Source organism: Danio rerio, chromosome 22, assembly GCF_049306965.1.
Source record: "Danio rerio strain Tuebingen ecotype United States chromosome 22, GRCz12tu, whole genome shotgun sequence".
In the NCBI taxonomy this organism is placed as follows: domain Eukaryota; kingdom Metazoa; phylum Chordata; class Actinopteri; order Cypriniformes; family Danionidae; genus Danio; species Danio rerio.
Window position 1 is genome coordinate 30,672,932 of NC_133197.1, and position 72,089 is coordinate 30,745,020.

At 37.2% G+C, this 72,089-nt stretch overlaps 2 protein-coding genes across 4 annotated transcripts; one reads left to right on the forward strand and one right to left on the reverse strand.

Moving 5' to 3' along the window:
* Positions 1–1,333: 1,333 nt before the first annotated feature.
* On the forward strand, positions 1,334–46,887 carry tp53bp2b (tumor protein p53 binding protein, 2b). 3 transcript variants are annotated; one of them, XM_005161809.5, is made up of 18 exons: positions 1,334–1,821; positions 15,894–16,041; positions 20,370–20,483; positions 30,390–30,460; positions 31,048–31,149; positions 32,740–32,917; positions 33,298–33,482; positions 33,662–33,826; positions 33,919–34,096; positions 34,203–34,328; positions 34,615–34,694; positions 34,772–35,165; positions 37,270–38,030; positions 41,050–41,187; positions 41,276–41,409; positions 41,490–41,656; positions 45,458–45,657; positions 46,249–46,887. In XM_005161809.5, the coding sequence occupies exons 1-18, from the start codon at positions 1,813–1,815 to the stop codon at positions 46,288–46,290; spliced, it is 3,192 nt and encodes a 1,063-aa protein (XP_005161866.1). In that variant the 5' UTR covers positions 1,334–1,812; the 3' UTR covers positions 46,291–46,887. The 3 variants fall into 3 exon arrangements, with proteins under 3 accessions (XP_005161866.1, XP_009294720.1, NP_001038618.1); XM_009296445.4 differs by having other exon boundaries at positions 33,922–34,096; NM_001045153.1 differs by lacking the exon at positions 1,334–1,821 and having other exon boundaries at positions 46,249–46,294.
* Positions 46,888–52,341: 5,454 nt separating this feature from the next.
* gtpbp2b (GTP binding protein 2b) lies at positions 52,342–69,641 on the reverse strand. Its single transcript, NM_001351674.1, has 12 exons — positions 69,281–69,641; positions 68,122–68,148; positions 65,679–65,863; positions 65,476–65,581; positions 63,558–63,755; positions 63,261–63,435; positions 60,777–60,996; positions 60,152–60,287; positions 60,006–60,064; positions 57,248–57,419; positions 56,997–57,161; positions 52,342–56,174 (listed from the first exon to the last, which is right to left on the reverse strand). Exons 1-12 carry the CDS (start codon positions 69,464–69,466, stop codon positions 55,986–55,988), a joined length of 1,818 nt encoding a protein of 605 aa, NP_001338603.1. The 5' UTR covers positions 69,467–69,641; the 3' UTR covers positions 52,342–55,985.
* Between the last annotated feature and the right edge of the window lie 2,448 nt (positions 69,642–72,089).

The window sequence follows — 72,089 nt, forward strand, 5'->3', positions numbered from 1 at the left end:
ATATCGCAATGTGATCATTCTCAATAGTCACATTGCAGGATATATGCAATGTTGAGTTTGTATTATAATTTATCATTGCGTATGCGTTTTTAATGCATGTAACTGTATGATTTTAAAAAAAGCATTCCAGTATAAGTAATTGTACCATTTGTGACCTTAACTACGAATAGTTTTATATAATTATTTTTAATTTTATCATTCAGTTACTGAATTTGAATACTGTTAGACTTGGGACATGATCAGATACTTTATTTCAATTGTTTATTTTTCTTGATTATATTTATAGATTGTTATGCATGAAAATACTCACAACACATGCAAATACAGAAACACACTGCAAGTAGCACAGACAACGATGAAAATATGTCAGGGACTCCAAAAAGTTGAAAGATTGTTTATTGCAGAATAATCCCAATCTATATAACATTGTAAATTCTTTCTAAATACAGATATTAAGTCAACTGGTGAAAATGTATTTATATTGCAATATACATTGCAAAATAAAAACATATTGCAATGTTAGATTTTTCCAATATCTATAAGGTTCCAGGCATATTCAAAGTCCAGAAACGTAACAAACAAACTCCTCAAAACAGACCATATGGCTTTAGGGGTTCAATCGGAATAATCAAACTATTAGTCTATTTTAGTGTGCACATAAAACAAGAATACTTTATTTAACAATTTCTGCTCGGTGGGACGGTGTCAGTAATGGGAATGCGTTCACGAGGACGTGTCTCTGAGTCTGATGTATTACCTCGGATGCACTTGTCCTTTATTTCATCTGAGGTATACATTAAAACACAGTAACGTTATTCATGAAGATGCACAATATATTAACATTGAGTTTTCACTGTTTTTTTGGAACATTTTTCTGTACTTTAAATGAGTGGCAGTTGCTGTTAATGGAGGATGAGAGAGCTCTCAGATTTCACCAAATATATCTGAATAAGTTTTATAATAGCATGAGTAATTCATAACATGAATGTACTTTTTAAGTATTTTTGATAATAGTGTAGGGCAGGCTATGTACTATGGTGAAACTAAATGAAACACAATAACGTATACTGACAGGCTGCCACTATTAACTTACCTCACGCGTTTTTAGTTCTATATTTATATCAGGTTAGTCAAATTTACAATTCAGAAGAGCCTAAATAATGTTGGCCATATTCAAACGGAGCCGAATGAAATCCGCAAACCGTGTGATGAGGTTAGCTGAACACTGAACGAACGGCTATGTCTCTCCTCAGAGGTAATGGTAATGAAGTGGGCGGGAAGCGCGCGGGTGGTGCGAGGCGGGGTTTGTCTCATGCACGCGCCGGGGAGATTCGGAATCTCGCGCAGCGTCATCTTGGGTTGGGTTGCGTTTGTTGATCCCAGCGAAAAGACTCGCTCGCACGGATATAATGTGGACCTGGAATCAGCTTAGCGGACAGTAGATGATTCGAGGCGTTCGCGAAAGACCGTTATTCTTATTACGCGTTATAGCTAAAACCGGTATCGAGTCGCTTCCTTTACAAATGGTTCGGTGCGATCTGTGGTCTGCGGTTCTCCATGTCTGAGAGATTTGTAGGAGAAACTTTGCTGTATTTAACGAGTTCATCTTGGGTTCGTTCTGCAACAGGTTTCTATTATAAATCAACGCTACAAAGTTGTCAGACAACATCAGAGGAGGCTGTAATCTAAAATAATGATACGTAAAAGAAGAGGATAATACGTGCCCGAGTTACCTGCATAAGAAACAATAGTAAGAAACAGATATTGGGAGACATTATAAGGAATATACAATATCTGGAGGTCCTTTTCAAAATGATGCCGGTAAGTTGAATGCGAATTAAGATATAATACACTAATCCACAGTATATCATCATGTTTGTACATCAATATTGCTTGTTTGCCATCGATAACACATCACATGCATAGGATTAATGTCAATTCTTGTGTTCAGCCGAGTTGTACTGGCTTTACCTGGTGGATTATGGCAGATGAATGTAAGCATTTCTAGGCAATAGTTAAAATGTTTATTTCTGTGAAATAAATAGGAGGCAGGTGTTTCATTACTTGTTTGTATTGTTTAGATGTCCTATCCTTTTTTAAACAAACACAGAATGATCCAGAACATTGCGTATCTTATAATTAATTCCAGTACATGATTCCTCAGAGATCCCTTAACCTGAACACAGGTGTTGAATTAAACATTGATTAGTAGATGTTGGGAAGGGTGAAATGCATGAACGAATCTTTGGCTATTTGATCTAGAATCTTGATGTTCTTTAGATTTAAATAATTTGTCAGAGAATGTACAAATGGAAATACTTATATACCAACAAATTAAGTAACAATATATTAAGGACTGATTGGAAGCAAGGTTTAAGCTAAATTGTCTGTAGTGTATGTGTGTGAATCAGAGTGTATGGGTGTTTCCCAGATTGATAGGTTGCAGCTGGAAAGGCATATGCTACGTAAAAAATATGCTGGATAAGTCGGCGGTTCATTCTGCTGTGGCGAACACAGATTAATAAAGGGACTTTGTCGAAAAGAAAATTAATGAATAAATGGAAGCAGAGTTTTTGTTGAATTAAGATTGTGACACAAGTTGCAACGTTACAACATTTTCATATTAAGGATTCATTTATTGTTAACATATAGGTTAAGAATATATTTTTGATATAAAAATCAAAGATTTTTTAGTCTTTTTTTGCACCTGATATATCTTTTCTGTCACCACTCATACGGGTGAGTCACTAATGATTTGTGTTAGTGAGTCATACATTCATACACCCACCGTCCACAGGAAAAAAAACATATGACCGTGTCACCTCCGTCCACATTGATGACAAGGGCTATTTGTCATTTTGACCGTTCCACTGTAGTTCATCTCTAATAAAGATCCAGTGATGGGTAAAACCCATTTTCAAGAAAGTCCTTAATCTCTGCTGGCTTTGTCACCGGATGTCCGCCTTCAATCTGGATGAACCATCAGCAGTATATATGGATTTATAGCCTTTCTGCATTAATGTATATTATAATCTCTATGTATAAACTTGAATGGGAGTTATTATTTTGCAGATTTTCAAATGCAAATGGCTCATATAAGGCATTTTGCTTTCTCGGAATTGCTTCAGTGGAACTGCATTACTCTGGAAACAAATCATGTTTAATCGTATATTTAGTATACATTTATACTGTAGAATTGTACATGAGTATATTTAGAAACATTTCTCATCATAAGTCATCCATCATTTCAGATTGAGTCATGTTGGTCAGTTTTAGATCCAGTTGATCTTTACTTAAGTAAAGTATCTATTTGAGGTCATACGCAGTGTTTAGGAGAACCACAGTGTGTATGGGCTTGTGCTTAAGCATATTCTTTTAGCAATGTGAATTGTCTGAATGGTGACTGTGTTCTTTGTTCACCTCATAAATCTTCCCATACCTCAGACGCTGATGCTTCATTGTCCCCCCCCCCCCCCTTTTTTTTTTTTTTGGCTGTGAATTACTAGCTCCCTGAAGTCTCAAAGGAAAAACAATTGTGATCTGGAAAAAAAGCAGTTGTATATTCTTCCCCATGTGACATTTTACAGAAGTAACCTGCATTGTCCTCAACTACATTCAGAATATCAAGTCATTGTTTGTAGTTCCTCTAGAGGAAGTTGATTTAGGCTTCATAGCTTCCCTCTGTTGTATGTAGTCCTCGTGTGGTCATGTATTTTGCGTCAATTAGAAAATTCTCTTAGCGTAAGGACACAGAGCAGCTATTTTCAAGACTCTAAATTGATTTGACAGGTGAATAGATGACTTGGGCAGGGAGCACTTGTGGAATAAGATTAGCTTGTAGTAATTTAATTTTGTATCCCACATCAGTTCAAAGGCTGTGCATTAGGAGTTCTAAATATCGCTGATTGTTTTGGGCCCTTTAAGCCACCTGAGGCCACATCGGGAAACAATGACCAGAGTTGCGGTGACCGGTTGCCATAGCAACCGTTGCCAAGATCACATTCCACACAACAACATTGCTGCTAGGCAGAGAGTGTCACTCTCTCTGCGTAGCAGCAATGAATGTGTTTGGAAAACCCGGCTTCCAAGGACCAATCGGTAATCAGGCACATGAAATGCTTTGACCTTAAAAATATTCCTAGCTATAATAAACAGGGTCTGTTCTGCTGAACAGAGGACAGATGAAGCATACTCGCTTGTTTTTTTTTAGACTGGCAGAGTTTAAATTAAGCCATCCAAGACCTTGAGTGACTTGCCTGTATTTTAAAGCTTCAGCATTTTTGGCTACCTTATTCTTGCCAAAGGGTTTTGGAGGGTCAGTTTGTGGCCAGGAGTTATTGTGTATGAACTCAAGACTAATCCTGACTTTAGTCGTGCTTTGTGTCAATCCACTGCAGGGGCCATATGGCTGATTCTGTGCCTGCATTTGCACACACACACACTGCAGGCTACAGCCTGCTGAATCTGCGGGTTCTGTCCTGTGACATTCGGAAGCTTCCTAACGAGAGCCTATATTAATCTCACATTATAGAGTAAACTGAATTTGCAGTGTTGTCTGATCAGAGCATGTATTGACAGATGCTCTTGTAGTGATCAGACTGAATAATTGATGCTCTCGGCATGCACTGGATTACCTCTGTGTTGCTGTACTGGATTTTCTGTTCACTGCTTTACATTCATCCTGTCGACTGTGATTTCTGCACACCTTTGCGCAAGATTCTAATAGTAAAAGCAATGAACATGTACAGTTAATAAAAAACATGCAGTGCTAGCACTGAGTGTACATTGTATATTGTAGAATAGACGATGCCATCGGATGAACAATGCATCTACTGTTTTCAGCATTTGACACAAAATAATTAAGAATGGTGCTGGTTATGGAAATAGGCTGCCAATGTCCTACAGTGTATGAGGTTTTGAGGCTTGGAAAGTTTTAAGGTAATTTAAGGTTAGCCTAATGCATACAGGCGTTAACCCTAAATCTCATCACGTCAAAGCTGTGAACTCAATTATAAATGAGCTGTTGACAATGACGTGGTTATGTCGTCAAACCTTTTGTTTAATGTTTATTCTTTTGGTGCATGAAATTCAGAGTTGCCCAAGGCTTGACTTTCAATAGCAAGATGATGTCATTGTTTTCCCATGTCCACTCAAAATGGCCCACTGAACTGGCCTACATACTAGGTGAAAATGTATAGGGAGCGTATATAAAGCACAGCGTAAATAAAATCAGGTCAGTATTATATATATTAGTATCAGGTCAGAAATTATGTCATCACATTAACTCAAGATAAGAAACTCAAGGAAAAAAGCCGGCTAAGAAGACCACAATGGGTGGTTGCTAGTATTTGAAGTAGCTTAAACCAACAACCAGTGTTTATCAGATCAAGCTGTTTGACTGGCTAGACCAACACTTACCAGCATAAAATTCCACCAGAAGTATTTTTTTTTGTCTATACAATAAAAGTCAAAGGGGTCCAAAGTTTTGATGGTTAGTGAATGGCCAAAAACCCATTTTTAGTCAAATTAATCTTACTGAAATGAACCTCTATGGAAAGTCTCCAGGACGATTAAGTATAAGTAAATATTATCAAGTCAATATTCAGCGAGAGTCAGCTGATGGTAAACGCCTGAATGTTTGACTATTCAAATCCATCACATCACCTGTGGTTACCTGTGGCAACATAAATTGTCCTGTTACATAATTGTGCTATATTGTTTTAATCCTAAAGAACTGCTCCATGTCAATTTAAAGTTTCTCAGAAATATTACTCTGGGGGATGAAGTGTGGGATCACCCAAGCGGGCTGACCTCTGGCTCAAGGGCTTTTCTGTAACCGCCGAGACCTTTCCAGGATTTACTGAAAGCAATCACTGATTCAAAAGCACTTTTCATCATGCGGTCAGTCTGTAGGACATGTGTTCTGCTTTAAATTGTTGCAAAAAGACCCCCCAAAAAGCACTGAAAACTCTCTAGACAATTGTTATAATAGACATGTTTAATTGACTTAAATAATAGTTTAGCAAGATTTTAACATTTTTGAAAGTAACTACATCACCGTAGGAAAACATTTACTTTGTCATATGCGTTCAATAAAGAATTAGGCTGAAATTAACATCTCCGACAAGGAAAATAATATGTAATAGGTCTGCGGTTTGCTCCATCCATAATTCAATCTGGATGCTTTAAGAGCTCATTTTATAAACCATAACCTAGAGACAAACGATTTTGACATATGCAATTTACTACATGAGGACATTAGAGGAGGATATACATTAAAGGGAGACTAATGAAATTTCACTCCCAGCAAGGGTCGTTCATCTAATAAAGGCTTTCATTGGTGGGCCCAAGGGATCCTGACTCAGTGGTCTAAGAGAAAAATAATCATAGGGCTGCGGCCTGCACTCTCTAAAATAAAGCATGCAAGAGGAAGTTTTTGAGCCAATATTTTTCTTAGTTTACAAGGCTGTTTCAGCCATAAAAGAGATACTTTTGCTTGTTTGTTTACATGACAACAGTGTGTTTGTATGAAATTGAAATCTGAAAATGGGTTTTAAAATAGACCCAGCTGGCACATGATGGAGAATGATGTTGGACCCTTAACGTTGTGACTCATTGCATTTCGTTTGGAAATGAAAATCGGGTTGACGTCAGAACCCAACGTCGGGCTGACTTCAATGTCCAACATCGGACAGCCGTTGCATTTTGGCTACCTTCCAACACAACCTAAAACCAACAAAATATCAACGTCTAATGATGTTTCAGCTTGATGTTATGTGGACATTACTAGTGTTGTCACGATACTGAATTTTGATACCAATCGGCACTGAAATTTTAAAAAATGTTCATTTCCCACTAATGTTTAAGCGCTGTTAAGTGTGTTCTTAAACAGCGCTGATTTGCCAATGTGTTCACATGCTCAACAGATATTTCTGTGATTGGCCGTGAAGGTCATCAGTTCACCATTCTTCACCGCTGTTTACCAAGTGCTAATGCCATGGAGATCAGCTGGGTCAGTTTATAAGCTGACATACAAGCTATCCTCTGACTGATCTTCACGACTTTTAAAACGATTCAGTGTCCCTATGTCTGCAATATAACTGATGACCGCAATAGCCAGTCACATTTAATTCTGTTGATTAGTGAACACAATGGCAAATCATCTGTGTTTAAGATTGTGCTCATCAAATGTAAACATTTTTTAAAATATTTTAGTACCGATTGGTACCAAAATTGGGCGGAGCAGTGTCGCAGTAGGTAGTGCTGTCGCCTCACAGCTAGAAAGTCGCTGGTTCGAACCTCGGCTCAGTTGGCGTTTCTGTGTGGAGTTTGCATGTTCTCCCTGTGTTCGCGTGGGTTTCCTCCGGGTGCTTCAGTTTCCCACACAGTCCACAGACATGCGGTACAGGTGAATTGGGTAGGCTAAATTGTCCATAGTGTATGTGTGGATGTTTCCCAGGGATGGGTTGTGGCTGGAAGGGCATCCGCTGCATAAAAACGTGCTGGATAAGTTGGCGGTTCATTCCGCTGTGGCGACCCCGGATTAATAAAGGGACTAGGCTGTCAAGAAAATGAATGAATGAATGGTACCAAAATTCTGTATCATAACAAAAACTAGATGTTATTAATCTGACTTCTATGAGACGTTGGACTTTGGCTGCCATACCTGACAAATAAGTGTCAGTAATTGACATCAATATGATGTTGGTTTTAGATGTTGGCTTGACGTTTGATTTTATTCATTTTCCAACACGACCTAACATCAACAAAATATCAACCTCATTTCACGTCATTATTGGATGCCCAAATAACATTGTCCTTAGATGCTGGCAGCCTAAATCTAACCTAATACTACCTTCTTATGATATTGTGTGTCTGCTGGGGAAATATTTGAAAATGCTCCCTATCTTTGTCGAATCCGACAAACACCCAAAAACAAGAGTCTGTGAAAATTAGAATGTCATGCATAGTACACGTTTATGGAGGTGTAGATTAAAAACAATTGCAAAAAAAAAAAACAAAAAAAAAAAACACAACAATGGCGGAGTACGCCATTATTTTACATGGTCCTATGTATTCATTATTATGGTTGTGTAAACAACGTGTATAAGTGTATAGATGTATAGAAATAAATGTAAAACTTTTCCAGGGCTCAGGACTGCCCGTTGGCCCTGGACCAGCGTGAGAGACGATTGGGACAGTAGACAGGATTGTTGAAATGAAGTTTAATTTTCCTGCGACTGTGCAACTATTGTCAATTGTGTGCAAATACATTTTTGGAATCGAGAAACCGTTTGTGCTTTTAAGCCTTTAAATGCCTCCTTCTCTGTGATGTCGTAAACATCATATTGCTTTTCGGTTCCTCTTATCTGATTGGATGTTGCGAGCATGCTTTTTTCCCGTAACTTGGTAACAACTAGTACAGCGAAGAGACAGCAACATGGCGGCAACATCGAATTATGAGGATACCCTTTTGGAAGCAGACTTTTTTGTGGGTACAACACGACGAAAAATATGAAGTGAGGTTTTGCACAGTTTGCCTTCGCTTTGGCAAAGCAGCCACCTTTTGTCAAATCATTTAGAACAGCAATAAAATACCTGCACGTTTGCCATACTGCTCTTTTTGTTTTCATAACACTTTAAATTTTAAATAATTTGAAATTTTGTAAAAGAATACATTTATTAACGTTTTTAACATTTTTAAGTATTTAAATTCTAAATTCAAAGATGTTATTTTTGACACGTTATTTAAAATGTGCTATTAACTTTTTTTCTTGTTCTTTTTTTTTGGTGGGGCCAGTGAAATTTTTGCAGGGCCTGACCTAGCCAGTCAAAAAAATCCATGGCGTTGAACCATGTTTTCTGGTTTTGGCTAAATCTTTGTTGTGAAATGTAGCCTTAACTCATATAAACTGATACAAATCAGAGCATTTAGGCTAGCATACAGAATTGGATTTTATTGGTAAGTTGCTCCACAAAACAAACATCATAGCTGACACTTTTTTTTATCCTTAGGTTTGGTAAAAGAAATCACTGTGTGAATGCTAATTGCAAGAGCGAGGCAGTGGCACAGTAGGTAGTGCTGTCACCTCACAGCAAGAAGGTCGCTCGTTCCAACCTCGGCTCAGTTGGCGTTTCTGTGTGGAGTTTGCATGTTCTCCCTACCTTCGCGTGGGTTTCCTCCGGGTGTATGAGTGTGTGTGTGAATGTGTGTGTGGATGTTTCCCAGAGATGGGTTGCGGCTGGAAGAGCATCCGTTGCGTAAAAACTTGCTGGATAAGTTGGTGGTTCATTCCGCTGTTGCGACCCCGGATTAAAAAAGGGACTAAGCCGCCAAGAAATTGAATGAATGAATGCTAATTGCTAAGTGAACCAGCCCTAAATGTATCATTGAATTTTGTGTAACAGACAAATCAAACTACAAGTGTAAACGGACCCTAAGATATTTTTTAAATCGCATCTTATTTGATGACCTTTAACGCCCAATTCACATAGGGTATCAGCGTCAACGCTTCCTATTCACTTTGAATGAGTGTCCTCAATTGTTGCGTGTCTGCATTGTGGATCCGTCTGCGCCACTTCAGTGGCGTTGCTCCCTGCAGAAATTTGGACTTTCTTACCTTTTCAAGCACCGATAGAAGCATCAACCAATCAGATTGCTGTATGCAAATATACCAGCTCAGACAGATTGCTGACTAATTTCATTGGCTGACGCTGCTATGACGATCGAGTCAGCACCAACTTCAGACACACCCTCTCTCAAGCGTTGACAATGAAGCCCTGTGTGAATCAGGCGTTATAGTCAATTGTGGCCATTTTAGCCTCTAATAGGCCTGATTTTTACAAAACCTTCTGAATCACCAGGACTGTTTTAAAAAGACTGCTGGATTACAAGCCTAACCACAGTTATTCCCGACTGAATCTTGTCAAACCTTCATTCATGCATGCATGCAAGCATGACAGTAAGCAAGGATATAAGTGCTTTAGCAGTCATGTGCGTATTCAAAGCCAGATTAGACTTCAATGTGTGTGCGCATTGAAGGGGTGAAAGCCTCTTAAAGCCTTTTCCCACAGCTGTGTTTGAAGGCAGATGAATGTCACGACTCCAATATTGCACAGATCAGGAAAACCGATAGCCGTTTGGACAAATCTAGCTAGATTAAAAACCACAGTGAGTGAGGATATTTAGTAATGACAGTTGTTCGCAGTGATCTGCTGGGAAAAAAACAAAGCACATTTGAACATCATGCTGTAAAAAGTGCATAAATATATTCTAAAGGCAAATCTACTGTATGCTAGCTTGAGATGACTTCTTATAATTGGTGCCAGTTATCAGGAAGTGGCGATTTTGATCTATTTGACTTGTTGGATGAAAACAGTGCTTTATTCTTGCATGTTTTATGCCGTATTACAGTTTTGTGCATATGTCTAATTAGCATTTTTGGATGGAAATACCTATTGTCTGTTTTGTGAAGGAAAGTTGTCTTGTGCATGAGTTTTCACGAAGATGATAATAGTATATAAAGGGATAGTTTACCATTTATCCCCCATCAAGTGGTTTTAAACCTTTATGGTGGAAACAGAAAGTATTTACACCCCCTTAAATGTCTCACTCTTTGTTATATTGAAGCTATTTGCTAAAATCATTTTAAGTTAATTTTTTCCTCATCAATGTACACGCAGCACCTTATATTGGCAGAAAAACACAGAATTGTTGAAACTTTTGCAGATTTATTAAAAAGAAAAACTGAACATGGTCCTATGTATTCAGACCCTTTGCTCAGTATTTAGTAGAAGCACCCATTTGATCTAAAACAGCCATGAGGCTTTTTGGGAAACTTTTTCACACCTAGATTTGGAGATCCTCTGCCATTCATCCTTGTAGATCCTCTCCAGTTCTGTTAGGTTGGATGGTAAACATTGGTGGACAGCCATTTTTAGGTCTTTCCAGAAATGCTCAATTGGGTTTACTCAGTGCTCTGGCTGGGCCATTCACGAACAGTCATGGAGTTGTTGTGAAGCCACTCCTTCGTTATTTTAGCTGTGTGCTTAGGGTCATATTCTTGTTGGAAAGTAAACCTTCGGCCCAGTCTGATGTCTTGAGCACTAGGCATAGGACGATAACCGTATTGACGATAAAGGTATACCGTGGTTTGGAAAAGTCAAGGTTTTAAAACCGTCAAAATTTTCTGCTGTACGTTCCTAAGGTATGAGTACATTTTTTTCCAGCAGAAAAGATCTCCAAATATGCCGTTTTAAAACGCATGTAGACAGCAAAAGTCAATGATTTGTTTACTGTTATAAATATTTTAAATGTTTCCCAAATTAAAATATATTGTGTACAAAGGGGGAAAAGGGTTTTGTTTTTTACCCAGACATTTAAAAATCATATATTTTAAAGCAATAATCTCAATACCATGAAACTGTGATATTTAAATTCAAGGTTATCATACCATCAGAATCTTATACTGGCCTATACCTACTGAGCACTCTGAAGGTTTTCATCCAGGATATCAGTGACTGGAAATGAATGACTACCAGTTTTCAGCATTCTGCCAGATGTGTTTTTGCATTCAACGGAAAAGCAATTTGGAACAATTAAATTTGAAGCTTAACCTTTTTAACTTTGCACATAAAATGCCCTTGACATTTTAATAAACAACCAGAATCCATAAAAATAATCATGTCGGACTGCAGAATGCCGCATTTGAACAATCAGAATTGAGTATAATCAAAATAAATGCATTTCCTGTCCCGGTGTGTAACTCAAGTTAAGGTGGAAGAGCCGCTGAGTTTTGCCTCTACCCATCTGCCATGACAGTACCTCAGCTCTGCTTGCTTGCCAAACACACACACACACACACACACACACACATGCAGTAAAGGAGAAGTGCTGAGTGTTTTTGCACTCTATCAGCGGTGATAATAACTCTGCTGCCGATAGTCTGAAAATAAACACACAAGCACATTTGTCCTTCAAAAATATGCCCATTCTTTACAGGTAAAAATGCTGAGTTTGTGTTTATTTATTAAAATTATTTTTTAACCTAAAAATGAAAGTATACTCTCTTTTTATTCATCCTCTAGGATTGTCACCATACAATTAATTTACCTTACGATACTATAAGTGTCATGATACCAAATATTATTGCGATACTGTAATTCCTAACTCAAATTATTAAGAAAATTGTCAGAAATGCTATATTTTAAATATTATAATACGTCTACTTAAATTCAATTCATAATTACCTTATTATTGAAAAAAAGTACTATTTGCACGTCACTTCAACTAAAATTTATTCATTCCTTTTGTTTATTTTGTAGATAACTGACCAACAAAAAGTGTATTAAAATAAACACAAATTATACCAAACGTTTTTTCAACAATATTTGGCTATATGAGGTGGTCAAATTTCCGTAGCTATTTTGGGTTTTTTCCTTTTTTTTTTCAGCCTTATTAGGTTATAATCCAATTATGAGGATACTAATAATTAAAAATTGTTGTAGCTACTAAATCATATTGACAAAAACGGAAACGAACCAATTCAGATGTGAAACATCAGAAAAAATCAGAAAAGGTGCCACCTTAAAGGGTTCCACAGTCTATTAAAATAAAACAGTCTATGGTTGCACAAATGTGTGAGCATTTTACTGACTTTTCCACATGCAACACTGTCTATTGATAGACCGTTTATGGCGATACTACCATTAACAAACTACAGTATCTCCAACAGTATTTTTCAGCCATAGTATCGCAATACTACTATAGTACCGGTAAAACGTGCAACCTTATCATCCTCCGGTACTTTCATATTTTTATGAGTTTAACTCAAATATTTTTGGATATTATGTTTATCTTACTCAATTGTGCGTATACTATTTATAATTTATTTTTTTATTTATTTTTTTTATCTTGGTGATTATATTAAATAATTTTATGCGGTATTAAAAAATCCACCCAAAAGAGGAGGATGGAATAGCTTATGGCTACCATTTTTAAGATTCTTTAAACTATTTTCCTTTGTGTTCATTTCTTTTTCGTCCGCTTATCTGGGATCAGGTTGCGGGGGGAACAGTCTTTGGAGTGAACTCCTTACTTCCCTCTCCCCAGACACTGCCTCTTGGGGGGATCCCGAGGCGTTCTTAGGCCAGCCGAGAGACATAGTCCCTGCAGCGTGTCCTGGGTCTTCCCCGAGTCCTCCTCCTAGTGGGACATGTCTGAAACACCTCCCTAGGTAGGCATCCAGGAGGCATCCGAAACAGATGCCCAAGCCACCCCAGATGACTTCTCTTGATGTGGAGAAGCACGGCTCTTCTCCGAGCTCCTCTCGTGTAACAGAGCTCTTCATCCTATCCATAAGGCCTGCCACCCTGCGAAGGAAACTCATTTTGGCTGCTTGTATCCAAGTTCTTGTCCTTTCGGTCATGACACAAAGCTCATAGGTGAGAGTAGGAACATGGATTGACCAGTAAATAGAGAGTTTTGCCTTTCACCTCAGCTCCTTCTTCAACACAACAGGCCGATACATCGACCACATTACTGCTGCCGCTGCACGGATCCGCCTGTCAATCTCATGTTCTAACCTTCCCTCATTCTTGAACAAAACCCCAAGATACTTCAACCCCTCCGCCTGGGGGAAGGACTTTCCTCCAACCTGGAGAGGGCAAACCACCTTTTTTCAGTGGAGCACCATGGCCTCGGACTTGGAGTTGCTGATTCTAATCCCAGCTGCGTCACACACTGCAGCAAACCGCCCCAGTGCATGCTGAAGATCCATGTTCGATGAAGCCAACAGAACAACATGGTCTGCGAATAACAGAGATGAGATCCTGTGGTCCCCAAACCGGACCCCCAACAGCCCAAGGCTGCGCTTTTGAAATTTTGTTCATAAAAATTATTGATGACAAAGGGCAGCCCAGCACTGGAAAGAAGTTTCACTTATTGCCGGCAATGCAAACCAAACTCCTACTCTGTTCATACATGGACGAGACAGCCCTTAATAGAGCGCCTCTGACCCCATATTCCTAGAACACACTCCAAAGAAATCCACTAGGAACACGGTGGAATGCCATCTCCAAGTCTACAAAACACATGTGGACTGGTTGGGCATACTCCCACGAACCCTCGAGCACCCTGGTGAGGGTATAGAGCTGGTCCAGTGTACCACGGCCTGGATGAAAACCGCATTGTTCTTCTTGGATCCTAGATTCAACCATCGGCCAGATCCTCCTCTCCAATACCCTGAAATAGACTATCCCAGGGAGGCTGAGTAGTGTGATTTCCCCCTATTTTAATTGTTGTGGTGAACTGTCCCTTTAATGATCAAAATTCATCGCAAACGTGTCATAAGCTATACAGTATTATTTTTTAAATGACGTAGCCCACATTGACAAAAACCTTGTGTTTTTCCACCAAAAGTGCTGATCGCTTCTGAATTACAAATCAATTACTTCTTGCTTTGTGAGTAATTACCATCGGCTTGTGTTTTATTTCTGCATAAGAAGCCTCTCGATGTGACAGCCATCTGTGCCGCTGCAATTAAAGTGCCAAGACAGAAATACAGCCTTTTCTTTTCTGTCAACCATCCATCTTGGCATGTTCTCCCACACACACAGCTGTATTATAAGATTACGTGGGTATCTGGCATGTAAAAGCGTATCTTTAAGTGGTCTGGATGATTAGGAGCATTCATAATGATGCATGATGCTCAAGATCTATTTTTCCTGCTATTCAGTATAGGGTTTTTGAATACAATTTGTCATTTAATTTGTTACGGTGGCTCAGTGGTTAGCACTGTTGCCTAACAGCAAAAAGGTCACTCGTTCAAGTCCCGGCTGGGTCAGTTGGCATTTCTGTGTGGAGTTTGCATATTCTCCCTGTGTTCGTGTGGGTTTCCTCTGGGTGCTTTGGTTTCCCCCACAGTTGAAAGACATGCTCTATAGGTAAATTGAATGAACTAAGTTGGCTGTAACGTATGAGTGTGTGTGAATGTGAGAGTATGGGTGTTTCCCAGTTCTAGGTTGCGGCTAAAAGGGCATCCGCTGCATTAAACATATGCTGGAATAGTTGGCGGTTCATTCTGCTGTGGTGATCCCTGGATAAGGAACTAAGTCGATGGAAAATGAATGAATGATTTGTTGCTTAATATAAGTTTTAGAATAATTTTGCTATTAACTCAATTTCAGTTTAATAAAATATTTTTTTAAGTTCACACACTTCAATTAAAGTTGACACAAAAAGTATTAAACTACTAAAATTAATTGATAATTAATATAATAATTTTAGTAATTCAACAAATATATTTTTAATTTTGTTTATTATTTAAAATTGTAAAAAAAAAATCATCAGTTTATTTTATTTTTATTTTATATTAAACTTAAATTGAATTTAAATTGTTAAATGTATTTCACAGTTTTATATTTAGTAATTTTTTAGTACTTTTAGCACTAACCAGAGTTTAAACAATTAAAAATGTTGCCTAAAATTATTTTAAATTGAGATATTATTATTACTTATCTAGGGCTGCACGATATTGGAAAATGCTGACATTGCGATATTTTGTACTGCTGCGATATATATTACGAAATTAATATATAATTCTAGCAGATGAATCAATAACTATATTTGAAAAGATGTCGTTCATTTAGATAGATTGGGGGTGGTCAAATCTTCTTCTATGCAGTGCGTTTGCATAAATCATAATAGGTTACAAGCATATATACGTAAATAGGACGGAGCAAATATAAGTTAAATAAACAATGCGTTATAGTTTTCTGGAAAGTCTAACAGTATTCAGGTACAGAACTTGAACAATCAACATGTTCTTCTGTAGAGTATCTTCCTGTCTCCTTTGATAACATACCATGTTGTCTCTCTTTTTTCCTTGCCCCAGATGTTCCTAACGGTGTACCTGAGCAACAGTGACAAGCACTTCACAGAGCTACCGATCACACCGGAGACTCTGTGTCGAGATGTGCTGGACATGTGTAAAGAGCCGGGAGAAGTGGACTGCTATCTGGCTGAGATGTGGAGAGGATCTGGTAGGTGCTGCTGACACACAGGCGGAGATGTGTAGATTACTTACAAATTGTAATCAGTTTATTACAAAGTTTGTAGTCCTAATTGTAGTTTTTCAGATTACAGATATTTATAGTGATGTAATCTGACTACATTTGGATTACATTAGATTACTTTTGTGCTGACACCTATTTCATATACAGAGGTGAAAATAGTTGTTTAATACGTCACCATTTTTTCCTGAAAACATACTTATAAAAGTGCTGTTGACTGGAAATTGTCCCTGAATGTTGGTAACAACCAAAAACATCCATATATGCAAGGAAAACAAATGTACTTAGTTAACAAATAAAGTTATGTGTAATAACATGAAATGATGCAGGGAAAAAGTGTTAGAACACATGAAGAAAGGGAGGTGAAGAAAGGCAATTAAGGCCCAGACTGCAGCTGAAATCTCAGTAGTTCTTCTGCGAGCCTCAGCCCTTCCTTATTGTAAATGTATATTAGCTGCTTCAGTTCATCATTTACATTATCAGGATGATGAAGAAGAAACCAGGGTGAACATTTCAGCAATACAATGATCTAAAACACAGCCAAGGAAGCTCTCAAATGCTTTCAGAGAAAGAAAATCAAGGTGTGGAATCCCCTATTCTGAATCCAATAGTAAATACAAAATAAAGATCAGATTTGATAGATACGACCCACTGAACCATAAGGAGTTTTGCTCTCTGTTAAAGAAAAACTCACACCTGAGCAATGCATGTGACATCATTCTCCATATGAGATGCATCTTTAAAGGGTCAGGAAACACCAAAACACATTTTTTGAGCTGTTGACAGTCGTATATGTGTCCCACACTGCTATAAAAACTATTAGGACACATATATTTCACAAAAAAGTGAAAATTTGTTGTTTTTGCGTTATTTCGAGAAAATTCGTACTTCCGGTTTTATACAAATTTTTAAAGCTGTATCACGGCCATGAGATCTTAGCGTGTATTTCAGCATGTAGACTGGACGTCTGTACCTGGGAGTACCGTATTACGTCTCTGAGTGTGCTGCATTAATTCATGAGTAAGATTTTGTTCAAACCATTAAGCGCGCTCTATTGTATATGCAGGCAACTTCATTAATATGCATGATAGCTTCAAAGACTGTTTGTACCTGAAACAGTGTTCAGACGACAGAGAGACAACACGTTGTGTTGCCAAAAGAAGTGGGAAAAGAATAAGAATTGTTTGGGTCGCCAGTGTTGCTTTTATAATTTGCTGCAGTAAAGGTTTTGTTTTCATTTTCCAGCTATGAGAGCACAACTGGACTCATGTGTGGATCAGTGCACGCGACACGTGGCAGAAATACGTTTGTACGGAACATTTGTTTTTTGCATCTGGAAATTGTGAAATCTGGATGCACTGCTCGTCTCCTTTAAAAAAAGACGCAGCTCCAGTATGTTGATTGTCCTGTCTCTACAAATTTAGTAAGTGTGTGCGATCAGTGCCCTTTCTTTGTTCATTCAGATGGCAAAGTTATAGTTCGTATTGTCAGCAGAATTCTTTCAGTGTTTAAAGATGGACCTTAGTCAAAATGATTTCTAAGTTACTTAGTTTACGTTAATATCACTACAATATTATAGGCTGAAAGATCTGCTGTAAATTCTGCTCTCTGAGTGTAAACAAGAACACTGCAAGCAAACTGTTGCCGACCGTCGTGTTTAATTTTCGCCGACAGGATAGCCTACACACACACACGGCTCTCTGACCTACCGAGTGCATCTGAGTTACCAAGAAATGCAGAGGTTTTTTTCTCAAACATTTCACCGTCATTAAACACAGTCACTGCCTTTCTCCCCTGTGTGTGTGTGTGTTTGTTTTTCCTGAAAATCAGCGCGTGCCCAATTGGAAACTCACATTTTTATTCAAATCTTTCCCCTTTTCCCTCCCTCAACACAGCCACCTAAACAGAGCTAGACACACCCACCTTCCTGACTTTTTCCAAACTAGAGGTGTGAAAACACCCTGCTGAAATGGAGGGGTATTATGGCTCTTTAAGCCCTTTTTTTCAGTTTTATTTTGCTGTTTGTATTGTTTGGGTTTTTGCCAAAATCGGGTTTATTTCCATGTCTACAGCTCCTTTAGAAAAATTATTCACAGAAAAAAAACTGGTTCAATACTTATTTCCCCCGCTGTATTAAAGTAAGATAATCTTGTACAATTTTGACAGATAAAATTTTATCACAAACAAGAGGCTCAACAGCTTCTTTATAACCCCTTGACACATTGTGATTTGGACAGTGTGTGATTAGAACGTTCAGTTCATCATGTGATCAGCTGCTAAAATCCAATCTTCTTTCCTGCGATGGCTTGCGCTAGCCAGAGAAAGAGACACGCTAGTCATAAATCACAATTTATTTAGTGTTTTTAAAGCAATAACAATCATTTTAGGTTTCATCATTTTATTTATATTATTTATATTATATCATATATAGTTGAAGTCAGAATCTTTAGCCTCCATTTGAATATATTTTTATCTTTTTTAAATATTTATCAAGTGATGTTTAACAGAGCAAGGAAATTTTCACAGTATGTCTGATAATTTTTTTTTCTTCTGGAGAAAGTCTTATTTGTTTTATTTTGGCTAAAATAAAAGCAGTTTTAATTTTTTTAAACACCATTTAGATTTAAAGTCAAAATTATTAGCCCCTTTTAACCTATTTTTTTTTCCAATAGTCTACCGAACAAACCATCATTATACAATAACTTGGCTAATTACCCTGACCTGCCTAGTTAACCTAATTAACCTAGTTAAACCTTTAAATTCCCATTTAACCTGGACAGAAGTGTCTTAAAAAATATCTAGTAAAATAGTACTATCATCATGACAAAGATAAAGTTAGAAATGAGTTATTAAAACTATTATGTTTAGAAATGTGAAGAAAAATCATCCCTTTGTTAAATATACATATTTATATAGGGTTGAAGTCAGAATTATTAGCCCCCCTGAATAATTAGCCCCCCTATTTATTTTTTCCCCAATTTCTGTTTAACAGAGAGCAGATTTTTTTTAGTACATTTCTAAAAGAATAGTTTTAATAACTGATTTCTAATAACCGATTTATTTTATCTTTGCCGTGATGACAGTATATAATATTTTACTGGATATTTTTCAAGACACTTCTATACAACTTATAGTGACATTTAAAGGCTTAACTAGGTTATTAGGTTAACTAGGCAGGTTAGGGTACTTAGGCAAGTCATTGTATAATAATGGGTTTTTCTGTAGATTATTGAGAAACAGTATAGCTTAAAGAGGCTAACAATTTTGACCTTAAAATGGTGTTTAAAAAATTAGAACTGCTTTTTATTCTAGCCAAAATAAAACAAATAAGACTTTCTCCAGAAAAAAAATATTTTCAGACGTGTGTGTGTGTGTGTGTGTGTGTGTGTGTGTGTGTGTGTGTGTGTGTGTGTGTGTGTGTGTGTGTGTGTGTCTGTGTCTGTGTGTGTGTGTGTGTGTGTATATATATATACACGACTATTCATTTAATAGCGACATCACAAGCTCTGATTTAGTTAACCAATCAGAGAAAAAAGGGGCAGTTTCAGCACTGCCTACATGTGTATAATACATTTTTAAAGTCGTTTATCTGTTTTCCTAACTTAATCCAAAAAACTAAAATCGAGCCAAAAACAAAAAAAAAAACGAAAAATGTCAGTTTTTTTTTAGTTTTCCTTTTTTTGTTTGAAAACTGATATGGAATGGACAGAAGATATCCTAATTGCTGTGCATAAAATAATCAGTTTCTCACACACACCATTCACTCCCTTTATAAGACCTCAGTGTATCAATATTAATTTTGTGTTGCCTGTATGTTTTTTGACTATTAAAGTGACAGTAGACATTGGGGCTGCACAATATATCGTTTCAACATCGATATATACATGTGTTTCAAAGGCATTTCAAACATTCAGGCACAAAAAAAAAAAAAAAAACATTTCCAAACAGAGCTATTTAAGCCATCTGATGTAACTGAATTCATAGAACAAAATATTGCAATGTCAGATTTTTCCAATAGACATGCATGTTATGAACCACCCAAGCTCCCATTTTCAGATAAAAGTCTTCTTGAATTTTCTACCATTACAAATGTCATCCATATCTTAGAGTCATTTGATATTAACCTTTCATTTCTGGCTGAACGATCTCTTTAACAACGTCATTGGAAGAATTCCACTGCTCGTGCTGCACCTGTCTGTGTGACTGTGGTGTAAAGGTGCAATGGTGCATTACTCCAGAATGGCTCTTTGTCACCTCATTTGCATCCTTTGTTTCCTATTGGCTGCTGCTTTTCCCAGAGCGTGTGATTGGTGACAGCGAGCGAATCATTGAAGTGCTGCAGCGCTGGGGTCAGCAGAGGGCAGAGGTGCGATTCTTCCTGCGCCACGACCGAGCACCGGGACACGATACAGGTGAGAGAGACAGACAGAGATAGGAGTCAATGGGACAGAAGAGCTTTCAGGGGCCATCCAAAGATTTCTGATGTATAGGTCACTTTATAAATATGATGGCTTTGGTTCACCATATGAATACAAATTAGGACTTACTATGCTCATATTTATTTTTCCCTTCATCATGATAAATGATGCCTTTTTGACCAAACCTAACATGTATATATTTCCAGCATGACATAGAATATGATTTTGTTTTTATATTTAATTCAAACTTAAGCATAAGCTATAGTTATGGTGGCTTGAGAAAGCCAGCGTACTGTTATAACACATAAACTTATTATTCTTCCGTCTTCTTCTTCTTAGTCTATTTTAATAGCGCATCTCCTCCTAGACTGTTCAGACATAATCAAACGATCCTTGAATATTTACAAAAATAGTAAAAATAGAGCACTTACGGACATATGTTTTAACGTTTAATTCAGCTACAGAATTAAAACTCATGTGTTTTGCTCTTGACTGTACACTGAGAGAAAATGAAAGTAAAACTAATCTGATTGCAGTACTTTAAATGTCGACTCTGTGGCGAGTTAAAACCACAAGTGGCTAGACATGACTACACAACAATAATAATGGTTCAAAAATATATGTTTTGGCGGGCCAAATCTCATTTTCTTTTTGAAGCCAGTTGCGGTCCAGAGGAAGGAGGAGTGCAGACCATATATGGCTGGCAGTTTGAGACTCCTGGTTAAGATGCATGTCAATGATGAGAAGACCGAATGACCGAAATTGCCTATAAACACCCAGCAGGCACAAGATGTCAACATGATGTCAGATCGATGTTGTTCCCCAACAATACCTGCCAACACTCCAGTTTTTCCCAGGACTCTCCCGTATTTCAGACCCACCTCCCGTTTTGTCATTTCCTGTAAAACACCCGGAATGTCAACCGCTTCCCCCGGTCCCCAGGTGTTTGGTGTTATACTGTAACACCTCCGGATTACCCCCCTCCCCCCAAACTTTTAGTTTTTCCCAGCCTCTGTGAAGTACTGGACACAGCTGGGGGACATTGCATTTTGTTTGGAAATAAAAATCGGGTTGACATCAGAAGTCAACGTCAGGCCAACATCAATGTCCAACCTTAAATCAACCAAATATCAATGTCTAATGATGTTACAGCTTGACGTTGTGTGGATGTTACCACTATGACGTGGTACGTGCTGTGACGTTACCACTGTGAATTTTGTTTGCCATACCTGTAGAATAAATGTCAGTATTTGACGTCAGTATGACGTTGGTTTAAGATGTTGGCTCGTTGTTCGATTTTGGTCACTTTTGAACACAACCTAAAATCAACCAAATATCTACATCATTTGACGTCATTATTGGACATGAAAATAATGTTGTACTTAGCAGTGGTGTAGGACTTCCTCAGTGTGATTTCCATCCAATCAAATCACACATAGAAAGTAAATCGCTTAATGCTGAACAACAACAACAACACATCGGCGCCTTATAAATGCAGCAAACCTTTTGGAAGCATTAAACATGTCCAAGATGTTGTCCAAAATCTTTACACACATTGTCGCACAAATTTTAATAGACTGGATGTCACTGATGAGAAAATAGATGTCGTCTGTATGATGACTAAAATCACCAAACAGCCTTAAACAACCACTAAATGAAATGAATAAAAAAATGGAAGGAAGAGAGGATCTAAGGAAGAACCAAATGAATGAAGGAACGAACAGATGAAGGAAGGGCAGAACAAAGGACCTAATGAATGAAGGATTCAAGGAAGAACTGGACAAACTAAGAAAGGAAGGAAGAAAGGAACGAATGAACAAAGGACCTAATGAAGGAAGGAACAAAAATATGAATGAGCGAACAAATTAAGGTAGGAACAAAGGAAGGACCAAATAGATGAAGGAAGGAACAAACAAACAAATGAATGAAGGAAGGACAGAATAAACAATGAAAGAAAGGTTGAAAGGAACAAACAAATATAGGAAGATCACTAAATGCACTACAGAATGTCACGTTTACACATCCCTGCACAAACTGCATGTAAACGCATCAGCTTTTCACAGTGTAATACTTCTCACTAATCTTGAGTACTTTTAAAAGGACTATTTTTTACTCATACTTTGAGTAATGTTTACAGCAGATACTTTTACTGTACTTGCACTACAATTTGGGGCAATTAATGCTACTTTTACTTGAGTATGATTTTACTGCACTCTTTCCATCACTGGTCCTAGACACTGGGTATACATCAAATTTTGGTCCCCTAACGTTACAACCTCAATCTAACCTAATATTAACGTCTTATGATGTTGTGTGCCTGCTGGGTAATCACTAAATGCACTACAGAATGTTACGTTTCACACATCCACAAATTACATGTACTGTAAATGCATCAGCTTTTTACAGTGTAATACTCACTACTCTTGAGTACCTTTAGGTGTACTTTTTACACCTACTTTGAGTGACATTTACAACAGATACTTTTACTCTACTTGCACTACATTTTTGGGCAAGTAATGGTACTTTTACTTGAGTAGGATTTTTCAATACTCCTTCCACCACTTGTTACTACAGTTTTTCTCAAATGCTAAAACACATTTCACAAATGTTTCCTCCATGTTCCCCAATGTCTAAACACAACATCCTTTTCTAAAGCTACATAAACACAACCACACCTTCTCACTTCAAAACTCAAAGTTTCACACCAAAAGATCAGCTCGAAGCTTTCAAAAATGTAAACACTATACACATCATTACACACTACAGCAAAACTATTGAAAACACAATGCTCAATCAGTGAGAAGGTTCTTTGTTTCATAACTGCCAATGCATATTTTTAGAAACTTTACTGTAACAAATCTTTTTAGATCTCTGCAGAGGATTAGGCATTTAGTGAGGCATTTGTGAGTTACATATGAAGAGTAAAAATCTATCGAAAATACTGCATGTACACTACTGTAACACAACTCAATGCAAAAACAGAACCTATTGCACACAATAGTACTCTTGAAAACATGATCAGGGTGTGAAGTTTTATTTATTTACTTTATTTACACCACAATCACTGTGCAGCATCATGTCACTGAGCTGCATCGGGCCACATCACCTCATCCACATTGCAGGCTATACTGTCTTTTGCTAGGCACCGCAAGAAAAACGCCTTGTGTTTTGCTCCCTGAGTGTACGGTTTTGCTAATTGTGGGAAAAGTTGAATTTTAGTGTGTTAGCAATCATGAAAAACTGTAAAAAGTGGTTACTGTTGGTGGTGAACCACTCTCTGATTTGGTTTATTCTATAGAAGCGGACATTGTCCCAAATGATCACATAAATGTGATGTGCAGGCCCAGGATGGTGTTATTGGTGGTCCAGGAAAATGTCTTTTAGCTCCTCTAAGAAAGTGAGAAGACATTGGGTGTTGTAAGACTCAAGGACAACATGCCGGTGAACAAGCCTCTCCGAACCCATGGCAGCACAAAGAGTATTATTGACATGGTCAATGACTGTTGCTCTCAGCTTGTCCTTAATGATGGTGTGAAGTTGTCTTGAACGGGAGACCTTCTCTCCCTTGTTGGCCTCCTCCTCTTCCTCGTTGGCGTGCTCCTCATCCTCGTTGGCCTAATCCTCTTCTTCCATGGCTATTGTAGCTCTTCTCCTTCCTCTGACTTGAATTCCTCTTCCCCTGACTCTGCCTTCATCCATTGTGTTTGTTTGGAATCTTCAACAAACTGTGCACTCTAAACTTGCTCTTATACATGTGGTCACAGCATAAGAAACAAGTGTCTTCAATTTTGAGGCATTGTGTGTAATTAATGATGCCTGCTGTGTTTATTGTGTTCTAATATTGCTGACTGGGGCAAGCATTTAGCATCACATGAGCTTTCATTTGAGAATATGAGCAGAGGTCTTTTGCCACTTGTGTTTTAGCAAGGAAAAATGGGTTTAGATTTTTTAGAACGGAAGGTTGTGTTTTGTGAATTGTGTCTTCACGTGAAATGTGTTTATGATGTTGGAAAATGATGGCTAGATTTAGTAAATGTGTTTAGACAACTGGTCATTTGGTTTAGAGGATTGGGTTTTGTGTTTTAGCATTTGAGGAAAAACTGTAAAATATAAATATTGTTCTATTGCAACAAAAGCTCTACAAATTCAGTATCGTTTTTTATCATACGTTTATGTTTGTCAGTAGAGAAATGTCTTGAAATGGACCGTGATTGGGTGTATCGAACAACTAATAATTGCTAAGGATATATTGTATGAATTTCTAGAAAGCATAATTTAGTTTCAACTTTATCCGTCAACATTTTTACTGTCCTAATCCTGTTATATTTCAGAAGGCATAATGATAAAATATATGTTTCAAAAGAGTTCATTTAGTTCAGTACAACTGAGTAAGTTCCCCAATGACAGATTTCTTTTTTTTTTTTATTAGAATATGCAAAAATCATACAAATACAAGAAAAAAAAAATCAACAAATAACAAATACAAAGCAACGAAACAAAAACAAAACAAAAACAACAACAATATAGTCATGTTCTGGTATGTGCTTGAGTGTGTGCGTGTGAGTTTGTGTATGCATGTAAAGATAACTTGGTGGACAGGTCAGAGTACATACATAAGGGACAATGACAGTCAATAAATGAAGCAAGTGTCACAGATATAGATAAAACATATAGAAAGAAACCAGTCAGGGGTAGGGAGTAACAACAATGCTTATTAATGTATGATAGTAAATATGAGAGTAAAAAAAAGAAAGAAAGGACAACAGTAATAACTGACAACAATAATAATAAATAACAAGTGCTACACCAACTACTACTACAGAAAGTTACTTATATTACAACTACTACTGCTTCTACTACAGCCACAACCACGACTACTACTACTACAATGTCTACTAATACTGATACTACTACTACTACTGCTACTACCACCACCACCACAATCACTTCTACTACATCTACATCAACAACATCTACTACTGATATTACTACACCAACAACGACTACTACTACTACTGTAACAACCACACCATTACTACTTCTGCTACTACTATACCAATGACATCTACTACTACATGAACTACTAATTCAATAATCTCCGTAACAATTACTCAATAACAATCGATACTATTACAATGACTACTACTTCAACTACTACTACTACTACAACTACTACAACTACTACCGTTACAACTACAACAACTGCAACCTTACTAATGATAATGGTATAAATACTTGTAATAATGATAATGGAAAGATAACCGGACAAGTCAGAACAGTAATAATAATAATGATTACAAAAAATAAAAATAATACCATTTATGACAAAGGTGTCGAGGAGAGGGGCGGATGGATAGGACAGATTTCTAAATACTAAAAACTGAGCAATGCGAATGAATGCAGAATAGTTGGTCTAGTTTAGTATTTGTTATCTGTTATATGGCTAGATAGTGATTTGAATATAGACCAGCTCTTTATTTTTTTTATGGCAAATCAGTGCATGTTCGATTAGGTGGTCTGCCCGCTGGTGCTCTGCTGTCAGTGTGGACATGCAGCGGCTGCAGATACGCGTGAATGTCATTTCTTTTTATGGGAGACAGCGAATAGAGCGGTTGTAAATTTGACATGGTTACAGCTGTGTTGAGGCATGAATTATTTACTGCAGAACGGCTTGTTTGGTGGGCACTGCCTAAGGGAAAGGGGGCTTCGCACTGAATCAGAATGGATCTTTATTTTGTGTCCTATAAACATGTGCAATGGAAATTGGTATTGCTCTGGGGAGATGTTTTTAGATATCGCTGCACGCAAACATTGCTTTTTATAATTGGCTTTTTTTCAGTCAACATTCAAAATGAACCCTTGTGGCCTGTTTAAATTGAATACCCTTTTGTTATGTGCAGAATGAAAACATCCACTGGATTAAACTGCTTTTATTATTATTTTTTATTTATTATTTTGTTTATTATTATTTTTTTTATATAAATCTGTAAATCAACTTCAGTCTTGATCAAAACTACTAAATTGTTTAGAAATTTACAGGATTTTAACTCTTTAATTGCTAAATTCGCACAAGATGTCACTGATTTGGTGGAAAAAAAAACACTCAAAATTACGTGTTTTCAATATAAAAAGTAATTGTGGGCTGGATTTTCTTTTTCTTTTATCACAGTCTTGGACATGTGAATGATTAGTAAGAACGTTGGCTTTGATGCATTTTCAATTTTTCTTCTTAATGTACTGTTGGTAGCTGTTTTTGCATCATTGCCTTCCATTATAATCACATTTGATGGTGCTTGAATATACGGTCTTGTTTTCGTTTACTCCATGTTGTTCTGAGAGCTGAGATTCCTATTTTGATTTTCTCAGAAACATCAAGGTAAGTGCGCAAAGGTCACTCTCACACAGTCAGACACACATGCACATACTTAAATTTGCTGTGATACTCATAACATGCATATAAATTCCAGAAACTAAGCTTTTTTGCACATGTGAACACATCTAAAGGGTTAATACTGCCAACTGATGATCAACAGTAAGAATTAAAAATTTCCCAACAGGAAAAACCACCAACAATCAAAACCGCATGACTATATGGTTTCATGGTTTTGTAATCCAAAAATGTGGTTATAATGGAAGTCAATGGGGAAAAACAATCACCAACAGTAAATTAGGTAGAAAAAAAAAAAGAAAATCTAACAATGCATCAAAGCCAGTGTGGTTACTAATCATTCAGATGTCCAAGACTGTGGTTAAAGGGTAAAAATATCCAGCTTACAACTACTTTTTATATTGAAAATCATTTTGTGTGTGTGTGTGTGTGTGTGTTTTAGCAAATCAAGGACATCATTTATGAATTTGGCGATTAAAGAGTTAAAATCCTGTAATTTTCTTAGCAATTTAGTAGTTTAGATCAGGACTGAGGTTGATTTATGCAGGTGTATGCAAAAAAAAAAAAAAAAAAATGATCTGATGCTTTTTTACAGCAGTTTAATTTAGTGGATGTTTTCATTCTGGACATAACAAAAAGGTAGTCAATTTGCCCAGAGTTTATTGTAGAGTTAGATTTTTTTTAAATCAAAGCATTTGTGTGTCAAAATAAGATTTGTCACCAAAAATCCCAGAGTTGATGACAACATCCTCAACAGTACATTAGAGTTAACCTTTAAGAGTTACTTTTGTCACACTTTATCGATTTTCTTCAGTAGATGTCAATTATAATACATATTTTTTAGATTGTTTGAGTCAGTAAATCTCCACTTCAAGAGCTTCACATTAATCAAACTTCAGTTTTGTTTATATCTGTATTCTTAAGCTTTTTACTAAGGGATTTGTTTATACAGAATATGCCTGATTATTCATAATTATGAAGAAATATGCAATAAAGCCTCTGTAAAAATAGATTGTAATTTCCAAAAGATTGAACAAGAATTTAGATTTTTTTTTTTCAGTGTTCAGATATTTGTGCTTAAAAATGTATGCAAATTAGTGAATCCTTAACTAACCAAATGCCTTGTGTGCATATTGAAATATAACATTTTGGAAAACCTAAATCAATTCAGGAAATACTGTGACAACTATTGGTTAATATTTGACCATATTCACCGGCGGTTTCTTGCCCTAAAAGGAAAACATTAAATAGACATAAATTGAGAAATAACTGTCGGTAAATCTGGAATATGAATTATGAAATACAATACTGAAATCTGTTCAGAGACATTTCTGATATTTACTTGATCACCTGACATTACTTGTGCAGTGTGCGTGCGTGTGCGTGTGTGAAAGAGAGATGTCATATGTCATATGACCATTAATTATTAAAAATGTCACTGAATAATTAGTTCGAAAGATTCCTCAAGCACACCGATTCATCCAGTAATAAAACATTAATTCAAAATTATGTTTGTTCATCATAATCATAATATAAGATATAAAATATATAAAATAATAGATATAAAATAAAAAAGTAAATTCTTCCCCCCTATAACTCCCTTTCCAATATAATTCTTTATAAAACTATATTTAAAACGTAATAATGTCTGATTTATTTCATATTTTTCTATCCAAATGCATCCAAAAATGCAGTAACTAACACTTATGCCCACACACTCATACACACATTTAAAACACACCTACACATACCTGCCTTCTACACTATTCTCATCTAGTTCTTGTTTTGTTCATTTTCGCCACTCCTACATCAACAAACACATAAATAGCACATACAGTAACTCAAGTGAGAAGCCCTGGAAGTTAATAATAGATGCATTACTTTTTTGGAGGATATTATATTATATTATATTATATTATATTATATTATATTATATTATATTATATTATATTATATTATATTATATTATATTATATATCTTATATTGTATTATATTATGTTATATTATATATTGAATTGTATTATATATTATATTGTATTGTATTGTATTATATTATATCTTATTATATTATATTATATTGTATTGTATTATATATTATATTGTATTGTGATATATTATATTAAATTTTTTTATCTCTTGTATTGTTATGATTATTAAATAATTAATGTATTTCTGGCATTGTTTTAGTATTTTTATTATATTTTTAGGTAAATCATGATTTTGTAATTATTATTTTACATTGTTTATTATATAAAACAAAATCTGTTTGTATTATTAATTAGAAATATCAATATCTGTCATAAATAAATTGCAAGTTATTTTATTTAATATAGATTATATAACATTTATTTAAATACTTTCTTTATTTATGATTATGTGTGTGTGTGTCTAGAAAAATGCACAAGGAATTCTCACAAAACCTAAAGTAATGTTGTCACTTGTTGTGTATGCTATTTTTTTACTCAGAAAATCCCTTTTGTCTTAGTTTCTCCCAATGTGTTTATGGCCTGTGTTTGAAGTGAATCCTCCCTGTTCCCATGGAAAAGTTTAAAGATGGCAGTCATGTGAAACCGTGTGCGAGGTTTCAGATTTCTCCCAGTGACTTTGACCCTCTTCACTGGACAAAGACCGGCTGTTGTACTACAATGCCAGCGATATCGGCTCTGTACGCCTGCCTTTACTTCACAAAGACTTTCTTCTGTTTCTTTCCACCGTAATTATGTCAATTACACGCAGTTTGACTTGTATCTGCCGTGCTTGTGGTTTGTTTTCACGCAGATTTGAGGTAAACACCTATAGCCTTGTGTAATCAGTAAGCCCTGATTAGGACCCCTGTGGTGTCAGACTGTGACCAAGAACATTATTTGGCCATTGTTTCTCGCTCTTAGACTGGTTTATCCGGTAACCCACATAATAAGTGGCGCTAGCGGTGCCAGTGTTGATGTTATGTAAGTGGGACCCTGGCACAGGCAGTCATATGCTAGATAATTGAGCGCTAGCTGTTTTTTCCAGCCAAACAGTCATTATGTAATGAGGTTCACCCCAGCACAGCCACTTTTTATTTCAGGCTTAATCGGTTGTTTCTGGCCTGCACTGTTTTGAGTATTAAGATGCTAGCTAGCTAAATGCTAACAGTTGAACTTTGAGTAATATACAGTATATGCACTCATATACTCAATACATATACCTCAACGAAACACATTTTTGAGATATCATTTGTCTTCTTAGCTTGAAAAGTTGTAAAAGAATAAGTTAATGTCAGAAAAAAAAGGTAAAATAATACTTTAAATACGTCAAAGGTTACCAGTGTCCAACATGCTATGCTAAATATCTTATGTTGTGTTCAATAAAACAAAAAACTTTGATCGAAAAAAGTGGAGGCTGAATAAATATGCAATATATAAAGATTTTTGGGTGGTAAAGTATCCTTTTAATTTAAATCCATAATGCTAAATATGAGCAATATTTTGATCACCTTAGCAGATGTTACTAACTCTGTCTCTAATTACAGGAGGTCACAGAACTCCAGAGTCTCTTGCCAAACGCAGTAACGCAGTAAAGGACAGACTAATGGAGAATGGGGTGAGTATTAATTCCCCTTTAGAGATTTGTTAATGTGCTAAACTTCATCCCCTTGGCTACTGCTGCTTAATCAGATGTGAATCTGACATTTTCAGCAAAATGTGGACATAATGTAAAGTGTTCGAGATTAAGTAGATATATTTCATGCTAGGGCTGGAATAAATTGTGACAACGCAACAACTTTCTATTTAATCATTTAAAGACATTGCTAAATGATGTGGTAAGGGTTGATTATTCCACAACACTAGTATGATACACATAACTGCTTATATACCAAAATTTTACCATATTTGCCACAGTAAAACTACCTTTTGAGTCTAGAAAATCTAAGATAGATTCTTTATAGCAGGGGTGTCCTAACTCAGTCCTGGAGGGCCAGTATCCTGCAGATTTTAGCTTCAACTTGTTTCAGCACACCTGCAAGGATGTTTCTAGAAAGTATAGTAAGAGCTTGATTAGCTAGCCCAGGTGTGTCAGATTGTGGTTGGAACTAAACTTTGCAGGACACCGGCCCTCCAGCACTGAGTTTGGGCACCCCTGCTCTATAGCTTTCCAATATAATAAGCTAAATCTTTATATTCTTTTAGATGGCAGCCCCTCATATGGACATCACTCTCAGCGAGTTGCAAGAAATGGCTTCACGGCAACAGCAGCAGATTAACGCACAACAACAACTCCTGGCCACAAAGGTACTACACTATTTTTTTTACAACTTAAAAGGAGACTTGAAACATGAATTAATTTAAACCCAAAAGTAGATATTTAGCAGAGCATTCAAGCTGCTCTTTTCCATACAGTGTTAATACATTTTGTGCAAGGCTGTTTTTGGTGTCCATTCATTTCCATTGTTTGGAAAAGAGCAGTATTTCTTTTTAAGGTGCAATGGACTGATTCTTCCAATTCTCATGTCAGAAATACAGTATTGAATCCTGCTTATAGTGGGTCAAGTTGAACTAGAGGAGTTAAATTTGTGCTGTGACCAAGAAGGGAGCGAGAATTAAGGGGTTGCCTGTAAAGAAGTCCAGCTAGTTGAAGCTGTGTGACGCAAGCCTCATTTCCATGGCTATAGCACAATATTATACTGGTGCCATAAACATCAATATAAATGTCACTCTGAGCAACAAGCAGGACCAGAGGGTTTGCAATGGTGCCATGGCACAGATGGGAGTAAGATTTAAGGGGATGAGTGTAATGGAGGCCAGCTAGTAGGAGCTATACAGGTAAATTGTAAATTGTACCCTTGCTCTCAGAAAGCACAGTAACAACTAATCCCTGCCTGTCGTGATGGTATTGCAGTTTTTTAAATGGTGAAAAGGAGGGACTGGAGGGTTTATATTGGTGCCATGATCCAGATGAGAGTGAGGTTTTGGAGGCGAGCATGATAGGTAGTTAATCTGTGGGAGCAGACCTCACCCTACCGGCCTCAAAAGGCACATTACTGTCTGACAGGCCCATCTCTCATCACTGACATGCTGTTTTGAGTCTCACTTGGTCAAGGGAATAGAACCAGAAGGGTTAAATTGGTGCCGTGACTCAGATGAGAGTAAGGTTTAGGAGGTGAGTATAATAGCTAGTTAATCAGTTGGACCAAACCTCACTCTCCAGGCCTCTAAAGCCATGCTAGTGACTGACAGGCATGTCCTTCATGACAGAAAGGCAGTTTTGATTCCTACCTGAAGCAAGGCAATAGAAACAGAAGGGTTAAATTGGTGCCATGACCCAGATAGGAGTGAGGTTTTGAAGGAAAGCATAATAGCTAGTTAATCAATGGAAGCAAACCTCCCTCTCCAGGCCTCAAAAGGCATGCTAGTGACTGACAGACCCATACTCCATGACTGACATGCAGTTTTGAATTCCACTTGGTCAAGGGAATAGAACCAGATGGGTTAACTTGGTGCCGTGACCCAGATAAGAGTGATGTTTAGGAGGTAAGTATAATAGCTAGTTAATCTGTGGGAGTAAAACTCTCTCTCCAGGCCTCAGAAGGGGGCTGAAAATCATATCCTCTATGACAATTTTAAACCCCATTTGGAGCAAAGCAACAAAACCAGAACAGTTAAATTGGTGTGTAAGTTTAACAGATGCAGCTATGCCGGTAAACCTCACTCTTCTGGCCATGAGAACGTTATCAGAGTTATAACATTTGTTATGTTCTCAATATCAGAAATTATTTGTTCATTTACAGCATAAATGAACACATTAGGCACATAGTTTTGAAGCATAATCATGTCTGAAAATGAGTTTGGATGAGTTTGTTGTAACCCGACGCTTTCTCACAGGAACAGCGACTGCGATTCCTGAAGCTACAGGACCAGCGGCAACAGCAGCAGCAGGTGTCCGAGCAGGAGAAACTGCGACAGCTGCGTGAGAATGCAGAGAACCAGGAGGCCAAACTGCGCAGAGTTCGAGCTCTGAAAGGACAAGTGGAACAGAAACGCATCAGCAATAGCAAACTAGGTCAGAACCTGTAAACTCGAAGGGAAAAAGTAGGTTGGAAACACTGAAAAAGATTTAACATTAACCTTCATGTAGGAATATTAGTTCAAGGTGAAGCTTGTCATTTTTTGATCTATTAGTGGCACCAAATGGAATTGCAACTGGTTTGTTTGTGAATGAGGAGGCGGTTTTAAAAAGGTTTTTCAAAATCACTTGAGATATAATTTGTTGTAAATCATTGGCCCACTAATGGAAAAGATCATTCTAGCGTTTCTGTTATAAAAAATGCCATCAGCGACTAAATTAATCAGCAGAGACAACAACAAATGATCTTGCTTATGGGAATAAGAAGTTAATTAACAGTTGAATGATACACTTCGTTTTTCTCTCTCTCTCTGTAGTGGAGGAAATCGAGCAGATGAATGGTCTGTTCCAGCAGAAGCAGCGGGAGCTGGTGGTGGCCGTTAGCAGGGTGGAAGAGTTGAGTCGACAACTAGACGTGTTACGTAGTGGAAAAATGGACATGCCACACGAGGCTGGACCGAGCTCCAGTGGAGAACTGGAGCGACTGTACAAAGAACTTCAGGTAACTCTTGCCAATTTTTGCAACACATGCAGTGCTATTGGGCACTTTTTAAAAGACATCTTCGAATCAAGTGGGATTTACATGTATTTTAATGAAAAAGGTTGGGGATTGAAAGTGATTGTCCAGTGCTCAAAATTCAACAGTGCCTCTTTTGTTCTGACATTCTCTTTTTTCTGCAGCTGAGGAATAAATTGAATCAGGAGCAAAGTGCCAAACTCCAGCAGCAGAGAGAGAATCTAAACAAGAGGAACGTAGAAATGGCCGCCATGGACAAAAGAGTGGCTGAACTGAGAGAAAGGCTGTGGAAGAAAAAAGCTGCTCTCCAACAGAAAGAGAACTTGCCTGTGAGCAACTTTCACGCTTTCCATATTTTTTGGACACAGATGTGATTTGTGTTTGCGCAGAAATTCATCATCTTTGTATTTTCCACTTCCAGCAGCCATCTGAAGGGCAGAACCCTCAGTCTGTTGGCCCTTCCAGGGTTGCTGCTGTCGGGCCATACATCCAGACCACCCCAGCTCCTCCACTTCCCCCCAAGCAAGAGATTTTAGTGAAGCCTGCTTATCCTGATGGCACAGCTACCCTTCCCAAACCTCTCCCAAAACCAACCACAGGTGAGTCAATATGTTTATATTTGCATTATACAACCTTATTTGTGGTTGTATCCATACTATTTTAACAATAACCCTTGATTTAATCTTGTCCAAATTCTCCTCCCAGGTGGTTTCTTAACAGGCAAGATATCCAAGATATCAGACTTGTTCTCCAGCACAGAAACCAGCAAAAGTTCCCATGTCCACTCATCCACCCTTCCCCGCATGACCAGTCACGGATCCCAGGAGAAAGGTATAATACTTCTACCTCCTGCTTTTAAAGCCCTGCATTTAGACACAGAATCAGTTGAGCCAGATGTTGACTTGTCAGACCACTTAAACTAAGCAATGCTTTGATAGTGCCACAGTGTTTACATTCTTCAGGAAACCAAGCACAAATTGCTTACTTGAAGTTGTCTCTCTATTAAACATTGATAATCTTAAGAATTTAACAACCAGTACACATTTGACCCTTTGAAATCATAGTGTTTAAACCTTAAGAGTGCTGATTGAGCTGTTTTTGTGAAAATCTTTCATAGATCCTGAGGTAGATTTGAGACCGCCACCATTGCCATTACGCAAGAACCAGAGTAGTGAGGACCTCTTAAGGGATTCCCAGGTACTGCATTGAATGCCTGAGTTGAACAATTTACTCATATTCGTATTAAATGAACACTAACACCTTTTCAATTGTAGTCTGCAGGTAGAACATTTGAGAAGGTTCCACCTCCTGTTCCCAGTAAGCCCAAACCTGCTCTATCAGGCCAGTCCACCTTCAGTAAGCTTCCTTACAGCACGGGCACATTCCCTGGCAAAGCAAGATCAGCCAACCAAAAACCTCCAATGCCCCTTCCATCCCACAACAACACCTTACCCCTACCTCTACCCCCTAAACCAGACACCTTACCTGCTGCAACAGTACGGCCTTTCACCTCAGATACTTTGGCAGGAAAAGACACGTCGACCCCCACTACACTCCATAAGCCCCAGACAGTGGCAGCAAGTTCCATCTACTCAATGTATACCCAACAAAGCACTCTTGGAAAGGGTTACCAGGGGCAAAGTACTTTGACGCGTTCACAACCTCGACGTGAGTACCTACACCTCATCAGTGACCCAAACAAATTTAGAAGCAACTTGTGATGAATTTCTTAAGGCCCAGTTTGCATCGATGCATTTTAGTTTTAAAACACATAACCTTTGATACTGTTATGCCTCCACACTACCCTAGAGTTTTCAAACCCAAAATTGAGACTTGGGCATGGCTACTCAGGGCTCGCAAAATCTTGGTCGGGCTACCAAAAATTATCTACACCATGTCTGACATGCTATCTAGATAACCCATCGGGCATGGTGTAGATAGATTTTAGTAGCCCGACTGAAAAAAACAGTAGCCCCGGTACTTCAGGCCATCAGATTTTGCGAGCCCTGCTACTCCTTGATTTTTATTTTTTTATTTTTTTGAGTTATTGCATACCCTTTCCTCATTCATCAAACCCCTATCATATGATAATAATGCTACCGGAAGATGACAGACTAGTCTTGATGACCTGTAAACAACAACATAGATACACAAAAATGGAAATTTTCTCACATTATTGTTTGGCATCGCTTTCGTTGTTCAACCGCTCAGCTTTGTTGACTAGTAATCAAATGGCAAGTAAAACACATACTTCCTGCTTAGACTTGAACCTAATGTGCATGCTCAAAGTGCGTATATTGTCACGTGATGTATGTACGTTTTCAGCTGTATAGTGTGGACAGAGATATTTTTTACAAATGCTAGATGAATTGCCAATGTGGATGTTGTTTTTTTTCCATTCTAAATGGCAATTTAAAACCAAAATCCATTAGTGTAAACGGGGCCTAAGTATCTATTACACAAGATGTAACAATTCCCCAAGAGTGCACACAAAACCTGCTTCTAAGACATTGACTACCTTAATCTAATATTTATTTTATTGTCAAACTGAGATTTTAAGGCTGTTTCAGCACAGAAGTGGGAAAACAGTGTATCATTTATTTGAAAAAGCTTAGGTGTTTTGTGCTTATGTAAAAGACTGAAAGTCTCAGCTGGATTTTTTTAGCTTCAAATAAACATGGATATAGTCTTAATCCGAGCCTTGCGTCTGAACATTTTGAAATTCAAAAGCTTTTTGTGTTTAGTTTAAAGCTTTTCAGCACAGAAACAAATTAGGAACAAGGGATTTGTAGTATTTAAATCAATCTACTTAATTAGTAGACACGGAAGCATGTCTGACTTCTACCAAATTTCATCTAGGTATATGGAAATTCCAAATAACATTTTATGCACTTGAACAAGTGCAACACTACAGGAAGAGGACGCAAATGTGGATTATAATAGACAATTGAATGTTGAAACAGTAACAAAGTTGGAAAAATGTATGAATTAAAGACATAAGCAGACATTATTTGACAGAAAGCTTTCATTTAGGTTATTATTTTAGCAGTGTTGCATATTTATTGTACTTGAAAATGAGAAGGGAATTATTTGACAATAAAACAGGATTGTACCTAAACTCTACCCTCCAGGGTGATGCTCACTTTTCACAAAGAGATGACTCATTCCTTTGTTACATAACTTTGCAGTCCCTTGGTTCTAACTTTGCATATCTTTAAAACTAAGAGCACATAGGCAAATTGCTTTGAAATGAATAGGTACACTGTCGCTCAGACGGAAACAAATATTGAATGAGGATGTATAATGGATTGTCTAAATTAGATCTACTTTAGAAACATACACTATGGTCTTATTTGAAGTCTGTGTGAAATCAAAATGTACAATGTTTGTTCTGCTAGTGCACATTGTTATTCCTTAGATTAACAATTACAACAGTTTATTTTGGTAATCTTTAATCAAATTCTGAGCATTAGCTTCTGAGTATGGAGTGTCGGTCCGTCACTGTCGAAGTCAGTTTGACACTATATTCTTAACCACTTCACTCTTATTGTTAGTTTGCTATAAGGGGATGATTTGCAAAATGAAATCCCCACCCCCAACTCAATATTATATTTCAGTAGGAAGTACAGCAACATATCAAATAAAAGTCTCAGTAACTTCTGGTACACACAGACTTTAAATGGTTGGACAGAAATACAGATAACATTGTACAGCGATCTTGGTTTTTATTTGTCTTTTTTACAAAGTTATCCTCATTCTTTTCCTCTCACAGTATACGGTAAGCCAGTCATCCCATCCAGTGTGGGACAGCAGTCCTTTATCCAGGACTTCAGTCATATTGAAAAAATCTGTGGTCTAGACGGTGACCAAGTGGACCAGGGCAGCAGTAACACAGCCCCTGCATCCTCCTCTGTTGAGGGCCAGGAGGCAGAACGTGTTCCCCGACCCCTCAGTCCAACCAAACTTCTCCCGTTCCTCTCAAATTCTCATCGACTCCAGAGTGATGTTGACCTGGAGGCCCTAAGGAAGAGACTGCACAATGCGCCTAGACCTCTTAAAAAGCGTGGCTCTATAACCGAATCCGAGGGGCCCGGTGGACCCAACATTCAGAAGCTCCTCTACCAGAAGACTACATTGGCAGCTATGGAGACTATCGCCCCAGCTGCTTTCTTTCCGGCAGAAGGTGAAGATGGATGCAGGCCTGTACCTAATGAAAGCACTAGACCCCAGGAGGGACACCATGATAATACGATACCTGAATGTGAGAGAGAAGAGGAAGAGCTGACGCCTCCACCGCTTCCACCTCGATCTCCAATCCTGGATGACAACTCCAATTTTAGCACTGGACTGAATGAACCTCAGCTAAAGGAAGAACAGGAAGTCTATGGCCCAGCTGCTCCAGAGCCATATGTTGAGGAGTACCCACCTTACCCTCCACCTCCATATCCTAGTATGACAGAGCAGGAGGGACCAGGGGAGGACAGCATCAATATGAAGGCTCCAGAGGTCACGGGACAGGTCATGTTACCACCGGTAGGTACTACTAGACACAAACACCTCAGGAAAATCTACCTAATCATGATCTATCAGGTGTGTTAATACCACTGTAGTGGCTACGATTAGGGGATAATGTACATCCAGGCAGTTTTTACAGGCGCAGAATAAAGTCAAACATGATTATCAAGACTGATGGCTTTATTCTGCTAAAACAACCACCTGGATGTACTTTATCCTGGTTATTACATGTCTACTTGTCATGCTGTGTTCATACCAGACGCAGAACGCACGGATAAATTGCGATATTCATGCATAAATACACACGTGAACATTTTAAGTTTACTTTCTTCATTTGTGCGTCAAATCCACTTCATTCATGCATCAAATTCACTGAGCAATAGACGCGGATTTGCATCATAGGCAGGGCTTCTGTCTGCCCAGTGACTGTAGCTTCCGGTGCCTGACGGCTAACATGGATTTTATAGACAAAGTAACTATGTTTATCTTCTTTATAAAGGCTAAAACACAGAGTTGATACATTTGGAGCCGTGTATGAGTCTATTAGATCCTTTCAGTGGTGCACCAGCTTTGTGAGTTGATAAACTCCTCCACAAACTTAACCTGGATGATGGAAGCTTTCAGCGGTGCTTCTGACTGAGCCAAGCTCAGTTTGATCAACTGTTGTTTGGTGTCTGTTGTTTGGTGTGACAGGAATGAAAAAGGCTGAATGGAGCATACAATAACCTACATAATATTCAAACACAAGATTGCAGCAAACAGTCAAAAACAGCAGCATGACGGACAAGCATATAAATATGGATGCAAACGCATTCACTTATTGTTTATTGTTTGTTTTTTTTCGAAATAACACACCTTGGAGTTGTGATTGACCAATCAGAATCAAGTATTCCAGACAGCGGTTTAATGCATCAAAGTTAAAGTATTTGTTGCAACATTGACATGCCTTATAAATAGTGGTGTCAAAATTAATTGTTTCTTCGGTGCACCGCGATGCAGACGCAGACAATTCGGTATCGATTCAGTAATAACCATAACCGGTTATTATGTAGTGACGTCATTTATCTCCTATGCGCTCTGTCGCGAGGGAGGCACTCAGCCAACTCAGGGCCGGCCCGTGGCATATGCACCATAGGCAAATGCTTAGGGCGCTGTATATCCAGGGGGGCGCCAGAAATTAGCGCGCTTCAGTTGGTTTTGTTTTCGATTTTCCTGACACACATTAAGTTATAGATGGCAATAACTCAAAAAACGCTTACCCTAAAAAGATCAAAAGCGTGTTTCCTACAGAAAGACAAAGCTGGTTATGTTTCACAGCTGTCTTTCTTTTATTCGCTCGACATTACGAGCACTGCTCCGTTTAAGCCCTCACAGTCTGCGTTTACGCTGAGAGGAGCTCTCAGTAAGGGACCGTCGGAAAAGTGCTTATTTTTTTCGTTTTTTTTTTTCCGTTTTTCTGCTCCGCTCAGCGCGAGCTCTCCCTGTTGCAAGGGCTTAAGTGTGTTTGTTTGTGTGTGTGTGTGTGCGTGTGTGTGTTTGTTTGTTTGATGCTGTCTATGTTTGTGAATGTGTTTGAATGAGAGACAGTGTGTTACTGTGTGTCTGTGTGTTTATACAGACAGCATGTTATAGCCTCCCCCCTAAAATATAACACTATATATGGAAAGCATCGTCAATGCACCGTGATGCACCGAGATATCGAATTAAACCGAATTGATGGCATGATAATCGTAACCAAACCGAACCGTGAGACCAGTATAGGTTCACACCTCTACTTATAAAGTATATCAGCTGCAGGGAATGTCTTATGCTGGACTGGTATAGAGAAAGTGCAGCTCAAGCAGTGATTTATTGTTATGGTTGCCAATCTGAGTCAACAAGATTCACCTTCTACTGTAGTTGACCTACAGTTAACCGGCCTTACAGCAACTTTTGCAGCCTCCAGCTATTGTGTGAACACACATTAACAGTCCTCCAGGCATATATTTAACAAACTAAAAATCTTAGGAGGTCAGGGAGTCATTTAAGAATCATTGCCTGTGAACAAACAGCCAAAAAAAAAAAAAACGAAAGCATTTTCTATGCCTTGATCAGCATTTTTCAGCTCCCTTTACTGCATATATTGTATTCCTAATCAACCTTAACTCATCAGTTCAATATTCGAGGCTTAGACCTTAAATTGTTGTGTCCAATAAAGTCTAAAATGTGTTAGAAGTACCCCAGCTTCAGGGTTGGTCTTGATGGATGCGTTGAAATTGAAAATCTTTTTTGCTGTGCTAAGGTGTGCAAGCATTTGAGAATCGTCAGGTACTGACTCAACACTGAGCAGTGCATTGCAGTCAAACACTGCGGGTAAACTTGGGAGACCAAAGCATGCATAGCGTGTGAATCACAGCCACACTAGTAAGTGAACTCCTGTTCATTCATGAAATGACAACCAGAACATGCTGCAGTCTCTTGTCCTTTATTTGAGTCCATTAAGTACACAATATCATATGATGCCTTCTATGTATTTTTACAATTCAACAAGCTATACAGCATTACAGAACCAAAATGTAGATTCTGAACAAGTTCCCAAGGTATAATGCCAATATTTGGGACAAATACCTTTATTATAAATACAACACTATCTAAGCATTTAACCTAGAGCTAAGTCAGGCCACAGACAGCGAAAAAGGGGAGATCGAGAAAGAGTAAGGATGAAGACAAGTAAGGTCAGTAGAGATTCTGATCAAACCATCCATTCTGGGCTGTTGCTTAGCAACAAGCCACACTAAGATTCTGAGCACTCCACACGGATCTCATTAAACATTTAAATGGAGCAGAAGTGGCAACCAGTGACCCTCAATGGGCTTTTAATATGAGGAATGAAAGAGTGGTTCATGTCTAACACCTACAGGAGTATGATTACTTCATGTTCACAAACTTTAGCACATCCCCACTATGAAGGAATTAATAAATTATACAATGCATACAGAATTTCATTCTTTTATATAATAAATGCACAACCTTTTATTCATCCCCATCCGCTTTTCAGGGCAAGAGAACTAACCTGCGCAAGACTGGCTCAGAGCGCATTAACCACGGGATGCGCGTGCGCTTTAACCCCCTGGCCCTCCTGCTGGATTCCTCTTTAGAGGGCGAGTACGACCTTGTCCAGAGGATCATATATGAGGTGAGGCAAAGGCCATGATCACTTGCATACATCAACCACTAGTAACTTATACACAGATCAGATACATGTCTGTATATATGATATCCAGGTGGACGACCCCAGTTTGCCCAATGATGAGGGCATCACTGCCCTGCACAATGCTGTATGTGCTGGACATACAGAAATCGTTAAGTTCCTGGTGCAGTATGGGGTGAATGTGAATGCCGCTGACAGCGATGGATGGTGAGTGAAAACGTGTTTATGAAAAGCCCTAATCCTTAGTTTAAATGCAACATAATAATACATCTCTTTCTCTACCTCAGGACTCCCCTGCACTGTGCCGCTTCTTGTAATAATGTGCAAGTGTGTAAATTCCTGGTGGAATCGGGAGCTGCTGTGTATGCCATGACCTACAGCGACTTGCAGACAGCAGCAGACAAGTGTGAAGAGATGGAGGAAGGTTATGCCCAATGCTCTCAGTTTCTCTATGGTGAGAAGCCTGTCCTCCCATTAGGAAATATATCGAAATAGATCTAAGGCTGGGTTCACACCAAATGAGGAGCACCACATCACTTAAAATGAAAGACACAAGACATGTCACTCGTATAGTTTTGAATGGGGAAAAGAGTAACGCCTGTTTCACACCGCAAGCGTCAGCGGCGCGTGAGCAGAGCGTGAGCAGCGTGTGTGTTTTCGGCGTCCATGTTAACAGATTAGAGCTTTCATATCGCACGCAGCAGCAGCGCGTCAGAGCGAGGCGTGAGCGTCGCCAAAGCAGCAGTGCAGTAATAGTTTCGGCGCTGGGTCTATTTTTGACGCGCTGCTCACGCTCAATTAAAGTGACGGTGCATTGATAATGACCAAAACACATTGAATGACAGTAAAAAGTAGCAATTTTACCCAATAAATGCGTTAATAATGTCAAATGGTTTATATATAGTCAATCAAATGAACTTAAACGATTAAAAACAGCACAAACATTTATTTAGGCCCGAACTACAAAACCCAATGTAAAACAATTTTAGTATCAGTTTTGCTTAAGTTGCACGCTAGTGTTTAAGGAGAGGGGAAATAGAATATTTACGGGATTTGTAGTCCATAGCGAAGTGTATTGTGGGTAGTGTAGTTCGACACGCATGCTGGATGATGTTAACTCGCTGTGTTCTGTGCAGCTGAGAAAAGGAAGAAAGTTTTAATCGGCTTTGTTTTATGTTCACTCGAGTTATTCCTACCGGGAGCTGTTTACACTGTGAATCTGACAACACGAAAATAAGAAAAAGAATGGCATGCATTGCTTACTTTTGTCCGTCTCATCATCTGCACGAGCAGGAATTAACGAGCTGTTATTCTGCCGCTGGACATCACTGAAGCGGAGAAGGTAACACTAGTTTAATCTGTATAAATATTATTATTACTATATTGTATAAATATTATTATATATAGGCTTACAGCAACCTGACAATCAAAAAACAAATGACATGATATCACAGGCGATTGTCTTCTGACTGTAGAACTTCTCATATAGCTTGAGAAGCATACAGTACTATTTGATTCATAAAATTTGTAAAATAAACATTTGCAGGTTAAAGAAACAGCATAGGAGGGGCCTTGGTGCAGATGAAAAGTTTAAAGAGTGTATTTGTATATGGCGACATGGGTAACTAGATAGAATAGACAGAGATAGGTTTATCTCTGCAGCAGCTGCTGAAGAGCTGCGTGCTGCAGACGCAGCTGGTGTGAAAGGCAAACGCCTGCGTGCTGCTTCTGCTCGACATACGCGCTGCGCACGCTCTGCTCACGCGCCGCTGACGCTTGCGGTGTGAAACAGGCATAAGTGTATAAAAAACAAAAACAAGAAAGCATTCATTTCCAATCCTTTATTTAAAAAAGCTCAGGCTCATTCCTGAGATATAATAATAATAATCAGGGCTTTACATTAACACCTGCCAAATGCGGGTAGATTTCAGCTCTGGCGGGTTAGACAGACACCTCCACTAGCCACTTTGGCTGGATGGAAATCATTTTTAAATCGTATTTTTCTTAAAAGCAGAATTCGACAATAAGCATGGCCCGATATTCATGCAAATGTGATCTTAGAATCGAGGAGCAGCACGACTGACAAAAATAACTGTGTTCGCGCGAGCAAAACAGCAAAAAAGAAGGTAAATACCGAACGAGAGGTTGACCACTCGTGCGCACAGGTGATGTGATGCACGTGACTGTTAAAAAGTGCGCGCGCGCTCCCGTTTACTTGCGCAAATCCCGTGCCTAGAGGAAGCGCAACTGGTGTGATCGATTTCCTTTAAAATAGACTGGACAAAGAGTGATGATCGTGCACCCACAGTCCTGCTGCTTTCAAGAGCTCAAGATTTTAAAAAAAAACCACATTACTTTGCAAGGAGCAGCAGCAGTCAATGCTTTCATTTTAATTATTCTTTGAACAGATTAACAGGCCTATATTAACAGTGTGCATGTGATCATCTTTTCATTATCACACACGGTATGTTTCACCTGCTTTCTTTTGCTTGGTTATTTTTGTTAATATGGTTAATTACATTTTTACAATAACATTGCTTTAATGGTAGATTACTCCCCGTTTATGTGTAGGTAACTGCTGATCTGCGACTTTTAGCCAGGACCGATTACTGTGCATTTTTTAGATACATGACAATACTTCTTTTTTTTAATTTAATGTTTTTTTAAAGAAAAGTTTTGTTGAGTTAAAAAGTGTACCTACACAGCTGTATTTTCCATGTTTTGAAACACAAGAGGTTAAATGAATGAGGAGGCATGTTGTGGACATAACACAACATCTAAAGCAAGTCATCTTAGCATGTCAAAGTCAAATTTATGCATATAAAATATTTTTCCCAACAAAAAAAGTGTGGCTAGTGAAAATGGCGAGTCGCTAGTAATGTTAGAAATCTACTAGCCACAGTGGCTGGTGATCAAAAAAGTTGATGTCATGCCCTGATAATAATAATAATAATAATAATATCTAAACCTTTTTAAATCAAGATACATACTAGACACATGAAGTAGCATAAAAATTGTCTTGTTTTCTGAAAAAAACACACCTCAAAATAAAGTGATTGTTTGCTTAAAACAAGCAAAAAAAATTGTCAATGGGGTCAGAAAAATAATCTTAATGAGATATAATCTCAAACAGAAGTTTTAAGCATCATTATGTACTCATATTTCTTTAATTGTAAGATTTTTTAGATATTTGGAATAGAAACAAGACGAAATTACTAAGTAAGAAAAGCTTTTTGCAGTGTAGCTGTACATGACAACAGATGGAAAATTGAATGATCCAAAAAAGGCGAGTGAATAAAATGTGTCTTTAGTTTTGCAGTGCAAAGTAACTCTACCACCGCTGCTTTACTACTGTTATTATCCCTTTCACTGGTGAGTTAAAAATATTCTATTTGGAACCAGGAGTTTTTTGCTGTTTCACCTTTGATGTTTCCGTGGCAACGAGTCATGTTTGTCATATGACACACCGCAGCCACAATAGCACTGTATGACAGATCCATCCCTTTTATTTAGTTATTTTTCCGTTTTAATTCAGCATATTCACACGCTTGCTCATCATGTCATCAACTGCCTTACTAGTACTTGTGTGTATTTACATGTCTACAAATTAAATAGTAAAACTAGAACCTAAAGTTCATTGATAAACTTTGATGTTGGCTTGAGAAAGCCAACGTGACTGCACTAGGACTGGGAATGGCAGTCGGCAGGAAGCACGGCGGCGGTTGCTAAGTGGTTGCTAGGCAGTTGCTAAAACGTTTATGGCATTGTTAGGTGGCTAAGCAGTTGTTAAATGGCAATGCTCGTGTATTTGTTTGATCAAATTCTGATACTTAGTAGGCATTTCTAGCATATGTTATTGCATTTAGATAATCATTCATAGCATGTAGCTAATCGTTATTAGCACTTGGCTTCCATTATCATTGTTACCATGCATAGTACACAGGAAGTCCCATTTGCTAGCCTGAGTCAAACAAGACAATGCCTAGGTCCCTACGATGTTCTGATGAAGAGATATTGCTGTTTTTAAATGGTTGCTAGGTTATACTGTTTTATTGCTATGGGGACATTTGATAGGTTAGTGATGATACATCAAAGCTTCTTGGCAATATGAGTGATCTAAAGGGTTTTCCCCCTTATACAATTACATAACTTACCTAATTCCATGTTAGGTGTCAAGCCACCATCATAGTTCAGCTTGTAGCGTATCACAATAATACCTGCAAGTGTAAATTTATAGTATTATTTTTTTCTACAGGAGTGCAAGAGAAGATGGGCATCATGAACAGAGGCGTAGTGTATGCCCTGTGGGACTATGATGGTGAGAGCCCAGATGAGTTGTCATTTAAGGAAGGAGACTGCCTGACTGTCCTACGAAGAGAGGATGGGGAGGAAACAGAGTGGTGGTGGGCAAGATGTGCTGACAATGAGGGCTACATACCTCGCAATCTCCTTGGGGTAAGGAAGTGCCTTCATTTTATGAATGTATGGTCGCGACTGCAGAATGAATGGTCAGCGTCACTAAGTTCTATCATTACAAAAATGGTAACTGTTTAGTTGAAGTAACAGTTCTCACCTTTTATTACCTGCCTAGTTTTAAGATATTAACTGTTTATTAGCACTTATATAGTATGAACTTATTTTACAACCTTAATCGTACCCAGTACCTAAGCCCAACTGCTACCTTAATAACCATCAATAAGCAGCTAATTAATAGGTTATTGAGCTAAAAGTCTTAGATAATGGTTTGTTAATAGTATGAATTGTTAATTAAAATAAAGTGTAACCAAAATTACCCATTACCTAAACCCAACTACTATCGAGGTACTGATTTTAAGGTGATATCACCAAAACCATGTGTTGTGTTTCATAACTGCATCAGTTTCATGCGAGACAGCAATGCTTTTCTATTGCTTGCTTCTGATATAATTCACATTTTAAAGTATTTCAGATGCACAATAGCGCCCCCTACCATACAACAGTGAAACTACAAAGATAATAATGGACACTATTACCAGAAATGACCGATAAATGTTGTTCTTCCAATAGCTGTACCCCAGAATCAAGCCCAGACAGAGGAGCCTGGCGTAGGAATTTCCAAATCAGCGCTGATGTGCCCGCGAGATAATTCGTCGTATTATTTCAACAGTCGCTTAGTTCTTCAGAGCAAAAGGAATTTCTGAGGGTGATCGCTTCACATTTTCATTGTGAAATAAAGAGAATAGTTTCATGTCTGTATGCTATAAATGTTTGTAAGGTTGCAAGCTTTGGACCAGTAGACTTAGACGCACATTTCAAAAGCAGGTTCAAGCATGTATAGTTAAATGAAGGACTTCTGATTGGTACAGATGCATTAATAGTCATCTGAGTGTCGTATCTCATATGAAGGATGTCAGATTTAGAGATGTCATTTTTTTCATCTTTTTAAATCAATTTTCTGTATTCACTAATGCTGATTTGTTTCACAAAGTGCAAAACAAGAGGCATTCATCTTTTGAAGGTAAAGAATAAGAGTTTTTATATAATATTTTTGTTCTTATTTTATTCATATTGCCATGTTACATAAACTGTTCTTATGGTGCTTGCTGCTACGCTACAACAGTGTGTTCTGTGAACAATTAACAATTTATTGTGCAAAGACAGCTTTCATTTATCATAATAAAACTTGACATAAATACTTGAACAAAATGTGTGTTTTTTTTACTTGAAATGCTTCTTGTTCAGAGGTGGGTAGAGTATCCAAAATCTATACTCCAGTAAATGTACAAGAACTTGGGGCCATTTTTACTCAAGTGAAAGAAACAATCTTAAAAGTTACTCAAGTAAGAGTAAAACAAGTATCTGATGAAAACATTACTCAAATAGTTACTAGTTACTTTTCATTTTATATATATATTGAATATTATACTTAATTATTAGCCTCCGTTTTTTTTTCTGTTCAACGTAGAGCAGATTTTTCAACACATTTTAAAACATAATAGTTTTAATTACTGATTTCTAACAACTGATTTCTTTTATCTTTGCCATGATGACAATAAATAATATTTGACTAGATATTTTTCAAGACACTTCTTTACAGCTTAAAGTGACATTTAAAGGCTTAACTAGGGTAATTAGGTTAACTAGGCAGGTAAAGGGATTAGGCAAGTTATTGTATTATGATGGTTTGTTCTATAGACAGTCGGGGAAAAATTGCTTAAGGGGGCTAATAATTTTGACCTTAAAATGGGTTTTAAAAATTAAAAACTGCTTTCTTGCAGAAATAAAACAAATAAAACTTTCTCCAGAAAAAAAAAATTAAAATTATCAGACATACTGTGAAAACGTCCTTGCTCTGGTAAAGATCTTTTGGGAAATATTTAAAAAAAGAAAAAAAATTGATAATAATTAATAAATTAATATTAATTATTATTAATTAATAATTCTGATTTCAACTATATATATATATATATATATATATATATATATATATATATATATATATATATATATATATATATATATATATATACATACATACATACATACAAACATACATACAACAGTTATGTCTGGATCTCGAATCTTATTGGCTGATAGCCATGATATATTTAAGTAATATCAGCATCCATACAGCCTCTTTACCCTTTACGTATTACTCCGCCCACATACAGCCAGCAACAAGCAGACACTACAGTCTGACAAATATTACTGCCGTTAGACAACAACATATACTCTTGAGACTTTTTTCGAGAATATAGCTGTTTAGATTGTTAAAAACAAACATGCAGTTTTTATTTCTTTCTTTAAAAAAACTCCTGTTGTTCACCTACTCCCCTCTTTGGTACAGTCAGTAAATTAAACACCCCAGGGTTGCTAACTTTGGTACAGTACCCGATTAAAGCTGCCGCCCAAAACCAGCTGCATCCTATCCCGGTTCTCAACCTCACCCCGAACACCCTCTCTCCCCTGTCTCCTGGGTTTTCAGAGACATGTTGTTAGGTAAGATGATCTCTCTTTTTGTATGTTGTAGTGCTGTATTTATACCAATTTGCTCACATATCAGGAGTGTGTGTTGTGTTGGCAGATTGAAATAAGCAAAGTCCGCATGTGTTTAGCGTTTTTCCTTATCGCAAACACAACAGCAGTGTGGTAACGTTAGTGGATTCAATGTTATTTTTTTTGTTATTTTATTGTGAAATCCTGATTGCAACAGAGAAAACTGTAGACTGTAACACTGTAAGAAGGTATCTCTGTAGACGGCTGGCATTTTATGTCACATTCAGCCTTATAATCTTAAAAGTGTTAGCAAAATCAGCCGTTTTGTCATCACTTTAGACAGTCATTCAAACACTAGCTCTAAAGTGACGTTGGGGAATTAATAACGGCTTCTGCTGTTTTGACGTCAGCTGCAGATGAGAATGAATGGTGGAAGAAAGTAGTTCCTAATAAAAAAAGGGTTTTTATACTCTCCGTGTTTGATTTTCTCATTTATATACAGGATTGTAATGTTGAACTGCTGTATAAACGCAATATCACACTCGTAGCAGTGCGATAAAGCTGTATATCAGCACTGGTAGGACGCTAAGGCACTTGGCCTATGGCCTCGTGCCAACTCCCACCTCCCACCTCCCATATATATATATATATATGTATATGTGTGTGTGTGTGTGTGTGTGTGTATATTTACAGTATGTCACAAAAGTGAGTAAACCCCTCCCATTTCTGCAAATATTTATTTTTAACTTTTCATAGGACAATACTGCAGAAAATACTGACACAATGAATAGTAGTCAGTGTAAAGTGTGTATTGCAGTGTTCATTTATTGTCCTCTCAAAAAAACTACAAAATGTTACCCCTAGCAACAAAAGTGAGTACACCCGTAAGTGAAAATGTCAAAACTGAGCACAATTAGTCATTTTTCTTTCCCTGTGTCATAAAACTCATAAGTAATACACTGTCTCGGGTATCCACAGATAGCAGGTGAGTTAAATTTGGTATAAAAGATCTTCCACTCTCTCAACCAGGTCACTGAAAGTTCCACATGGCACCTCATGGCAAACAACTCTCAGAAGACCTGAAAAACAAATTGTTGCCTTACATAAAGATGGCCTAGGCTATAAAACGATAGCCAACACTCTGAAACCATGGTCATATATATATATATATATATATATATATATATATGTATATGTGTGTGTGTGTGTGTGTGTATAAATATATATATAATGTATAAATGTATGTATAAATGTATAATGTATAAATAAATATGTATAATGTAAAAATGTATAAATATATATATTTATACACACACACACACATATATATATATATATATATACACATATATACACATATATATATATATATATATGACCATGGTTTCAGAGTGTTGGCTATATACATACATACGGCGCCTTGCGATATTTGCAAACAAGTCATGTAAATCATATTTATTATTAACGCTGCCAAATTTAGCGAAATAAGAGTGATGATTTTTTTCTAGTAATTTACTTAAGAGTAAAAGTACACATTTTTAAATGTACTTAAATAGTACACATTACCCAACAATTTACTCAAGTAAATGTAATGAAGTATATGTAACTCGTTACCCACCTCTGTTCTGGTTCATAAAAATGATACATTATGGTAATGCATATGCATACTGGTCACCTTTATCAGGCTTGCGTTTCCACTGCTAGAAGGGTACCAATTGTACGCTGTTTGTGGGCGTGCCGTGGTGTACGACAGAAAGTTTCAGGCAATGTCATTCTGGCTCTAGGAAATGTCTACAGCTGTATGGGTCGTTCACATATCGTATGAGAGACACTTTTCAAAAAACTGATGCTTTAAACACATAAATACTTGTGTATAAATGTTCATGTACTTACTTTTCAATGAACAATATTTGATTATAGCTGCAGATCGATTAAAGTTAGAAATAGCCTACTGTAACGTCTGCAATTATATAAAATAAATAAATAAATGCAACATATATGAACACATACAGACCCTTACAGTCTCCGATGTGTTATCAACCAAAGAAAAACTACAAACAGTGTACATCTAGTCCTTATTTAGGTTCAAAAACAACTCACAACATATAGTCTACAGTCAGAGCAAACCTGTCATCTGTGTCTTTAATCTTCAGCATCACATGTAGCCTGTGTTAGAAAGTAATTCCGTCATTCTGAGTTCATAATAGTCCAAAAGCTGATGATAAAAGTTAAACATGGCATGTTTTTTTTTTGGGCTTCACTCTCGCGTTTGTCTGTTTCTGAAAGGATCGGATCTCAGAAGAGCTTCAATAATCATACGTACGTTATTATCATCAGCTCAAGAAGTTTGCTATTTCAAATATAGACGCAAGCAAGAAAGCAAAACCGATCGCACTTTAGACAGCCCTGTAAAAAACTATGGGGAACAAGCTAGATTCTGCTCTTCTTCTTGTCTTTGTAGCTGTTCATCAAGACGACAACAAGGTTTGTTTGAGCTCGTGTCGACCATGGCTTGTTATTATATGTATATATTATCAGGGTTTAATGTCTCAGCTGTGTATTTAAAAATGTTGCTTACATTGTTTTCATTCTTCTGGCTAGTTGCATTGGCGATTGATCTCTGTAAACCAATAGTGTTCAGCACATCTTGCTCCGCCTTTTGGCACCCTTTTGCTGTGCTAGGTACACTCTGCAAAGGGTACCCAAAAAGTGGTAAGATATGGCCCGTTTCCACTGAGTGATGTGGTATGGCCGTTTCCACTGTCAAAAGGTACCTAAAAGCGAACCGTACCGTACCACTTATTGGGCACTCCTAGATAAGGGTACCTAGCACAACAAAATGAATGATATTGATTTACAGAGATGCGTCACTTGCTCGTGGACAAGCCAGAATGAAAACAAAGGAAGCACCATGTTTTATATGTATATATATATATATATATATATATATATATATATATATATATATATATATATATATATATATATACGTATATATATATATATATATATATATATATATATATATATATATATATATATATATATATATATATATATATAATAACAAGCCATGATTGATCCGAACTTAAACAAACCTTGTCTTCGTCTTGATGAACAGCTACAATGCCAAGAAGAAGACCAGAATCTGCCCAGTGGCCTGTAGTTTTTTTAAAGGACGTTCAAAGCGCGAACAGTTTTGCTTTCTCGCCGTATGTGTGTCTATATTTGAGAATAACTTCTTGAGCTGATGAAAAATAACATGTGGGTGATTACCGAAGCACTTTTGATATCCGGTTCTGTTTGAAACAAACAAACGTGAGAGTGACTACCGTACTATACCACTTAGTGGAAACGGGCCATTATATCAGGGTACGCACACTGGCAGCGCAATTCAGCGGCTGTCTGTGGCTCCCAGCTATGACTCAGGACATTGTTCATATCTGCCGCACCACAGAGCGCCATCTGAATCATTTCATTTTAAATAATAAGCTAATATGCGCTTCCGATGTATGTTATTTCCAACTTTCATTTGTGCTGCGCATTCGATGTGCGACCCACTTAAGGATGGAGCCTGCAAAAGTTTTGTTGATCAGTGACTGCAGGAAAAAGAACATTACGCTGGATGCCAACATTATCCGCACAAAAGACAACGATGAATGTTTGTGCCTGACAACAGGTTTTGATCTTTGGTTTTGTTCTATAATACTGGACTTATTTTTCTTTGAGAGTGTTTTAACATTACAGAGTATTAATGCCTGTCTGAGAAAAGTGTATAAATTGTGTAGTGAGGGGTTTTACTGTAAAAAATGGAGCCGATGACTTTGCCTATTGCGTGTTATTTTTAGAACGTAACTCCCACAAAGTATTGTACAATGAAGGTATCTTTCAGAGAGTTGCACAAATTTAAAATGTTGGATGATTGTTTTATTTATTAGATTTTTTCGAGGTTTTCACTTTTAATTGATAGGACAGTAGAGTGTATTGGAAAGGAAAACATAGGGAGCAGAGAGTGGGAAAAGATAGGCATTGGACCTCGAGGCGGGAATTGAACTTGGGTCACCGTGAGCACTGGAGTGTCAACACACTAAGAACTGCGTCATTGGTATAGACAAATGCGGAATGATTTTAGATTTCTGAGTTTTTAATAAACAGACGAGGTTCCACAAGAACAGTAATTCTTTATTATACTGGTATAGGAACTAATAGCGAAGCAATAGACTAGTCAGGTTTGCAGGTTTTTGAAGTCTTTTCTTTTTAAAAGTACATCAAATGAAGATACATTCCAAACATTATAAGCCAACCAGCTGCACTTCAAACAATGTGAATTAATATTTTCGTAAGCACAACATGCACTGTTGACCAAAAGCTGAATTTATGAAAGAGATTGGGCTTCATTTATAAAACACAAGCAGAACTATTTGCTTTGTACAACATAGGCTCATTCTGAAAACATAGCCCTGTAAACATTTCTGGAGATCGTGAATTATGTAGCCAGAAGTACTTAAGGCTGCATTTTGTGTTTAAAACGAATGCTACAGGGCAGAATGATGCTGTTTGCACCAGCTGACTACTTACCTAAATATGGACGGCTTTCCCGTTACCATTTTGTCCAGTTAGCTTGCCATGTATGCTACCTCTGGTGGATTCGCAAAAACTGCAAATAAACGTACCCCTTGGTACATATTTGCCACACTCCAGAAATATATATAGCCGTATGTTTTCAGAAAGAGCACGGTTTGGTTTTATATGTACTAAAAAAGTACATAAAATTATTCTTGAAACAAAAATGAATGCGGAAACCTGTGCAAGAACAGTTGTACCGACAATTTACGATCGCAAATGTGTTCTGTTTCAGTTTCATGCATGATGCCCAATGCAGCTAAATAAAACTAGCTATATTTAGTTTAGTAACTTCAAATGGTACATTTATATCTATGATCAGTACATTCAATGTTTTTTTTTAAATTGCACAAAATCTTGAACAGGAGTGCACATGGGTGAACAAGACACACAACACAATCATTAGCTGGGTTCCTGTGCATGCCCAAGACGAATACTGATCACACAAAGCTGCCATAAATGTTCAGTTAACCCTGTAAGCCATCTGAAATGACCTAAACCTTGCTAATATTTGCTTAAATATAAGTGTGCAATATGCACAATTGTTTTGGATTGATATCAGTGAAGACAAACATATGATTAGGCACAATTTAATCTAGATCTCTACAACCCAGTCATGCCTGACTGATTCTACAACCCTAGAAGCTCCTAAACCTCCTTTTATGTCAGAAAGATGGGGCGATATTCTGTCATGTCAACAAACATGCACTGAAACAAAACCAAACAACGTGAACTAAACCTGGATGGTTGTCTAAAATGAAATTAAAGATAAAATATTTAACAATGCGGCATATTACTGATTAATAGCCTCTGACGGGGTGAAGATGGGTGTGTCTAAATGTTTTGGCTGTATCTGAATTATAATTTTTGGGTGAACTTTTTCTTTAAAGGCCGAGACACACCAAGCCGTCAGTCGGACTTGTTGAACATGTGTTAGGCTAGTTTGTTTGGTGTGTTCCACACATCGCATCTCATCGGGTTAATGTTGAAGCGAGTTGGCCTGATTCATCATGTAGAATTGGCACCGGTCATCTGGGAAAGTGAGCGCTCTGATTGGTTGTAAAATCAGAACATGAAAACAAAAACTAAAGTGACGAAACCAAGCCAACAGGGTACACACAGAAGCCAATTTTTTTCTCATTCTGATCTCAAGTGGGTCAGTCAGGTCTAATATGTTTTAAGCTTGTCCACTTTTAACCACTTCCAAAGGCAAAGTCAAAATAGTTTAAATGGGTTCATTGTTATAAACTGAAATGTCGTTGAATGCATTCGGACAGCAATAAAGGGGCATCCAGCTCCCTCGATACTAAGAGTTCTACAGGACATTACATATGGGAAGAAATAGCACAAATCCAGGACAAAGATGAAACTTTGCCAGCCATTTGCTGAGGCAACTGGGGAGCAATCGGGGGTTCAGTCCCTTACTCAAGGGCATATCAGATGTGGGTACTAAAGGTAGAACAAAGTGTCATTTAATCACTCCTCCTCACCTACAACTCCTGCTGGTACTTGGAATAAAACTTGTGTCCCTTGATTTACATTTCCGACTCTTTAACCAATAAGCCACAACTTTATGCATATGCTAAACCAGGGGTGTCCAAACCTGCTCCTGGAGGCCCAGTGACCTGCAGAGTTCAGCTCTTACCTTAAAAAACATCTAAACAAGGTAATCAGCTCTTCAGAACATTCTAATCATGTGTGCTGGAACTGGTTTAAGCTAATAATCAGGTCTTCAGAATAGTCTAGTCCTGTGTGTCACATCTGGTTCAAGCTAATAATTGGGTCTTCAGAACATTCTAGTCCTCTGCCAGATCTGATTCAAGCTAGTAATCGGGTCTTCAGAACGTTCTAGTCTTGTGTGTCAGATATGGTTTAAGTGAGTAATCTGGTGTTCAGAAAGTTCTAGTCCTGTGTGTTGGATCTGGTTTAAGCTACCAATCGGGTCTTCAGAACGTTCTAGTCTTGTGTGTCGGATCTGGTTCAAGCTAATAATTGGGTCTTCAGAAAGTTATAGTACTGTGTGTAGGATCTGGTTTAAGCTACCAATCGGATCTTCAGAAAGTTCTAGTGCTGTGTGTCGGATCTGGTTCAAGCTACTAATCGGGTCTTCAGAACGTTCTAGTCCTGTGTGTCGGATCTGGTTTAAGTGAGTAATCTGGTCTTCAGAACATTCTAGTCCTCTGTGTCGGATTTGGTTTAAGCTACCAATCGGGTCTTCAGAACGTTCTAGTCCTGTGTGTCAGGTCTGGTTCAAGCTACTAATCGGGTCTTCAGAACGTTCTAGTCCTGTGTGTCGAATCTGGTTCAAGCTAATAATTGGATCTTCAAAGTTCTAGTCCTGTGTGTCAGATCTGGTTCAAGCTACCAATCGGATCTTCAGAACGTTCTAGTGCTGTGTGTCAGATTTAGTTCAAGCTACTAATCAGGTCTTCAGAATGTTCTAGTCCTGTGTGTCAGATACGGTTTAGGTGAGTAATCTGGTCTTCAGAACGTTCTAGTCCTGTGTGTTGGATCTGGTTTGAGCTACGTAATAATTGGGTTTTCAGAATTTCTAGTCCTGTGTGTTGGACCTGGTGCAAGCTAAACTTTGCAAGATGTTAGACCTACAGGTACAGGAATAGACACCACTATGCAAAGCAATCAAGTAAAAAGACAAAGTGTACTTTGGGCTTAAGGTCTATACTAACATTTTTACTGTGCAAATCCTTCTCAAAATGAAACATCTAAAGTGCACCAGTTATTCTGGGATAACATAATTTATTAAATACTAGAGAAGATCTGAAGAAGAACTGCAGCTAATATAATTGCATATCTCTAATGCAGCCAGGAGTTGCTGCTGTAGAAATTTGCTCCAGATACCCAACTTAGCGACCCAAAATCCCACATGCTTCACTGAAGGTCAGCCGGCTTTGTCTTAAAATGGGAAGCACGCACATGTGCGAAAACAGGAGAGGTTTCCAAGCTTCATTACACCCAGCAGACATTAATCGGTAAATCACTGTAGCACAACCCTCCAAATGTCACAGGAACCGAGAGCACTTACGCACAGGCAAATTTGCAATTAATATAAGCAAATCTACACTCTTGAGTGGAAATGAAAAGTGCACAATAAAACCAGGGGATGCAAACTCAAGGCAAGAACAGGAAGGGTCTTCTTCCGATTTGTGATGTCACTCCCACCGTGTTTAAGTGTGGTTCTGGTTGTGGTTCTGATCAGGCACGTGGTTCTGGGTGGAGGGTAGAAGGTGCGTCACGTGTCCGATGCCTTTGGTCACCCCCTCTCTGAAGAGCAGTTTGGCTCCCACGCGCAAATACTCTGGGTGCTTCAAGAATCTGAAACACACAACGGCTCGCTCTCCAGTCCGCAGCTCCTCCTAGAGGACGAACACAGACATATTTCTGTGATAATATGCACACAGAACAGATTCTTCCAAAGAGGTAATACCAACAACAAGGTTTGTAAACAGGGATGTCCCGATCAGTTTTTTTGCCCTTGAGTTCGAGTCATTTGATTTTGAGTATCTACTGAAACCGAAACCTGATCCAATACTTCTACAATACATAAAATAACAAATAAAGAAGAGCTAGGAAACAGATCCAGGATGTTCCTTACTTTTTATTTAATTCACCTTATTTTAACATTCATCAACTATGTTAACAAACAGAGCACTTCTGTGAGGTAGCTTGAACAATCAAGTAATAAATAACATCAATTCTTCACTTTTGGATTTTAGAGCATTAGTAAATATAAAAGAATCTAATATAAAAATAAATAGCTTCCCACTAAAAATACCCTGTAGGCAATCCCAAGTATACATATCTCATGGTTTGCTATGGTAATGCTATGGTCATCAACTTTATAATACCTCCAAACCACAGACATACTCGCGCTTTCCGCTTCAAGCTGCTTCCGTGTTCTACTTTGCCAGCATTTAACCAATAGCGTCTCTGCAACAAAGCGATGTCATGCCACTCACGTTGCTGTTTCTGAGTGAAGTCAAGCAAGAGGTTGAACTCTGTCCCAGCGCATAACTATTGATGTGTTAAAAAATAATGAGAACATATTTATATACATAAATATTCGAGTCCTGATCAGGAGGTAACATCCAATTGTAAATCTGAAACCACGTGATCGGATCTGGACATCCCTATTAGTAAATACAAAATTTCTTTGAGGTCAGGAAACAAATCCCCACCTTTCCAAGGAGGCACTCCACTGTGGCGGTCTGCCTGACATTTCCTATGTGCACCGTGACCTGGAAACCACGGCGGAAAGTCTTGGCATGGAACAGGAGGACAATGGCGGCCTCAAACTGCCAGCAAATTGTAGGGTTCATTTTAGGACTCACCATGACCATTCCCTACAAAAACACAAATGCTTATTAAAACTCCTCTTGTTACAAAGACATGGCTATGTAAAGACTTTTTGGTCATTTTCAGATCAGACCTTTCGGAGTAGCGAGCGATCAAAGTTTCCAAGTGCGAGCGTGGCAGCCTGTCCGGCCCTCAGGACGCGGCATCCGGAGCGATTCCTGTGAATACTGCACACCTTCAGCCGCAGAAACTTCCCATCATCAGTGGGACCCACAACTAGCCGATCTCCTTCACGACACACACCACTGCGTGTGAATGGAAAGTCAATTATCAACTTGAGAAGAGAAGTTTGTCGAGACAAATTGAATATTGATTGCTTTCCAAAGCCTTGAGGTGTGAAGGTTACACATGCCTTAAGGTGCAGTCACATTAACTGCAGTTTGATGAACTTAAATGGTTCTCTCCAGGAGAAATCCAATCATTTCAATTGGATTCTGCATGATTGGGAACTTCAAAAGAGGTATAAATATTCTCCCAGGGAGAATTCTCAAGGGGTTCAAGTTGTTTGGTTTAGAAGCGACTTATCAATGAGTTGTTTCACACATCATGAAAAGTTAAGCCAAACATTCAGATCGCCCCCTGGTGTCTGCCTGCAGTATAGGTTATAAACAAAATACACTTTTCGAAATCCATATTTTCTATCATTTTTAATGCAGTGAAGTTATCAGTGCAAAAATATTGTGACCAATTTGAATATTTTGGTTTTATTTTTGTCCCATGGATGGGATGTGTAAATGCACCCTTCATTTTTTACAGTTTATAGACTGCACTATTATATTGCTTTTGACTCAATGTTTACAGAATATAATTTTGTTGTTTTAAGGACTTTCATGGCTAGGGTGTTCTGGGAGTTTGTTACAATAACGGTTGGCAATTTTAAAGATGGTTAAAGGGGTTCCTTGCATTTGATATTTTAAGGACAAATATTGTATGAGTGTTTCGGATTGTTTCAAAAGTGTTTTGAATGATTGCTAGGCTATAGAGAGGAGGAACTAAGATGTCAATTTGTTTGCAAAAATCCAAAGTCAATAGGTTTTTGCAATGGGATTTTGGTTAAACACAAATTTAAAATACTTTCGTGTTTTACTCTATGACATAAAACACATCAGCTACATAACACTAACATAACACTACATAACACATCAAGTAGCTAGATGAGACTACAGGCTATGTCTGAAACAGTATACGTCATCAAGCTGATCCTGTCTGGAATATAGCTTGCTTGTGTTGGGCATTTGGATTTGTCTGTTATTTGTAAGCAATAGCACCCCCTCTCTTTTTCATAAGTATTGTTTTATAGGTTTAAATTGTTTTTTTTTTTAATTGGGAATTCAGATTGTGTGCAGATAATTCCTTCACTTGTATAGATGGTCAAGACAGATTAATTTGTTGACCCTTTTTTTTTTAATTAAACAATATTATGAAGTTAATGCTTACCAATGCTTACCACTTTCTTTCTTGCTCTAAGTAATGCAAACGTGTGAATAAATGTGTAAAAATACATGCATGTTAACAGTCATTTTTTTCTACATCTGAACACATTTAACTCTGTCATAACTGCAGTATTTACACTCTTCCTTAAAATGTATAGTATATGTGACTGTATGAGCTGCTTTCTGCTGTACTTCATGACAAGAAAAAGAATATTGAATGCTGTTCTCTATCTATGATGGAACTTGCAGGTATATAAACTTGTCCTTCATACCTCTTTTCTGTCGTGTGGTACTAAGGTGGGCAGGCTGTGTGCAGGCAACTTATTTAACTTTACATTTAAAATTACACTTATTTAAATGTGTCTTATGATAATACTATGTGTGTACATTTATACATACAGTTTTAAAAAATTTTTTAACAACCGTAAACCAAAACAAATTTCCCACATAAAAAAATATCCAAAAGGCACGTAGGTCTATGTGTTTTTGTGTATTTATTTTCTTACATTATATAGCGTGGATCACAATATAATAAACCATGAGTAAATCTTTGTCATAGACCGCAATTCTAAAAATAAGCTTGAAAAGTTGTCAGTAGCAGGGTGGTGCTGACGTCCCAGGCGTGCGTCCTGACGGCACTGTAGTCCATTTATAGTCTATTGTTAGCTTTTCAATTCTTGCGTTTGCATTTAAGATCTGGAAGTGCTAAAAGTTGTATTTTCGTGTGAGGATTATTTGGTTGGACAAAATGTGTAAGTGTAAAGAACAGTGTTTGAACACAGAGCTTATTCGCAATCTTCAAAAAGCCTATGGGAATATCAAATAGGGATTTTATCGAGGGAACTAGTTTTATGCTAGCAGCCGATTAGCCTACAAGGTGACTTTATTGTTCCTCCACTCTATGGCTAGTGAATTTGGGGGTTGGTAAGCAGTTATTTCAATACATAAATATTGCTAGGTTGTTCACCCTTAACTTGATTCGAATCTGTTTGAGTTTCTTTCTTCTCTTGAACACAATGGAAAATACAATATACTAAAGCAAGCTGTAAACCTATAACCATACACCTCTATAATATCTGATTTTCCTACTATAAAAGTCAATGGTTACAGGTTTTCAGTCTTCACGTTTGTGTAGAAAAATAGTTATGGTGCTGTTATGTGGTTGCTAAGATGATTGCTATGCTTTCCTAAAGTGTGGTTGCAAGTGCTTTTGGTAGACAGTTGCCAGAAACTTGCTACAGAGATCATTTGCGATGGTGTTATTGTGTAGATGCTAGGTTGCTGCTACGTGTGCTGAGTTGTTGATTTTGCATGCCGTTTGTTGGTTTTTCTAGGTGGTTTCTAGGGAGTTTTTAAACAGCCAAACAGACAAGATTGACACAACACGTGTGGACTGACCTGTACAGAGTTCCACCAACAACTGTCCCCACATCAGGAACACTGTAAATCTCATCCACCTGTAAGAACGCAATGGTGTCACATGATGCGATGCCAGAATTGAGACAATAACTAAATGTTGTTGAATGAATGTTGAGCGTGTGTACCTGGAACTCTGTGAGCTGCTGCATGAGCTCCTCTTGCTCCTTGCTGTTGCTCAATGGAGGAAGAATGTTGAAGAAGACCTTCAAAAGGTCCAGATTCTCCCCTGATACGCTGGAGAGGGTGAAGATGGGTGTCACGCTGCGGTAAAATAGATACATCATTACACACACACAAATTATTAGCGCTGGGTTGCTTTGTAGAGTATTTAAGGGATTTACATATTTGTGTGTTAAAGGTACAAGGCTCATGGAAAGTGGTAAGAAAAAAAATATATAATTATAGTTGGGAGAACACAAATTTTATTTTTCAAAATAGTAAATAAAAACAAAGATTATTCAATTATAAAAATGTTCCATTAAATTTTGAACTTTATTATTAATTACTGAAAAAAAACTCTGTATTTTAGTGGTTTACTGATGAGTAAGGATGTCTGTGATGAGTATAAAAACAACTATAAGCAAGTAATATGTTTACCCCCCCTGAATTTTGATAGGTTTCAAAGTACAGTCAATGTCATAACCATCAGATGTGTTTTAAAAATACTGCACATCCCTACTAAGATTGTAAGCAAACTTCAAAGGGAGGAAATAAAAGTGTGTAATAACCTGTCGCTTCGCACACATGTACCTGGAGGATTGTGCAAACTGCTGTGCGGCGGTGACGGCGTCATCAGGGTTTGCCACCACCATGGGGATCTTGTTACAGCCGGGCTGTTTGAGGACTCTCTCCAGCTGACGAACCGTTTTCTCCACTGTGCTTTTACCACAGAGGTCCACTTTACTCACCACAATGAAAATGGGCACCTTTAGTGCCATCGCTAAACCCAGGTGCTCCCTAGTTGTGCCAGCTGAGGGAATTAAACAACCTAAATTCGTAAATCACATTCACATCTTTTAAATCAATATAGAGTGGAGATCAAAATTAAAGCACAAATTCCACATCACTGCTTGTGTAACCCACCGGTGCTACTTGCACAGCACTTCACTAGCTGGCCTCTGTTACACTCACCCCCCTAGACCTCACCCCTGTCCGGCTCACGGCACCAATTTAACCCACTAGTCCTAAACCACTCGCTCGCTCCAACCTAAAATCGAACCAATGTCTCTTTTCATGGAAGGTGGTTGCTCTAACGAAGAGGCTAACTAATGCTGATGATACACAGTAGAAATGCACAGATCAGCTGAAATGTCACCCGAATTCGCGGCTTCATACTAATCATCCACCCGCTCAGCACATATCGTTTTATCTGATATATGTATCCGCATCCGACCCGCGCCCGATCGTAACTTTAATAATTCAATTCTTTGTTTTAGGCATGATGATAGGTCAATGTGGATGATAACAGTAGATTCAGAGCTAATCTGCGCATCTCTGATAGTAAAATAATACGTTAATTGTAAAAGTTTTTAAATGAACATTTGTTCATAAAAACAAAAGTTTTTACAAAAAAATAATTCTATTTTCTTCATTTTCAAATAGATACAGAAAGTAAAAATAAGACATTTTAGCTTTTACAGATACAGGAACAAAATAACAAAAAGGGTGCCATTTCGGCCTAAACGGCAGTTACGTTATATTAACTTGGCCTTTTTCTTTGCACTGTGCATAAACAGAACAGCATCTACTGTGCCTACATACGGTCTATTCCGCCTCACCTCCAAAACGCAGCCAGCTGCACTGAATGAGCGTTTGCTCGCACCGCTTGTTGTAGGAATGCACAAGATTCTCCACGCAAGGCGCTGCAGTCGTGTAAATAAGCGATCTTGTTTCTCCCAGAATGATTGCAGATTTTTCTCTAATGACTCCTCTAACTGAAAGTTTGAACAGTACTCTTGCACCTCATCTATTATTTTGGGCGTCTTATCTTCCCATTCTGCAAAGCCCACTGTCTGCTTTTTCGCTGGTCTACTGCCATGTCCCTCTACATTCACCCACGACCCACTCGCAATTAATCATGATGTATTTTTTTATTACTCAACCCGCGGATTATCCGCATCGCCCACGGAGATAGCCGCCATCCGTGCATCACTAATACACAGGGGAACTTTTCGAGCAATGTTGCAGGGCAACTTTGGGAAATTATTTTATAATGGCCAACCGTTTAAGACACAGGGTAAGTAATTAGGGCAATAGGCTACAGATACAACACTGTTGTCTATTCGTAATAGAAAAATAACCAAGCAACATTGCCCAAAAAGTTATTTTGTGTATCATCAGCATAAAGACAGCGCCCCCTAGCGTCTGTCACTGGAGCACCTTTTGAGAACAGGGGAGTGAGGTTTCCATTACACCTATTTGAAATTATCCTAAAACACTTTAGTTATAAAAGTGAAATTTATTTAGTTGAGTCTGATGAGAAACAGTATGTTCCAGTTTTTGGTCAATAAAAATGGCTTGACAGGTCAGCTGCATTAGTTGCATTACTGTATGTATGCACTCAGATCCACTTATTTTATTAATGAACGGCTCATTGGAGTGGATTATAACAGCATTTATCAAGTTTATGTTTGTGTCAAGCTATAGGCAACCAACGATTTACGGTTTACTTTCAATAACGATATTAACACTGGTATGTTCATTATCAAATTGGAGAAAAAACTGAGAAAAACTCACCAAAAGTGTATAAATTTACTAAAAGTTGGAGGAGGAAGTGTCATTGTTTGGATGATGCTGTAACTTACAGAAATATTTGTTGCTGTTTTCTAATTCTGTGCTCTGCAATTTAGCTGGCTCAGCAGCAAACTCCCATTGGATGGCACAAGCCATTGCAATTAATGGGTTTCATTGAGCAACACTTTCCTCGTCCAGTGTGAAAGCCGCTTAACACCCCACTGACTACAGCTGGAGGGAGCGTAGAACCAGCAAATGAGTACTGCTAGGCACTGCAGTGCTGCATAGCCTTTTATTCAGCTCATATTTTCATCTGTTTTGCCAAAAACATCATTTTCACCCAATCATATTTGGCAGTTTTTGATGAAGTCCCTTCGTTATTTTCTAAAACACTGTTTAACTAGCATGTTGTATCCACACTTAAAAATCATAACATGTTTGAACAATGAAGAGTACTCTTATTTTGATCTCTACTGTAAATGCATATTCATAAATACCAACCAATGCCAGTATTGGCTCCCACCACCAGCATTGCAAAGTCCGGGCAGTAGCTCGTCAGGCCAAATATGGTGGTCTTCAAGTACTTATAGTGACCAGCCAAATCAATAAAAGTGATCATCTTGGAAGAGCTTTCACAGATCTCCTCTGCTGTTCGGGAGTCGCTGTAGTTTACAACCTAGAACAACAGAAAAATAAAAAAGCGACATGTTAGCATGAGGAAGGTTGTTGGTTGAAATTTTATATTAATTCAATACTGAAAGTGGATCAAAAATTAAAGATTTGGAATATTTGCCTGACCTCTCCTTTGCTGTTGAAGCCTAGGATCTCGAAACTGATGCTGGATGTCCGTCCGGTCTGAATCTCATGCAAGTGTCTGAAGAGGTTAAGTCTTGCTCTGCCACGTCCGTTATCCAGCTCACCTTGAGTCAAAACTCCCAGCAGAGTCGACTTTCCTGAGTCCACATTACCCAGAACAGCCACGCGAAGATCCAGAAACTACAAACACATCCATTGGTAAAATAAGTTATATTAAATTTGGTCGATAAAAGCAAACACTGCGTAAATTTTACATGAAAGTACAAAACGTGAAAATGTCATATTCATATGAAATGACACTTGTTTTTATTTGTAATTGTGAAAATTACTAGCAATTTATTAAACGTATGCAATTGTTTCTGCACCCATTTTTTTAAGTGTAATTTTGTGGTTATTTATTCTTTATTTGCGATAAAAATTGTGATGGAAAAAAAACTTAATTTTTTAAAACTTGTTTAATAGAGTCAAGTTTTTCAATAACCATAATGTAAAAAGAATGGCAAATTATGAGAACTTCTAAAATATAATTTAGGGTTTCTACAGGTTTTAAGTCAAATTTAAGACTTCTAAGACCTCTTTAAGACCACAATAAATGAAATTTCAGACTTAAACAAGGCTAAACGCTAATTGTTTTTAAATGGCCAATTTAAAACCTTAAAAAAACAATAAAAACAAATGTTATTGTAAAGAAGATAATTAAACTATATGAACAAGTAAATAGAATTAATAAATAAACATTTCTTAATTTTTTTTTTTTCTAAATAATGTATATAATTAGTGATTGTATAGGTGTTGGCCCACTTGGGTATATCTTTACATGGACATTAAAATTAAAATTAAGACCCATTTATAATAATTTAAGACCTACAACACAATATTTCGGCGACGCAGTGGTGAAGTGGGTAGCATGTTTGCCTTACAGCAAGAAGGTCGCTGGGTCGAGCCTCGGCACAGTTGGCGTTTCTCTGTGGAGTTTGCATATTCTCCCTGCGTTTGCGTGGGTTTCCTCCAAGTGCTCCAGTTTCCCCCACAGTCCAAAGACATGCGGTACAGGTGAATTGGGTAGGCTAAAATGTCCGTAGTGTGTTTGTGTGAATGAGTGTGTGTGGATGTTTCCCAGAGATGGGTTGCGGCTGGAAGGGCATCAGTTGCGTAAAAACTTGCTGGATAAGTTGGTGGTTCATTCCTCTGTGGTGACCCCGGAGTAATAAATTGATTAAGCCGACAAGAAAATGAATGAATGAATGAATGAACAATATTTCAGTGGACTTTTTTAAGGCCTAAAATTAAATTTTTGAAATTTAAGAAATTTAAAAAATTTTTAAAACCCAGCAGAAACACTGTAATTTCAAGTTTTCTTTTTCATTATAGCATATATAAAGATGTAGACATATTTACATTTTTTTATTTACTTTTATTTAAAATAAAATGTAAACTAAAAAAATGTAAATATAAAAAATCAATAGTATCAAATTTCTTAGTAATAAAAAAAATTATTATTATTTGTTACATTCTTGTTATTTAACACATCAAAAATGACAATTTTTTGTCCCAATAACTAAAGCCAGAACCACAATTAAAAACTATATATACATTTGTAAAAAAAAAAAAAACTAAACTAAAAATAATAATGATAATAATAAAAACAAACTACAAGATTATTAAAACTAACATTAAAATAAAAAACGTGCATACATTTATCTTTAAACTTAATTTAAGACTTTTTCTAACAAAAACTTCTAATAATGTAAATGTTTAAAACATTAGTTGTTTTTTTTAATAATATATCCAGGTTATTGTACGTTCAAACTTAATTTTTTTTTTTTGTGTGTGCTTTACATTTTTGAAACTAAAAACTGTCACATGACCGACTCAGTAACTAAGACCATCGGAAGCTGACCTGCTGGTCATCTGGAACTTTCCGCACAAGAACTTCAGCGATTTTTCTCCTGGCTCTGTCGCAGTCCACCTCCCTCTCCCTGAGAAGTGTAATATCAGCTCCAACCCTGCACAAAATCACAAAACCTTACTAATACGACACACAAAAACATGCTATTTTTTAACATTTACAAAACCAGTTGATGGACTGAACACAGCTCGTACTTCTCTGCCATTCTGCGAAGGGTCTTTAGCGAAGCTTTCATATCTTCTTCAGTAAGTCCAACAAGCAAACCATTATCCTCCACCCCAATCTGATAAACAGCCTCTCCTCGGCCCTCCTGAAGACGCCACTTCAGCTGTGTGGCCAAATGCTCGAACCGATACTGCGTGGGATTAACCAGTTTCAACTGAGGGGAGAATTCATACGCCAATAAACAATGTGAGTTCAACTCCATATTAATTTAAAGTGTGTAGTGTGGTTCTATTGGTCCTGACCAAAAAATAAAATGTATTCACTTAGGGTTGTTCACGATAGCATTTTTACAGGGGAAGTTCACCTCAAGATTAAACTGTTGACCCTTCCTCAAATGGTTCCAACCCTTTATGAACTTTGAACACACACCCAAAAAAAGATATTTTGAAAAAACCTGAAAACCTGTAACCATTCACTTCCATTGTGATGAAAACAAATACTTTTGAAGTCAATGGTTACAAGTTTTCAGCTTTCTTCTTTTGTTTTTAATGGAAGAAAGAAAGTCAAACAGGTTTGGAACAAGTGAAAAATGAGAAAACTATGACTAAATTTTCCTTTTAGGGTGAACTGTACATTTAAGATCAAACCTAAAGAACAAAATTGTATACATGACATATTTATTGTGAAACGTAATATTCTTGTGTTTACGTGTTGCTCAAAACATGTAAAGGAGTCAAAGCACAAATATCTGCTGCAAGAAATACATTTTCATGGCTAGCGTTGAATGGTACACTACAATATGAAAAAACAGGTACAATTAAGCATTACATCTTTTATTATTTTTGTATCTGTTCTCTAATATGATATATGTTTATATAGAAATATACATATTTGAATATTCCAAATATCAGAAAATATAAATATTTAGAATATCATGAAGTATTAATGTATATTTACAGAAATGTTTGATTCAATAAAAATGTATTAGACATCTTAAAAAATATATAGAATTGACAACATTTAAATTTCAAATAATAAAAAAAACACGAGAACATCTTTTTTCTTCCATTTATTATTATTTAATAAATTAAGTTGTTATATAGCATTATATATATATATATATATATATATATATATATATATATATATATATATACAGTATATATATACATACAGTATATTTATACAGTATATGTATATATATATATATATATATATATATATATATATATATATATATATATATATATATATATATATATACATATACATATACATATAGTCAAAATTATTAGCCCCCCTGAATTATTAGCCCCCGTTTATTTTTCCTCTATTTTCTGTTTAACGGGGAGATTTTTTCAACACATTTCTAATAGTAAATATTAGTTTTAATAACTTATTTCTAATAGCTGATTTATTTTATCTTTGCCATGATAATAGTAAGTAATATTTTACTATATATTTTTCAAGATACTTCAATACAGCTTAAAGTGAAATTTAAAGGCTTAACTAGGTTAATTAGGTTAACTAGGCAGGTTAGGTTATAGGCAAGTTACTGTATAATGATGGTTTGTTCTGTAGACTATCAAAAATATATATAGTTTAAAGGAGCTAATAATTTTGACCTTAAAACGGTTTTCAAAAGTTAATAACTACTTTTATTCTAGTTAAAATAAAACAAGCAAGAATTTCTCCAAAAGACAAAAATATTATCAGACATACTGTGAAAATTTCCTTGCTCTGTTGAAAATCATTTGGGAAATATTTAAAAAAATAAAATTAATTTCAAAGGGGGGCTAATAATAATACTGCCTTCAACTGTATATATATATATATATATATATATATATATATATATATATATATATATATATATATATATATATATATATATTCATACACACACACACACACACATAATATACATATATATAATTTTTATATATTTTTTTTATTTCAGTATTTTAATTAGAAAAATGTATAATTTCCAATCACCTACTTAAGTTATTTTTAAAATGTTTTAACAAGATCTTTTTCATTTAAGTCATCTTATATGCAAACTTTGTTTACTATAGCACATTTTAACACATTTACTATAAGTATAAACAAGACTAAGAACATTTTATACTGGTTATATCTGATGATCTGGAGGGCTTCTTTTATCCTCACTTATAAATAAGTTGCTTTGGATGAAAGCATGGTAAAAGAGTGAATGTACATGAAGATGTTCTTTTATTCTTTATATTTCAGATTTGATATGCAGTTATGATGAGAGAAAACAGAGTCCTGTCCTTTTTAATCACAGATTTTGACATCATGTTTTGTTTCAGTTAGTTTTGCACCTTGGTTTGTGTTGAATTCATATTTTAGTCGAACCACACAATCATTTCACAATAACAGCGCAAGCACACCAGTTTGCTGACAAGTGTAAACACACTCTTTTTCAGATTGTGATTTGTGAGGTTTGCATACCTTGTATTCAATATTTCCCTCTTCAGCCTAAAAGTGAAAAAAACAATCAGTTACAATATGTATTATATATAATATATAAACACAAAAACTGCCCACTCAAAACATTTTTGCTGTCTAAAAACATATTATTACTACCTAACTACTATTTTATTACTACTATATTATCACCTACTATTATTTAGTATAACATGTCTTAAGTTTTTCCCATTGTTGGGTTGCAGCTGGAAGGGCATCCACTGCGTAAAACATATGTTACATAAGTTGGCAGTTCATTCCACTGTGGTGACCCCAAATTAATAAAGGGACTAAGCTGAAAAGAAAATGAATGATGAATGTCCTTTTCAAGGTTTTACAATAAATCAAACCCCAATACCCAAAACTTTCCCCAGACAGGTTTTGGTAAAAATACAAATTAAATAACAATCATGAATAAAATAATAATATGAAATAAAAAATAAATCTAATTAAACACCAATGACCTACTATTATTTTAATAATACACTATATCTAACCAACTGTAACCTATCTGGAATGAAAAATGTGCTGTAATGTTGATTCTTAATCTGCATTCGTATATTACTAGCCACCTGTTCAAAAAATAAACAAAATGAAAAAGTGTTCACTATTTACTCAATGTTGTGTAGTTTTAAACCTTGAGTTTCTTTTTTCCCTCTGTTGAACACAAAGGTTGATATTTTGAAGACAGCTGAAAACCTGTGACCATAGACATATAGGAAAAATAAATTCTATTGAAGTCAATAGTTACAGGTTTCCAGTTTTCTTCAAAAAATAGTTTGTGTACGAACAATTATTTTGTTTTACACAGAAGAAAGTCAAATAGGTTTTAAATAAGTGAACGTATGACAGCATTTTCATTTTAAATCCACTAATATTTTACTATTCTGTATTCACAGTAGCAAATCAGGCTAACGTTACCTGTACAATATTTTAGCAAGGTTTTCAGCATTTAAAACGCATTTCGCTTGTTACACGTTAATATGTCTTACTAATGTTATAACTAACAATAAAAACAATATGTGAAACGCATAACACTGACAACAAAAATCGTGTTACAGCTGTCTGACATTGCGTTTTTTGCTACACACAGAGGGAATAATAATCCGCCGGCTAAGGTTAGCATCCGCAAACATCTATTTACCTCCGGCGGGAGAAATGGCGGGGGCTCGTTGGCCTTCTTGCCCCTCCGTCTCTTGCCTCTTTTGCCTCTTCTGGTACGCGATTTTTTCTTTGGTGCGGTTTCTGTCCCACTTTCAGCTGCTTTCTGCGGACTGCTCGGTTTGGCTGCAGACTTGATGCTGCAATGGTTTGCAACCTGCACATCCATAGCTCGCTCGCACGAAGGGATTTTTTAAAAGGCAACGGTTCTAAGCTAAAGTATTATAGCTATACTTATTCTTCAAAAATGCATTTTCTGTTATGAACAAGGACAACGCATTTCTTTTCTGTCGATTTTACTATTGCACTGAGATATACGCGGTTCGGGAGCCATGACAGCAGCTACATCCTCCTCAGTGATCCCGCCTCCAATGCTCGTCAAGCACACGTCGTCATCTTTATGTCTTGACAAGCACTAGTCTGTATGTCTGACTGTCTGTATGACTTTCTTTCTTTCTTTCTTTCTTTCTTTCTTTCTTTCTTTCTTTCTTTCTTTCTTTCTATATTTCTTTCTTTCTTTCTTTCTTTCTTTCTTTCTTTCTTTCTTTCAATATTTTTAAAGAACTTTTTAAAGAACTTCTGTCTGGACTACACAGTTGACAGTACATCTACTGTATAACGCATAGCACTTTATGCTAAACCTCTGCACTTTCCACTGCACCGGTCTGCTTTTGGTGCTTATCGTGACTTTGTGACAGTCCTGTCACAGCAGCTGTCACTCAACTCAAACCCGGAGAAGAGACGAAACGACAATGAAAGCTCCTGACCTGCTTGTTCAGGTCATAACACTCTGGATCTTCCTCGCTGCTGTATATCGCCCTGCGGAGCTACTACTTCAGTATTCGGCAGAGGAACTTCTTCAACTCCGCTCCCACTTCTGACTCCGTCAACGCTGCGCTTTCATCCGGACATCGCGGTCCGGCCACGTCGGAGATATATTCACCGAGGATCACGACGGTCCTACAACATTGACAACTCATCCCAAATACGGTCTTTCTGGTCGTCTAACCCTCGCCAGGCATCAAGGTCAGTACGATCCATTGACCGTAATGTACTCACATACCCAGCAAACTCCGCTTCCAACGAAGCATGCAAAAACAATCTATCTTTTGGACTACTCAACATTCGCTCGTTATCTAATAAAAGTCATCTGCTGCAAGACGTACTGTCTGACCATAAGTTTGATTTCCTCTGTCTTACTGAAACTTGGCAAAGACATGATGATTTCTTTTATTTTAACCAAGCTGTTTTACCAGGATACAAATACATTTGTAAACCCCGCACTACTGGACGGGGAGGGGGCGTGGCGATACTCTATAAGGAGAAATGGAAGGTATCTCAAGTAACTGTTTCTGAATACCCCTCTTTTGAGTCAGTCATCATTAAAATTAATGGGGCAGTTCCGACTATTCTTGCTACAATATACCGTCCTCCTAAAAGCAGTTCAACCTTTTTAACTGAACTTTCTGAGTTTTTAACTGAGCTGTGCTCCTTGTCTCCTAATGTTATTATGCTGGGTGATTTTAATATTCATATTGATGCTGGCAACAATATTAATACAATCGACTTTTTATCTTGTTTGGACAGCTTTGGAATGCAGCAATTTGCTAATTTCCCTACACACACTAAAGGCCATACCCTTGATCTCATCTGTTGCTCTGGAATAATCCCTAACAAATGTACTGTTTCTGATCTTCTTATATCCGACCATTTCCTAGTGTCTTTTTGTGCTCAGCTTGCAGTTTTTAAATTGCAGTCACCCCGGACAATCAAATTTAGAAACGTTAAGAACATTGATTTATTACATTTTTCAGATGTACTTAATAGTTTTGCATACAATGTGGACTCATCTTCTGCTGATGCTCTGGTGTCTATTTACAATAATGGACTATCTGAAATTTTGGACACTTTTGCACCTTTACAAACCCGGACTGTCTCTTTTTCTGTTTCTGCTCCTTGGTTTACTTCTGATCTGCATCAACTCAAAACTAAAGGTCGCAGGTTGGAACGGTTGTATAAGAAGTCTGGGTTAACTGTCCACAAAGAAATGTTTACAGAACATGCTCATCATTATAAGGAAGCATTACTTAAAGCAAAATCTGACTATTATGCTAACAGGATAGAATCTAGTCAGGGTAACTCTAGATTACTCTTCTCTGTAGTTAAAAAATCATTAAGTTTTCCTGACACATCACTTTCTTCTTCAACTGAGTTATGTAACAGCTTCCTGTCTTTTTTTGAAACAAAAATTGAGGACATTCATCATCAATTACATACAAATATTTCAGCCCCTGACTTCAGCCAAAATGTTTCTGAAATCATCACACATTTCTCTTTTGATACTTTTACCTTACCATCTACTGCTGAAATAGTTGGTCATATACAGAAATCTAAAACTACCAACTGTCTGCTTGATCCACTTCCTACATGCTTAGTTAAGACCTGTCTTCCATTATTGTCCAAACTGATTACTAACATTATTCACAAATCACTGGATTCTGGATCTGTCCCATCTTTACTTAAAACTGCTGTAATCACCCCAGTACTAAAAAAACCTGGAGCTGATTCATCCAATTTGGCCAACTATAGACCAATTTCCAATTTGCCATTTATCTCAAAAATACTGGAAAAATGTGTTGCATCTCAACTCCATAAATACCTTGCTAATAACAATTTGTTTGAGCTCTTCCAGTCTGGTTTTCGTCCCAACCACAGCACTGAGACTGCTCTTGTCAGGATCACTAATGATCTACTATTGGCAGCAGACTCTGGTTTACTGTCAATTCTTATTC

Bases quoted from the DNA above. Each gene is read 5' to 3' on its own strand.
- tp53bp2b (XM_005161809.5), top strand. The intron at 34,097-34,202 runs GTGAGTCAATAT...TTCTCCTCCCAG, and splicing joins TCTCCCAAAACCAACCACAG to GTGGTTTCTTAACAGGCAAG. The intron at 34,329-34,614 runs GTATAATACTTC...AATCTTTCATAG, and splicing joins TCACGGATCCCAGGAGAAAG to ATCCTGAGGTAGATTTGAGA.
- gtpbp2b (NM_001351674.1), bottom strand. From the start codon at position 69,466: ATGGATGTGCAGGTTGCAAACCATTGCAGCATCAAGTCTGCAGCCAAA. The intron at 65,864-68,121 runs GTATGCAAACCT...TTCTCCCCTCAG, and splicing joins AGGGAAATATTGAATACAAG to TTGAAACTGGTTAATCCCAC. The intron at 60,065-60,151 runs GTACACACGCTC...GCGTTCTTACAG, and splicing joins AGCAGCTCACAGAGTTCCAG to GTGGATGAGATTTACAGTGT.